The following is a 72,089-nucleotide window of genomic DNA, read 5'->3' as shown; positions in this document are numbered from 1 at the left end:
AATGCTCACAAAATGATGCCAATCTTGATCTTATTTATACACCTCTAGAAATATCACCAATGATAGTGTCTAATGGATGATCCCTTGCAACATTGGTTGGTTAGAGTATTGGAACTTGATTGCTTACACTTGCTTGATCATTGGATTGAGATAATGTACTAGCCACTTGATATTGTTTATTGTCATAAGATCCACTTGTACTAGCTTGAGTTGTATCATCTTACATATTTGAGTTAGAGAGCACTTGCACTTGATTATCTTCATCATCATTCACTTGCCTAGGCCTCAATTCACCAACATCCATGTTCTTTATGGCATTTGAAAGTTGAATGTCTCTAACATCTTCCAAGTTCTCATTCTCTACTTATGAACCCTTGGTTTCATCAAATTCAACATCATGAACTTCCTCAAGAGTATTACTATCCAAATTCCAAACTATATATGCTTTGCTTGTAGTGGAATAACCAAGTAGAAATCCTTCATCACATTTCTTGTCAAACTTGCCCAATTCAGTGTCCTTTCTTTAAGATATAGCATTTGCAACCAAAGACCAAAAATATGCAATGTTGGGCTTTCTACCATTCAAGAGCTCATATGGTGTCTTCTCTTTTAATGGGTGACAATAGAGGTGGTTGCTACAATAGCAAGCCGTGTTGATAGCTTTGGCCCAAAAAGATTGACTCACATTGTACTCACTAAGTATAGACCTTGCCATATCAATAAGTGTTCTATTCTTCCTCTCAACAAGGCCATTTGATTATGGAGTGTACTTGATCGAGAATTGATATCTAATTCCAAATTCATCGCACAACTCATCAATTCTAGTGTTCTTGAACTCACTACCATTGTCACTTCTAACTATCTTGATGGTTGTCTCAAACTCATTATGAATGCCCTTGACAAATGATTTGAATGTTGTAAACACATCACTTTTATCCACTAGAAAGAATACCCATGTGTATCTAGTGTAATCATCCACTATCACAAAGCCATATTTGTTTACCACCGATACTAGTGTATTGTGTTGGCCCAAACAAATCCATGTGCAATAACTCAAATGCTTTGCTATTGCTCATCATGCTTTTCTTAGGATGGGTGTTTCCAACTTGTTTGCCGGCTTGACAAGAGCTACAAAGCTTATCCTTTTCAAACACAATATCTTTCAAGCCTTATCTAAGACATGCTTAACCAATCTATTCAATTATTTCATTCCAATATGACCAAGCCTTCTATGCCATAACCAACCCATGCTAGACTTAGTGAACAAGCATGTAGATAATTTAGCTTCACTAGCATTGAAATCAACAAAGTATAGATTCTCATATCTAAAGCCTTTGAAGATCAAATTAGAGCCATCTACACTCATGATCTCTACATCATCTACCCCAAATATGCATTTGAATCCAAGATCACATAATTGAGCCATAGATAGCAAATTAAAGTTCAAGCTCTCTACTAGCAACACATTGGATATGCTCATGTCATTGGATATTGCAATCTTACCAAGCCCTTTGACCTTGCCTTTGCCATTGTCACCAAATGTGATACTATCATAACCATCATTGTCATTGGTGTTGATTAAGTTGAATATTCTTGCATCACCGGTCATGTGTTAAGTGCACCCACTATCAAAAACCCAATGCTTTCCTCCGACTTTATAATTTACCTATAAAAGAAGATCAATTCTTTTTAGGTACCCAAACTTGCTTGGGTCCTTGAAGGTTAGTGACCAAGCTCTTTAGCACCCAAATGGCTTTCTTCTTTGAGCCCATCCATGGTTTACCAATGAACTTAGCCTTTACACCATTTGCACCCTTGGTAAGCATATAGAAAGAATCAAGCTTAACGGAGGATACATTAGCATTTTTGCTCTTGTTTTTACATCATACTCTTTATGACCAACTTGCTTGCAACTAGTGCAAAACCGACCATTGTTCTTCACAAAACTAGTCCTGTGAGGAGCAAAAGTCGCCTTGCCTTTCTTGGGGGTATAGCCCAATCCCTCTTTATAGAGAGAAGCTCTTTGGCTACCCAAGCACATAAGCAAGCGGTCCTCACCACCTATAGGACTTAGCCAAGGTGTGAGTGAGCTTATTGACCTCCTTCTTGAGGTTCTCATTCTCAACCATTAGTGAGGCATCACAAGTGAAACCATCACTACTAGATGAGGTGGAAGTAGAAGTACTACAAGAAGGGTTAGCGGGAGTAACAATGATAGGCATAGATAATGATTCATCAATTATATCACAAGTTAAGCCTATATTGTAAGTTTCAACATGCTTCTTTTTATTTTGCTCATCAAGCAAAGAGGAATAAGCCTTTTCAAGCTTTTTGTGAGCCTTGCCAAGCTTCTCATGGGCTTCCTCTAGCCTCTCATGAGATGCATTGAGCTTATCAAAGGCTTGCTTAAGGGCTTTTAGTTCCTTACGCAAGCTTTTGCATTCCCTTCTCTTGATATCAAAGTGTTCTCTAGCATCTTCTAGCATGTCAAAGTAGTTCATCCTTAGTAGGTTCATCATCATCACTATCACTTTCATTTTCGTTTTCATTATCATGTTCCTTATCACTTCCATCATCATAAATTTGTACCTTAGTGGCCTTAGCCATGAAGCAAGATGGAGTGTCAAAGAGAGAAGGCTTCTCATTGATTGTAATGCTTGCAAGTGCCTTCTTCTTGGTGGTCTTATCATCATCACCATCATTATCATCACTTGAGGAAGCATCACTATCCCAAGTGACCACATATGAACCACCCTTCTTCTTGAAGGTCATCTTGTACTTCTCTTTCTTTTCCTTTTTGTCCTTCTTGTTCTTCTTGTTGTCATCATCATTGTCGCTATTGTATGGACATTGAGCAACAAGATGATCTTTGCTTCCACATTTGAAGCACCTTCTTGACTCTTCCTTATTCTTGGATGAAGATTTCTTTCTTCTAGCACGGTACCCTTTCTTCATCATGAATTTGCCAAATTTCTTAACAAAGAGAGTCATCTTCTCATCATCATCATCATCATCCCATGAGCCATCATCTTCACTTGATGTATCTTGCTTTGCCTTGCCCTTGGATGATGTGGCCTTGAATGCCACAGCTCTTCTTCTTCTCATCCTTCTTCTCATCTTTCTTCTCCTTTTTCTTCCTTCTCAATCATCATCTCTATATGTATCATCGGTCATTATATCTCCCAACACTTGGTTTGGTGTCATGGTGTCCAAACCACTCCTCACTAGAATAGTGACCAATGTTCCAAATCTTGAAGGCAAACATCTCAAGAACTTGTGGGAGAAGTCCTTGTCCTTCACCTCTTCTCCAAGTGCTTTGAGATCATTGACAAGCACTTGAAGCCTATGGAACATCTCTGGCACACTCTCATCCTCCTTCATCTTGAAGCTTGTAAACTTCTCTTTGAGAATATATGCCTTTGCACCCTTCACGGCTTGAGTGCCCTTCAAATGATTCCTCAAATTCTTCCATGCCTCATGAGCTCTCTCAATATTCTTGATTTGCTCAAATGTTCTTTCATCCAAAGCATCATGGATGGCACTAAGAGCAATGTCATTATTTTAGAGTAGTATTTCTTTGGCGGCGGTGGGGAGCCTATTCATCTTCAATCTCAATCTTTGTCTCTACCACCTTCTAAACCTTCCTATTGATTGACTTGATATAAGTTGTCATCTTAGCCTTTCAATAGGGATAGTTGGAGCCATCAAATTGTGGTGGCTTCTTTGTGTTGTTGATTTGAGCCATTTTTACAACGAAGGTTGTTAAGCCTAAAATCATAGTGACCTCGGCTCTAATATCCACTTGAAAGGTCCTAATGGCTAGAGGGGGGTGAATAGCCTATTAAAAATTTCTATAGCAACACTTAACAAACCGGTTAGACAATTATGAGGCGAAGCAAGTGTTGCGCTAGCCTACTAAAGTTAGCAAGCCACCTACCACAATTCTAGTTTATATAGTTTCTATCCACACAATAACTATGTCACTACACTAAGTTAGTATGCTGTCAAAGGCTAACTAAAGAGCCACACTAACCAAACTAATAAGCTCTCACAACTAGCTATACTAAAGAGCTTGATAACTAGAGTGCCGCACAACCAACACAAGATGAGAATCACACAAGCCACGAGCAATCCACTAGAGTACCTTTTGGCTCTCCATCGGAGAAAGGTCAAGAACCCCTCACAATCACCACGATTGGAGATAGAGACAATCATCAACCTCTGCTCAATGATCCTCGCTGCTTTAAGCTGTCTAGGTGGCAGCAATCACCAAGAGTAACAAGCAAATCCCATAGCAAAACACGAACACCAAGTGCCTCTAGATGCAAACACTCAAGCAATGCACTTAGATTCTCTCTCAATCTCACAAAGATAATGAATCAATGATGGAGATGAGTGAGAGGGCTTTGGCTAAGCTTAGAAGGTTGCTATGTCAATGCAAATGGCCAAGAGAGTGAGCTTGAGATGGCCATGGGGCTTAAATAGAAGCCCCCACGACATTGAGCCATTGTACCCCTTCACTGGGCACAACACGAGGTGATCGAACGCTCTGGTCATATTGACCAGACATAGGACCCCAGTGTCTGGTCGTGCGATGCACGCCATGTGTCCCCTCTCTTCAAATACTGAGCGCTCAATCCCAACGGTCAAGTGATGATCGGACATGTGCTATGAAGTGACCGGACGCTGAGGTCTAGAAGCGAGAAATCATGACCATACGCGTCCGATCATGCTCGACTGGACTCACCCAGTGTTCGGTCACTCGGCGTCTCCTTTGTACGCTGCCACGTCAGCAGGACCGGACACAACCCTCCAGCGTCTAGTCACTAAGTGACCCAGTGTCTAGTCAGAGACCGACGCCAGCGTCTTCACTGCTTCTACTGACCGGACGCGCTGGTCCTACCGAGACCAGCGTCTGGTCACTTACAGTGACCTCCATATTTACTATATAGGGCGCTGGTGGCACCGTTGGACTGTCCGCACTCTACGGGCGGACACTCTGCTGGTGAAGTTCCTAACCCTTGCTCAAATGTGCCAACCACCAAGTGTATCACCTTGTGCACATGTGTTAGCATATTTTCACAAATATTTTCAAGGGTGTTAGCACTTCACTAGATCCTAAATGCATATGCAATAAGTTAGAGCATCTAGTGGCACTTTGATAACCGTATTTCGATATGAGTTTCACCCCTCTTAATAGTATAGCCATCGATCCTAAATGTGATCATACTCACTAAGTATCTCGATCACCAAAATAAAATGGCTCCTACCATTTATACCTTTGCCTTGAGCCTTTTGTTTTTCTCTTTCTTCTTTTCAAGTCCAAGCACTTGATCATCACCATGGCATCACCATCATCATGTCATGGTCTTCATTTGCTTCATCACTTGGAATGTGCTACCTATCTCATGATCACTTGATAAACTAGGTTAACACTTAGGATTTCATCAATTCACCAAAACCAAACTAGAGCTTTTATCATGAGCACCCCAGACGGACTCTGTTTGTAGAGTTCATAACGGAGCGCGACAAAGGTCTTGGCATGTTGAGTGATCCATCGGGCTTCAGTCCTTTTGGGCAGGAGAACCTCCTCAAGGAGGTAGGTGAGTAGTGGCGCTCACCAGTTGGTTTGATTGAGTGCCAATACGGCGACGTTAGCAGGTGACGTCGTTATAGAGGTCCTAGGGTCAGAGCCCCCAAGTGCTGGCTTGGCGTCGAGGTCAGAGCCCCTAGGCATCGGCTTGGCATCAGGGTGTGTCTGGATTGGACCTTCTAGGACGCGAGCGGACGGGTCGTGGAGATCATTGATGAAGATCCTGCTTGGAGACGGATCGCACCTGGCGGCCAATTTTACGAGGAAATCGGTGGTATGCTGCCATGAGGGGGCTTTCGGGGGACATGATGTAGCTCGATCTCCTGGAATTTGTCCTCAAGCTCACGCACCTCCTAGCAGTATGCTGCCATAAGGGGGCTTTTGTAGGAGGACTCCTTCATGACCTGGTCAACGACCAACTCTGAGTCACCGTGAACATAGAGTCGTGTAGCTCTAAGTTTGATGGCGATACAGAGTCCATTGATGAGGGCCTCATACTCCACGGCATTGTTTGAGGCTAAAAAGTGGAGGTGGATGGGGTAGCAAAGCCTATTCCCATCTGGGGAGATTAGAACCACTCCTGCCCCCAAGCCGGGCGCCATGACGGACCCATCGAAGTATATTGTCCAGTACTTGTGGGTGACATCTAGGGTCGGTAGCTGGACCTCCGTCCATTCGGCAACAAAATCTGCGAGAGCTTGAGACTTAATGGTGGTACGAGGGATATACCTGATGTCATGGCCCATGAGTTCGAGTGCCCACTTGGAGATCCGTCCTACAGCATCACGGTTGTGGACAATGTCTCCGAGCGGGTATGAAGTGACGACCACGACTTCATGGTCGGTGAAGTAGTGCAGAAGCTTCTAGGTCACCATCAGCACAGCATATAAGAGTTTCTACACCTAGGGGTACCGGACCTTGGGGTTGGTGAGTACCTCCCCAACAAAGTATAGGAGCTACTGGACCTTAAGGTGGTGTCCCGGCTCCTCCCTTTCGACGACTAGGGCGGTGCTCACCATATGGTTGCTTGCCACGACATAGAGGAGGAGGGGTTCTCCCTGTTCAGGAGCGACGAGGATTGGGGCCGACGTCAGGGACGCTTTGAGGCTCTCCAGAGCCTGCTAAGCTTCCACAGTCCAGACAAAGGAGTCCATCTTTTTTAGGAGCTTGTAGAGTGGCATCCCCCGTTCGACGAGCCGAGAGATGAATTGGCTCAGGGCAGCCAGATAGCTGATGAGCCTTTGTACACTCTTGATGTTGCATATAGGGCCCATGTTGGAGATGGCCATGATCTTTTTGGGGTTGGCCTCGATGCCGCGCTCAGACATAATGTATCCTAACAGCTTCACCTTCAGAACCCCGAAAACACATATCTTGGGATTCAATCTGATGTTGAACCTTTGGAGGTTCACGAACGTTGCGGCCAAGTTTACAATTAGGTCACAAGCTTGAGCCGTTTTGACCACTATGTCATCAACATAGATGGCGATTGTTGGTTTTGGCTGCTCAGCTTGATCAGGCTGATCTGAGCGGGTTGATTTGGTCAGTGAAGCATTGCTGCATGCACCTTTGGTAGGTGGTGCCAGCGTTCTTTAGGCCAAAAGGCATGGTTACATAGCAGTACGAACCATACGGGGTGATGAATGAGGTTGCGAGCTGATCGGACTCTTTCATCGTGATCTGGTGATAGCCCTAAGTAGGCATCTAGAAAGGAGAGGATCTCGCAACCCGAGGTGGAGTCGACTATCTGGTCTATGCGCGGTAAAGGAAAGTGATCCTTTGGACATGCTTTGTTGAGGCCAGTATAATCAATGCACATTCTCCATTTCCCGGTCTTCTTTTTAACAAGAACAGATTGGTAAGCCAGTTAGAGTGGAATACCTCTCTGATGAATCCGGCTGCCAGGAGTTTGGCGATCTCTTCGCCTATGGCCCTGCGCCTCTCATCGTCGAAGCATCTAGGCATTGCTTAGCAGGCTTCAAGCTCGGGATGAGGCATAGTGCTGCTCGGTGATGTCCATGGTATGCCCAGCATGTTAGATGGCTTCCATGTGAAGACATCATGATTGGCGTGCAGAAGTCGATGAGCTCACATTCCTATTTAGCCAGAGCTGGGTCCTGATCGCACATCTTGGTTGGGTCAGTGGGGTCGATCCTACCACCTTGGTTTCCTCGAGCAGGGGAAGGCCATCGATGAGGTTGGTTTGTTGCAGTCCTAGGACTACTGGGGTCGACGACTCCCTAAGCCTGGGAGCTTGGACGAGTTGATGACACGTGATGGCGAGCTCAAAATTGCTCGCGGTCGCATGTGAAGGTGTGCGAGAAGGTGCCCTTCTCATGGTGATGATGTCGTTCGGTCCTGGCATTTTAGCTTGAGGTAGGTGTAGTGGGGGATTGCCATGAATTTGGCGTAGCATGGCTGCCCCAAGATGGCGTGGTAGGACCCTGGGAAGTCCACCACTTCGAAGGTGAGGACCTCCGAGTGGAAGTTGGCTTGGTTGCCAAACATGACAAGTAGGTCGATCTGCCCGAGTGGGTATGCCTACGCTCCTAGGATCACCCCGTGGAAGGGGGAGCCTGCTAGGTAGAGTTCCGACCGAGGGATGCGTATGGCATCAAGGGTGTCGATGTAGAGGATGTTGAGGCCACTACCTCCATCCATCAGCACCTTGGTGAGGTGCTTCTTGTGGACGATGGGGTCAATGACAAGCGGGTAGCGTCCTGGTCCCATGACGTGGGAGGGATGGTCCCTCTGATCGAAGGTGATCGGAGATTCTGACCAGCTGAGGAAGGAGGGGATGGCCGTCTCGGCGGCGCATGCTTCCCTATAGCGCACCTTGTGCTGGTGTTTGGTCTAGATGGCATCAGATCCACCGAAGATCATGATGCATTCCTCAGGGTCGGGGAAGCCATCTCTGTCCTTGCCTGCTGTGCCTCCTTTTTTGGTTGCTGCCTCTTTACTGTCTCCTTCCTTCGGCCTGTCGGCCTATCAGAGGAAATATTTGAGGAGCTCGTAGTCCTTGTAGAGGTGTTTGATGGGGTAGGCGTGGTTGGTGCATAGGCTATCCATGAGTTTGTTGAAGTGATTAGGCAGGCCCTGTTGGGGCTGCTTGCCCATGCGGTCAGTTGCGGCGACCAACGCGGTGTTGTTCGGTCGGTGCCGGTCCTTTTTGTTCTTCTTGCCTCTCTGTGTGGAGGGGCCCTCATCTTGGTCTATGTGCTTGGCCTTGCCTTTGTCCCGGCCTCCGTTGAAGACCACTCCTACCACCTCCTCGCTAGAGGCATGGTTAGTGGCGACGTCAAGCAGGTCGCGGGTGGTATAGGGCTTTAGACAGCCAAGCTTGTGGATCAGGGACTCACATGTCGTCCTAGAGAGGAATGCATTGATGACGTCTGCATCGACGACATCAGGGAGGAAGTTGCATTATTGGGAGAACCTATGGATGTAATCCCGTAGGGACTCGCTGGGCTCCTGCTTGCTGCTCTTGAGGTCCTAGGAGTTACCAGGGCGGACATACGTCCCATGGAAATTTTTGACAAAGACCCTCTTGAGGCCCGCCTAGTCACAGATGCTGTTGTGCGGGAGGAATTCGAGCCACGCCTGAACATGTTCCCCCACATAGATGGGGAGATATTGAATGATGAAAAGGTCATCATCCACCCCTCTGGCTCGGCAGGTGAGCCAGAAATCTTCAAGCCAAATATCAGGGTTCGTTTCCCCGGTGTACTTGGCAATGTTGGTGGGCGGTCAAAAGCGTTGCAGGAACAGCGCTCTTTGGATATGCCGGACAAAGGCCCATGGTCCCGAGCCCTCAGGGCTGGGACTTCGATCGTCTGGCCGGTGACCATGCCTGGGGCACGTTTCACCGCTTCCCTCGATGGTTCAACTGGGACTCATGTTGCCTACCCTCACCATCGTTCGGTGGATGTCATCATCATGCCAGGCCTGATGCTGGTTGTTGATGACGCTATGAGCGTCTTGGTGCGAACCGGGCCACTTGCATACCAGCGTCGGTGTGGAGCAGGCGCTAGGTTGGATTGTGGCGCAGCCGCTGCCTCCTAAGCCACGTTTGGTGGCTATAGTGGTGAGCAGATGGAGCAATCCGTCTAGTGCGTCCCCACTCCTACAGTGGGGAGAAAGGGCACGTGCTAGAGTCACGATATGGAGCTTTTTGCCTATTGAATGGTGGCGGCTTCTACCAGCGCCCGAAGGTTCCGATAGAATGCCTGCTCCTAGGGGTCGATGGGCTCAGGAATGCCGTGCAAGAGCATTGCTACAGCGGCGATGTTCTGACTAGCCTGAGCGAACTATGGGGGTCATTCCCCTCATTTATGATGTCATGCTAGACCTAGCGGGCGTGACCCCGAGCACCACCAGCCGGGTCATGCGCATGGAGCGCAACGTGTTGTACCGAGCGTGCCGACGCACGCGGCGGCTGGTTCTGCTGCTGTTGTCGTAGCTCCTCGGACATGCCTTTGCACGAGCCGCGAGGGCCCCCGCACGGGGGTCTAGAGGGGTGTGAGTCTACACAGACTCCTCAACCATCGGTGGCTACCCCGGAGCGTCGGCCATAGCGTCACTCCTAGGGACGGATGGTGGGCTAGGGTGCCACATCATCAATGCTAGAGGCCGTCGCTCTAACCTCGTCCATCTAGGAGTTCATGGAGAGTGGTGGGAGCCATAGCTCACCATTCCCACGAATTCAGATGTGAAGAGGGGACAGTGCCAGCATCCCTTCGGAGCACCCGAGCGCACGCGTCTACGGGAGACGCTAGGCCGTAGGGGGAACCTATCATATGGTGTTCGTGGTGCGGATAATATGGTCCCTCTGGGATTGATCAGTGGAGATAGGTAAACAGAGAGTAAATAACAATATATATATTACTTATAGCGGGGTTTGAGCAGAGAGTTTGCTCGGAATGAATCGCATAATCCTCGTCGTGAAGTCATCGTGCATCCCGGAGACCGTGGAGGTCGCCCCTCCGACAGGCACCAGAACAAGTGCCTCCTCGCGGAGGTGAAGTACGCCGAGCCGGTCAGCGACGAAGTCTAGGCTTCCGAAGAGGAAGGCCTGGGATGGCTCAAAGACGGGTAGAACCCACATCCCAACAGGTGGGAGTACGGGAAACTCCAGTGAGCCGAAGCGAGTCATATCGCTTGAGCCCGCCATGGCGAGGGTGGCAGAAAAATGGGTCATCCGATGACTAAAAAGTGTGAACGTACAACGTCTTCCCCATGGACGGCGCCAACTATCGGTGCAGAAAGTGACCAACACATAAGTATTTGTAGTTTTGTCGTATGTTATGATCGGAGGTGGTCTAACACTAAATGACATGGGGTTTATACTAGTTCAAGCAACGTGCCCTATGTCCAGTCTGAGTCAGTCGATGACTTTATTCCTAAGCCCAGGTGCTCGAAGTTTGCAGTGGGGTTACAAACAAGGAGGAGAAAGATGAGGTGTACAAGAGGTCCGGTCGGACTCTGGTCAAAGAGGCCGAGAGTGACGAGAGCTTCGCTATGTGCTATGTAAACTTGATCGATCTGAATGAATCTATCTGTTAGGAGAGAGCGCATCCCCTTTTATAGAATAAGGGGATGGCCTTACAAGTGAGAAGGAGAGAGTACGTATGCTACTAAGTCTTGTTGCGCACGTCGGTGGGTATAGGATGATGGTAGGCGCCCACAATACTGTTGAATGTCAGATGCACGTGGGAGATTGTATTGTCTTCTTCGAGTATGGCAGACGTCGACGCCTGCCACACTGTTGATACCCGAAGGCATGCGAGGGGTTTTACCATGTTCCCCTAGTATGGTAAATGCTGGCGCCCACAACACTGTTGATGCTCAGAGACATATGGGGGGAGCCTTACCATATTTGTCTAGCATGAGAGTTAATGGCGCCCACAACACTGTAGGGGAAAATGTCGGCGCCTACAACACTGCTTGAGTTCTGTCGTGCCAGGAGGGTCACAGGGTACTGCCTGGCAGGTGCATAGGGTACGGTCCCTGGTATTACAGTTTGACTTGTGCGCCCTACCCTACTTTCTTCGTCCGTTCCCTGGTCCTTACCGAGTGGGCGTCCCTGGTCGGTTGGCCCCAGTCGGCACTGACTGCGCCAGTTTGGAGAAGAGTGGCGAGCAGGGGTTTGGTGCATCCCCGATCGGAGTCGGAAGCGGTGTTCGGCCAGGCCTTCCGGTCGGAGAGGCCATCTAGAGGTGGGCTGGAGACCGAAGCAAGCGCTCTGGTCGAAGAGGAGGGCCGGAGTCAGAGGCGTGCGCCGTTCCTCCTTGGCCAGGCCTTCCGGTTGGTGATTGGATCGCCCTTCTGGCCTGTTGTTTAGGAACTTGGGTCGGCCCATGAGTTGAGCATTGTTTGCAACATTGCCTGCTGGGCTGAGCCTTTGTTGGGAAGCCGATCCATGAGGGACCCCGGGTTTATGAACACGACACAAAGTGTTATAAAGAAGTGGTCTAGTATTATGGACCATAATTTAATGGTATTTTTTTTCTACTTCATTGATAAATAAACTAATGTCATGCCTAAATGAGCTAGCACTTTGTGTACGAGAAGTCTTTTTTAGAGATGCAAGGAGGGTTGTTCATGAACATGCAAATAAGCTAAATTTTTGCCAGTTTGCAAGTAGCCTGCAAAAATTTAGCCTATTTGTGGGTTTACGGGTAACCTGCATTGCATCCCTAGTCTTTTTCACCTGCTTCTCATTAAAAAAAACTAATGCCATGCCAAACACATAGGCGCGTCTCGTATAGTCTATTTTTCATGTTCGCCTCTGCATGTCGGACAAATGGAGTAACATATGCACACCTTAAAAATAAAAAATGAATTCAACTAAATTTCCATCATATATGTATCCCTATATGATACAAAGTCTATGAAGTCATAAGGTAAATGTCCTCTTTGCTGCAGCTTCACCATTGTGGCATTGCCCACTACTCCAATCAGCCAACGGTGACCTTGTGCCCCTAGGCCGCTTGAACCCCTTGTGCTTGCCAGGTCACTATGGATCCAATAGAGATTGACCTTAACATGGATATGGAGGATGGAGATAATGAGGCCTCTGCCAATGAGCGACGCCCCTTCTTCCTTGCGACGGAGGCCCTCTCTTTTAGCAGGTGGAAACATGAAACATAGCGACATTCCTCGTTTAAAGAATAGTCATGATTCCTTTCCAGAAACAATTATGTTCCCATTCCGAGAACATCCCATAGTACAATTACATTATAATGTGTAGCTCCATGTTTTCGGTCTTGTTCCATGTTCTTGTTCTCTTTCCGAAACAAGGATGTTAAGGGCCCTCCTCTCCTAGCGATGATGGCACCCCTCTCACTTCAGGCATGGTGGCCTTTTGACATACGGATCTTTACAGATAAGCTCCTTGAAAAAAGTAGTAAAAAAGCCTAAATACTACATCTAGCATGAGCTTCTCCAACAAACCATATTTATGGGCAGCTGTCAAAAAAGCTAGCTTAGGGTCTGTTTGGAACAAAGGAGCGAAAAACAGAGGAAAGGAAAAAAGTACAGGAAATAGGTAGGAGTGAAATGGCAAAACAGAGGAACAAAAAAATACAGGAAACAATCGAGAGAGGTGTTTGGAACGCAGGAATGAAAAATAGAGGAATCAAAGTAACGCATAAATAAAATATAGATTGGCTTGTGCGCTAAGTGTGGCCGCGAGCACCGTAGGAAAATTTCCCTTGGTTCTGAGCTCATTTTTCTATTCCTCCGAAAGTACAACCTTTGATGCCGTTCCTCCGGAAAGGTTTGTCCGAGTTCCTTCGTTCCAAACACGCATATAGGATTCCTTTCCTCTGGAACTCAATCCTCCACTTTTCCTCCATTCCAAACGAGGCCTTATTGTAAAGCTTAAGGTGTTTCAAACGCCATAATTTGGTTAGTGTACTTGGTAACTTGGACAAATTCATGATGCAAATGCTTACTACAAGAAGAGTGTACATGCGTACATGAGTGTTTGTGTCTAAAAAAATTATTGTGCTTGAAGGTCACTAATGAATAGTGTCTAGAACTCTAGATTAACTGATTGGGATGGCATGTCGCAGTTTCTCGAGATTGCATGTCTCGTTTCATTACCCTCCGTTTCCTTTGCGCTCCATTCCATGTAATAAAACTATTGTCTATTAGATCTAACACACTCACCATTTCTGACACCATATAACCAAATTGGCAAGCTCATCCACTAGATTTTCTGTGTTTTATGGCTCCTGGCTCCATAGTCCGTCCGTACATAGTACAGAATGGGTGGCCAAGCCTGAAATGATGCCAGATGAGTAGGAAATTCTATATTACCCCCTTCTAAATAAGCAATTCAATCGGCACCAAAATGATAAAACATTTACATCTATCTCTCAAAATCCACCAACACTTCCAACATGTTGTATCACCAGCACCAAAGTTTTCTACAGTACTTGTCTAATCGACCCTAGTCGCCATGGTACCAAAATCGACTAATAATGGTTAGTTGTGGACCAACTCGATTAGTTGGTCCTAGTGGGCAGTACAGTCGTCTGTATAGTTGGTCTTGGTCCTGGTCCAGAACTGCCGAATCCATCCCAGAGCAGTAGTAGAGCAAAGACAGGATGATGTAGGAGGACAACACTAAACATTGGAGGAGTTTATCTTCGTAATCCCACGGAGCTAGAGGTGGCAGCAGCTGGGAAGGGGCGAGGCGGCGGCCGGAGAAGGGAAGACGGCAAGATTTTCACTTAGGACAAATGGAAGTGCACACTGCGCAACTGCCAAGCTCAGATTGCATCACTAGTCATCACCACCCAATTAGTCGGTCTAATCTGAGTCTTAGTGCCTAATCAAAGGTCAGGGGACCAATTAACCCTTAATCGTGATTAGTTGGATGACAAAACATTCGTCATTTCAGCATTGACAACATTTCAAATCCGGATACAGAAGCCCTCGACAATACCAGAGTTTGTGGAGGTCACAGTGCTGACACCTTGGCAGTGTGCACTGAAGCTTTAGAACCATATATGCTGCTAACATTTCTACAGATCCCCATACTGTACCATATTACAAAAGCTAAAGAATTTTACAACAGCACATGCTGAGGGGTTATGCTAGCCATTACAAGTCAGAGACTCCAACAAGTTCGTCGGCCGATAAGTCACCTACTTTTGATTTCCTGTACGGAAGCATTTCTGGGCAGTACCACCTTGCAAGCACTTCCACTTGCTCAATGAAAGGCTTATCTCTGTGGCCACCGATCACGCGGACCGTCTGGTTCCATCTTTGACGGCAAAGCTCCCCAGACCTAAGTAAGAGAAAACACCCTGTTACTGTAACCACTAACCAAAGTGGTCCGATGACACTTAGCTTTGATATATGGAAAGCATTCCATTCTTTTTGAAAAAAATCGCTTAATGAGCACAGTTTGTTACTAATTTTATAATCTATCTATCTATTAAGAATATCACAAGTTTAGCCGAATAGGCGATTTGCTACACAATAGTCTTGGTAGGAAAAAACAATCTCCATAATGCTGGAATCTTTACTAAAATGAAGACCTAGGTCATCTGCAAGGTTTTCAAATTTCAAGCACAGGAAAATGCAAGGCAACACAAGCAAGGACCTCAGCAAGAAAGAATTAATGGTATATGAACTAGGCAGTCACTCTATGGTCCCCAAGAGCTCAAAGGTTCTCTGTTAAAAGTGTTGTAATGCTAATGCCCTTTCAGAACAAATGTTTTTTCCCTCAGAAAGGAAGAGGCAATCTAACATTCATCGGATCAGATGGAATAGCACTAAATGATCTGTAGTTTGCTGAAATCACAGAGGACTGGATCAACTCAATTAAATTTCATGTTAAAAAAACAATGAAAATGGGAGCCATATACCAAAACTACTCAATTCTAGCAACAAGCTATGTTGAAAGATTGAAGCTAAGTCAGCAATCAGCAATCAACACTCACCTATGCTCAAGAAGGTTCTCCCAGTCAACATCTTCAACACAAACAACATCAACATTTTGAAGCCTGGTTTATTGTTAAGAAAATTTAGTGCAGGCAACAAATAATGTATCGTGATAACAAAGACAAAAAAGAAAAATGCTACCAAGAAACAACAAGACAATGCTATACCAAGCAACATTAACAGGAGTCATATTGCCTACAATTCAAACATATCAGCCACACATTATCAGTTTATCATGGTGAACATGGTAAATGTTGTTCAGGTACACACCACCTTCATCTAAAAGAACTTGCATTTCATTCTATTCGTTCAGATTTTGTGCATGAAAAGAAGAGTAAATTAAAAGGAAGGGTAATAAAATTCCATGTCTGGTATTAGACCTATTTTGAATTGGTATAGAAGAAGAAAGGATAATTTGTCTGGTTTTAAAAGTATAAGGGGTAAGTTGCATTAACTCAAAAGCAGAGGGATCAAATACACAAATTTTCCTTATTGAAATAATAGATTTATACCTCAAAGTTCGGAGGCACTTTCAGGCCATATCACAATCATAATCCCAACGACAAGCAGATGACATTTTGTTATGACAATATTACAATATTTGATAGGTAACCCATAGAAACTTACGCTTCCACTAACAGATAATTATTTGTATCTGCTGTGGCAGAACTGCCCGAAATAGCATACTTACGGAGGCATTCGTCTTCCACCAGACACTCAGCACCCCGAAAGCAAGCTACAGCGAGCGGTGTCCGTCGGGCACACCCCGAGGGAGAACCCGAAAGATCCACATTTTTCCTAAGGATCCAATAATGAGAACGAGTTACAACACAAGTATATTTCATACATTAAAGTTTCTTAAAAAGTACATTATTACAATACCAAATACCAAAGTTCGGAATGATAAACAATGGATTTTAAAAATAACATCTAGCGGTAGGGGCGAGGATTCCGTCTGAGCCCACTAGAAGGATCCTCCACACAACGATACTCTTCAAGCATTACCTGCAACAGGGGTAAATAAACCCTGAGTACACAATGTACTCGCAAGACTTACCCGACTAGTGGGAATACTTTTCTGACTCCAAGGGATATGATAGACTTTATGGTTTGCTGGTTTTTTTAGCAGAAAGCAATACTAATAGTGAATTCTTATTTATGTATTATTATTATCAGCCGTATTAAGTTTTCATCTAGCCAATCTATGTAAGCATTTATTCTACTTTCAAGCAAGGGTGGAGCAATCCATGTTGTTTCTTCTCCTTTTCCACTTTCAGTTCTTACTACGGTGCTAAACCACAAACAAGCCGTACCAGATCGTCCGGTGATTCGCGAATCAATGTGCCCAGCTGGGTGCCCTGAAAACACATGCCCCGCTTGTACCCTAGGCACAAGCAGGACTAACCCACCACTCTTCTGTCTCGGGTGTCTAGGTCCCCATCCAAACTTGGACTCCAAGCCTCCACTCCTGAGTCTCGGACTTAGTGTGGTGCAAGGACCTCCACCACCTCATCTTCCCATCAGTCGGTCCAGAAAGAGCCGGATCCATGACAAGAGAGTAGCAAGCCTTCCCTGCGCCCATACCCAAGTATGCGCTTGGGACAATAATCTGTGACTTGCCTAGAGACATATGCAACGACCGGTCCTTAATCGACACGGACAGGGATAAAGTGTAACCGAGCTATGCCCTATTGGCCGTAGGACACAACCCTTTACACCCACCAATACCCAACCATTTCTCAGTCCGGTCACCATTTACCTTTCCATCATTTTATTATAAGTGATCACATTGTATCACCTACGTGCGAGTAACAGCAGGTTACTCACGCTACCGATATTATGAGCATAGCAGCTACTCGACCTATACTAGTAGAACTCATAGGTAAATATATTTATGCATATGGTTTCCATAAAATATCTGTAACTTAAATGCACATCACATATATATATTCAGTGATCATAAAAATATGGGTTATGCACCGGGGCTTGCCTTGGGCAGGCGCCGGGTCAGCAGGGTCAGCACCAACAGGCTCCTGAGCGTCCTCCTGTGCGAAGATCTCCTCGTACTCCTCGATCACCTCGTCGTACTCCGGCTCGCCGACGGGCACGAAGTCTACCAGTTCGTGATCTACATGAAATGATGATGCAATGTTTAATAATATAACAACAGCAGCTCTTAAAATAGAAGTACATCGATTTAACTACTAAGCTAGTGCTATCGACCATAGTGCTAAATTATCTATTGCTATCGACAACAATTGCTATCGACAACAAGTATCAAGTAAGGCATCCATCGTTATTCCAGCAACTGTCGGTATTTTCACTCCTAACGCTGATTTATGCTATATACAAATAAACAAGAGTAATATCTACTCTATTTTGCAACTCGTTCTAAGACTATAAAATTTACAGCAAGTACCTAATATCCTATTGAACCTACTGTAAACTTTTCAAAGCTAAAACTATTACCGATTTACTACAAGAATTCCTACAAATATTAATCTACATAATACTACGCTTCCTAATTAGAATTCATGAGCCTATCATCATAACAGCTAACTGTGAATAAACTACACTAACAAATAGAGGGCATTTTTGTGAACCTAACAAACTTGGTTTCACTATTTTTGGACATCTATAAAATTTACTACAAATTACCAAAGTACAGCTAAAATCTTTATTGAATAAACACTTGCAATTTACTGGAAATTGAAACAAATGCATTCACAGCGCGGCCCACTCGGTTGGCTCGGCCCAGCAAGGCGGGCGCATGGACGCAGGCGCGGCCTAGTGGAGCGCAGCGCGGCGCGGGCAGGCCGGCGTGGCCCAGCAGCGGCAGGCGCGGGCAGGCCGGCGCGGCCCAGCAGCGACAGGCGCGGGCGCTAGCGCTAGCGCGATGCGGGCAGGCCGGCGCGGCCCAGCATGGAGTGCAGGCCGCGGGCGAGCGCAAGGGCGGGCTGGCCTAGCAAGCGGCGAGCGGGCGCGCGCGGCGCGAACGCGCGGACGCGAGCGCGGCGTGGCCCAGCACGGACGCGAGCGCTGCAAGCGCGCTGACGCGAGCAGGAGCACAGGCGCTAGCGACAGTAGGCCCAAGCGTATTTCTAATGTATTCCGGGCTTTATTTTCCTATAAGAAAGCGGCCCTAAAACACGAGTGACGCCGGGATGATATCATGCTGACATCAACAAACTAATAACAGCAGTAACGCACCGCCGCTGCTCTATTTGCTCTGCTCTGCTCGGGGCGTGGTTCCGCCGGCCGCGGAGAAGACACAAAACGGTGGTGGAGCTTTGAATGAGGTGGGCAGTGCGATGAGCAGCTGGAGGATAGGCTAGCAGTGTGGCGAACTGAAATCGCAGCTGTGGTTCATGTGGCTGGACGACGGCATAGGTCACCTCATTCTTATGGAGCAGGCAGAGCTGCAATTCCAAAATTGAAACACAGTGAGGCGCTACAATCGACGAGGTGGTGTCAATCGAGCTGCTGGCTATCTAGGGAGCCGAGGATGCGACGAATTTGATTATAGCGCTACGGTCACGGCGAATTGAAAGCAAGAGGTCCCGTCGGTCATGGCTATAGCGAGGACAGGGGTTCTGGCGCGGCATGGCTCGGCGCAGCAGTGGTCGTCAATGCAACATACTCGCACACATGACGACGGGAACAGCGAGGCGTGCTCCAGGCGGCTGTCCGCACGGCAGAACCCGTAAGCCGACGAAGCTCGGACCTACGTCCGCAGACGGTGTCAGACAAGGAAAACCAAAACGCAACGCGACGCCGAAGTGATGGTGGAGCAAGCGGCCGTCTAATGCGCGCAGCTGAGGATGGTCAACGGGAGCAGTGCTGCGCGGTGGCGATGGACGACGCGCAACGCGACCAAAGTACCGCGCGACGCGACAACTAGGTAGAGCTGACAAGACCCATGCGCAATGCACATGCGTGCGGTGGCAGGTAGCTGAGGCAACAGTGGTGACCACGGCCAGCCCAGCATAGTTCGAAATAGGTGACGTGCACGTTTTTTTAAAATGGTCGCAAAACTCTCTCCGAAGATCCAAACACCAAACAAATTCTTTTAAACGCAAGATGGTACGTAAGACTACCAACCCATGTTTTATCACCGTTCACAAAACGTTCTATAGCCTTTTTGTTTTAACAAGAATTCGATTAGGATAATAAACAATGCTATGTGACACGAAACGTAACATTCGCTATCTTGTTTCATATAAATGTTTCAAGGACCGAACATTGCTTTATAATGCGGGTAGTACACATATGCACATAATTATGATGCTCATGCGATGTTTAGCAAAACAGTGCAATATAACACTGAGGGTGTTACATCTGCCCAGATTCCTTCTTTAACCAGTGGTGATGCTAATTGCTGGTACCTGTTATGATGAATAAATTTCATTTAATGACTACATATGTCCGAAGATAGTATCTTCATACATAAGCTGAAAATTTAGGACAAACAGACCAAAATTAGCAATACAAAGGATTGGGTTTCAGTGATCAAAGCATGCCAAACCGACACTATAATAAAATCTCAAACATTTTTGAAGCTATTAATCATTTTACAAGAGTTTCGATACAACCAAACCATGTTAGTTTAGACAATGTGAAAAATATTTCACATTGCAATAGATTTAGACAATGTGAAAAATAATTCACATTGCAATAGAGTCTGTACCAAGGCCAGGTATCAGCACCAACCTCACTAGAAAATGTCTTAACAGTAAATATGCCAAAGAGATACCACGCGTCCACGCACTGCACTTCTACAAACAGAACTGATACCCAATTAGTTTGAGGACGACAAGGCAGACCAACAAAAAAGAAAATGCAGAAAAACTTGAAATATACAGAATTAGGCCCATATTCAAGGAGGAAATTATGTTATGCATTAAATGGCTGGCAACACTAACCACTTCTTGCAGCAGTCGTGGTTATCACGAGTGGTTAATTTATCACTGATAGCCTCCCAAGAAATGTTATCTCTTATCTGTCACAAATGAGTACACTTGATTATATGGAATAAAGGATACATCAATGTGAAAGAGCACTAATGGAAGATGGTAAACATAAAACTGATATAAAATATGCACAAGGATAAAGAACTACACACCCGACGGTGACCAGGATCGAAGTTTTGATGGGCTTTCACACGTAAGTCCAAATTTACCAAATCAAATAAGTTTTGGTACTCATCCTGAGTCCAATGCCCTGAACATTTCACCAATTAAGAGGGGGGGGGGGGGGGGGGGGGGGGGGGGGGGGGGGGACCGAAACACAATGGACAAGTTAGCACACAAAAGTATTATCTTTCTATATTACATAATGAAACATCAATTCACGGTAGAAAAAACTTAGGACACATCCTTTGCATTGTGAAACCCTGTTTACATCAAAATCTAATTAGTAAATCCTTTAAAACTTATGGTCTTTCACAAAATCTAATTTGTACATCCTTTGAAACTATAACCTGGTTAAATTTAACTGACTCAACACATTGTAACTGAAGATACAAATACACATGCAGTCTAGCCATGTTATACAGAAGTACCAATGCTTTGACATTTTCTCCAAACAGGTGCCTGTCATTCAAAGCTGACACAAACCAAATGAAATTCGTGGTTGTTGCCATTTGCCATGCCTCTACTTTTTAACAGTGTGCTCAAATTAACCATCTGCACCCAAAATAAGGGGTACCTACTCCAAAGATGAAGGTGTAACTATTGTGAACCCTGTATGGCTCATACCGAGTTTCAAATTAGATATATGACAAAGCATGAACACATGCTATGCAAATATCTCTGTGGAATATAACATAAGTTATGGAACAAAACTAAAATAAACTAAAGTAAAAGTCTATTTTATATCTCCATGATCTTGTTTTTTATTAACCCAAATGAGTGCCATTAAACTAATGCAAGAAAAAACATTCTGATAGATTGTACACCAAACACAACAATGAAAAAGGAGGTACAGTTGTAATGATGAAAATGCATATTGGCTAATGAATTAGCTAACTTGTGATAAACTTAAAGGCTATACAGTGGAAGACACCTCTTTTCAAATTTTTGGGCTTGATTCGTCTCCAAGTATCTTTTACATGGATTTCATTCTTTCCAAGTTCTTTTGCTAATACCCTCCAATTTCTGCCATTCTTTTCAACAAATCTGTGTCATGCATGGCAATCTTAATCACCTGAAGCCAGTCATCATAAAATAAGATCCTAACATTACTTCTCACAATAAATGCCAAGAAAGTATGCTGCAATGTGAATGACAGCTAGGCTTTATATTACGCAGCAAGTACAGGATATACAGTGACGCAAAGAAATAGGATATCATATCCAAGAAAAAATCATCAGTTACAAAGAAAATTCAACTTAAAGAAAATTACTAATCTTAAACACAATACCAAATTAAATATTGCATTTTTCGCTAAGTTTGTCAATAATGTCTTTAAGGCTAGAAATGGGGGAGGCAGAGAGCATCAGAACGATATAGCACATTACAGTTAATATGCTATCATACTCCCTCCTCCATTCCAAAATTGTAAGTCGTTTTGGCTTTTCTAGATTTATAGTTATTACTATGTATCTAGCCATAGTTTATATCTAAACTAGATGCATCGCAAAAGCTATGTACCTAGAAAAGCCAAAATGACTTACAATTTGGAACAGAGGGAGTAGTAAATCTAACTTCAGTAATGCAGGGATGCTAGTAGCTATCTCGTCATCTCTTAGCACATTTATTAATATACTACACAGAATCAAGATAGAATTAAGGACTAGTGTTCCATGTAATCCAACCTTTTGGTTGAGCTCTACAACTAAAACTAAAATGTAGAAATGTGAAGTAAACTTAGTATATATAATGAAAAGCCAAAGGGCGCCTAGCTCAAATGGTTAGGTGACCCAGCGGCACTCCTCAGGTCCTGGGTTCGACTCCCCGTGTCAGCGAATTTCAGGCTGAGGTTAAAAAAATTCCCTCATCCGTCCCCATAACCAAAGCACTGGGGGGGGGGGGGGGGGGGGGGGGGGCACCGGCTCAATTCTCACTTGGGCGACGGAAAGCCACCGTGTAAGGGTGGGGGCGGGGGTTTTCTCGGCCGGGTGAGAAGGTCCTTCTTCTTATTTGTAATGCTGCGCGGGCAGTCTTAAACCCCCCCCCCCCCCCCCCCCCCCCCCGGTCGAGTTTTTTTATATATAATGGAAAACTAAAGTAAAGTTCAAAATTCTCAGTAGGAGGATTTTATGTTCCGTCGAACTATCTCGTACTCCTCTTCAGTCCATTTTCGTTCAGCACTCCTTTGAAGTAAGATCCGTGCACGTTTGTATACGGCTTTTGTGGGTCTATGAGGTAATGATTTTGCTGCAACAAGTACTTAGTAAGCCATCTGCTAACTAGATCAGGAAAACATAGACTTTGACAAGATTCATTTTACAGTATTCACAAGCCAAATTCCTAAATTATCAGCAAAGTGCATATTCGGCAAGAATAAAATTTGCAATCAAACTATTGATTTCAGCATATGAGCCTAAAGACTGATTTCAATTTGTGCTTACAAGTTTACATGTGTAACTGATATACTAATTATAAAAGGGAAAGCCGGTATAAGAGGGGGAATGTAAAATAGATAGCTCCAAATGTTTATGGCTTACCTATTTCAACCCAGCAACCCCTGAGCTCTGGATATTTAATACAATCTCCAATCATCTCTAACCCTTTCTCTCCTAATTGCTTCATCTATATTGAGGAAAACATTAAAAGAAGTGAAGTGTGAACCATGGTGAGCACGTAAACTATAGCCACAACCCACCGATTTATTTATTTGGTAAACAGAACAAGTAGAAACATGATATAGCACCGAAACTCCAAAAATAATTAATATATGTAATACTGGTTACTAATAAAATATAGAACATGAGAATACCTAAAAATATAGGTTAAGCCTATGTAAAGAACATTCTGAACTCTCCCATTAAAGTTAATGCAAAAAAGGAGAGATAAAAAGTATAACAATAGCTATTACATGAATGTTGAAAATACTGAGTTGAAGTATCTTATACAAACAGTACATGAAAATATAAGTACAAAATGAAAAGTTCATTTCATCAATATGTTAAACATTTCAGTAGACAACAGACAGTAATCGGGTAGTACATACATTAAAATTGGGAAAAGAATTGTCAACGTCCATCTTTGTAAGTTAAAGAATAATAATCCACATCACTTAGTAACAAATAATAGTAATCCACATACACTTATAAGCAAGCAAAGGCACTAAATAGAATGCATATAATTTGTGAAACCCAGCAATATATAAACTATAAAGCAAGAGAAGAAACCTCTGCATATTTCACCATGGCTTCCATTAGCTTCGCATCTTCCTCAGAGGTAAACCGTCGTCCATGCACAAGTTCAGTTTCACCACTCCCATCACCCTCTACATCATCACTGCCACCTATATTAAACACCTCCACATCATCAGTGAAGCTCACTCATCTACCCTTGTCCTTTCGCTTTGCCATGTTTTCTTTTTCTCTTTCACCGCCATCATTCTCATCCTCACACACTTTTTTTCTCTTTGATACCCTTACCATTCTTGCCCTCTCCAGCTGGTGCATTTTGTCTTAGGTCAACACCAATATTATTTCTCTCCTTTCTCCTCTTTTTCTTGCTCTCTGTCTTCTTCCCAATCTTTGACATGTCAGATTTATTGCCCTCTTCCAAGTCCAAGGTAACTAAACACTCCTTTTTCCTCCTCTTATCTTTCCCTAAAACAATTTTATTACCAGAAGAACCACTCGAGGCAGTCTCATCATCCTGATGCTTTCGTTTGCGCTTCTTCGACTTCCTATCATGTTCTCTTTCTCCGTTGTTCCTCTCCGCATCTTCTGACCCAACATTTTCATCAGCATCAAGTACCTGAGTCTGGCCATTAGTTTCAACCTCTTTATCTTTCTTCTTTTTCTTCCTATGTTTCTTCACTAGAGCTTTTGCTCATAGCACCCTCTGCATGCTCCAAGCAGGGGTTTTCAGCCATCGTGGCTGACACATCAGCTTGCTCCATCTCAATGCTATGGTTCCTGTCACCAGAATGAATTGAGCTATCACAATCGCCGCCACGACCCTTGTCCTTATGCTTCTTCCCCTTCTTCCGTCCCTTCTCTTCTTTGGTTATTTGGCAGTCTTTCTCCTCCTTGTTGCTCATAACAGCCTTGCCCTCATAATCGCCACCCCGACCCTTGTCCTTATGTTTCTTCCCCTTCTTCTTTGGTTATTTGGCATTCTTTCTCCTCCTCCTTGTTGCTCATAACAGCCTTGCCCACTCTGCACTCTGTGCCGGAAACCCTCTCCATTGCCTCTTTGCTGCTGCCCAAAAACACCAGGAAATTGACCAATATTAGTATTCGGTGAGGTTTCACTCAAGTAGCCCCAGTGGTGGACCTCCAAAATGGACCAAACAAGGGGGCTGACTACTCAATAACTATCATGTTCAATACTTATGCTTACAACAGGAAATAAACTCATATAATCATGTAAAATTGGTGATGATAGTAAATGTAAAAATATTTTCAAAAAAACAATCACATGCATATATATAGACAGAACTAAATGATGCACCTGAGCAACAGATTAATTCTGTGCCAATTGGGTTTATGTTTCTAAACTTTTGGATCTTAACCATGGGAGAGGCGCCAGCTACAGGACAAGGACCTGTGGCTTGCTCCATGGATGTTGGAGGCGGAGGGGAACACTGCTGCTGCCGGAGCCTCCGTACTGGCCTCGACCTGCTTGGGGCCTGGCCACTGCTGTGCTGCATGCAGGGCCACTGGGTGCCTCGCCTAGCTGCGTCTCTGCAGATGGGGACTGCAGTGCTGGGGATGAATGGGATTGGGAGGACGCTGCCAGCCGCCATATACCAAAGACGAATCGAACCAAACATCGGCATGCAAGCTAGGGCTGGGCTTTCTTCCCTAGGCTGTTGATGGGCTAACATTACAAGCTGGTAGTAACTTCTACTTGGGCTAGTGGGTTTTTTAGAAATCACAGTACGCCGGTAGCAAGAGCAATCCCAATACCCATTCCGTGAATTTAAATTTTAGCCAGTTGATTTTCTAGCAGTTGAGTGTGCCATCGAAATGCAGTGCAAGAGATGGAAGCAAGGAAGGAAAAAAATCTAATACACATCTACACTCACCCGCGTCATTTCTATTAGAAAGGGTTTAGGAGAACTACGAGAACACGCATCGCGGCCTCGCGGGTATCAAGGTATGAGTATAGAAACCCTAAACAGTAGGAGAGGAGTTGAGGGGCGCACTCACATTGCAGTGGATACCAAGGAAGGAAGACGAGGTGGAGGTCGCCCTGGGGGATGCGGAGGTGGCGGCGGTCGAGGTGGAGGTGCCGACGACGCTGAGCGAGATGTTCGGGGCGGAGGAGCGGCGCCGAGCCGCCAAGACGGGGAGGCGAAGCGGCGGCGCCACGACGGCACTACAGGAACTTGGGAGGCGAGTCGCGAAGGGTTATGGACTGGGCTTTCCAAAATAGGGCCGAAGCTGCGGCCCTGGCCCTGGCAGAGAAATGGCTTCAACCTTTTTGGATTGCCCATTATGCTCTGTCGATTTCCATTGGATACGAAAAATCTGATGATTAATTTCTGTTTCTTTTTTTTAGCAAAGATTAATTTCTGTTTCATGAAAAATATACGTGAGAAAAAAAACATCAAGAGCTGCACAGGCCGGCCACCGCTGATGGGCCATCGGGCGCCCCACGAGCCCACCAAGCTAGAATAGAAGGGGAAAAAAGAGAGACACGAGGAGAAGACGAGGCCCACCAGGCCCCAGGAGGATCGTCGTGTGGTCCGCGTGCCGCGTGGAGGCAGCGCGATCTTTTTGGTGCCGCCCTGGCGGATCTCGTGGCGGAGGCACGACCGCAGCAGTAGCAGGCGATTGACGACGAGCCGAGCGGGAAAGCTACGAGGGGCAGCCAGAATATCTGCCGCCCACCAATGGCCTCGCGCCCCCTCGCTCCCAGCACCCTATCCTCTATTCCTCTCCCTCCCTCCCCGCCTCCGAGCAATCTCCCCCCGCCCCCACCTCCATGCCGCGCGCGCGCGGTAACACCTCCGTCAGTAGCCCGCCTGCTCGTAGTAAAACACTAGCGGACCAGCAAGCGCCTCCCTCTCTCTCTCCTCGCCTCGTCAGTCTCCGTCTCTCTCCCGGCGGGCGTGTGGTGGCCATAGCTTCCCTGCCTCCACTTGTCTTCTTTGATTCCTCCACTGAGGCCAGTAAGCTCAGTTCAGTTGTTCCTCGCTGCCGTCTCCGCCCGCTTGCTACTGCACGCACTTCTGCTGCTTGCTGTCCCGTGCCGCCGGCTCTTCCTCGTCATTCGCGTTGCTGCCTCCGCCGCCTCGGTCGCGCAGGTACCGAGGTACGGTACAAGTCCGGCGTTCGCTCGCTCGCCTCGCCTGCGCGGGTTGTTTCTATCACTTTCGGAGTTTCGGTAGGTGTGTCATGTGTGCATACATACGTACTCAGTTACTCACGCACGGCCGCGGCGTGCGCAGGTGAAGGGGACGCCATGACCGCCGACGCCGGCGGTGATCGGTCTGAGCGCCGGCAACCGCCTGCTCGCCACCTCATTCGGCTCCACCGACCTCGCGCCCCAGGACGCGCACCCGTCGCTGCAGTTCGCGCCCGCCGCGCCCAAGCTCACCGTCGTCGCGCACCGCGCCTCCTCCTCCTCCTCCCCCGCCGGCCACGCGCGCAGCGCACGCCATCCGGGCGCTCAGGAACCACTCCGCTCCCGCGCTCGCCCCGCCGCTGCCACTGCCGCCTCCACCCGCGGACCCGGCGCCGGAGCTGGACACGGAGTTCGAGTTCGAGTCCTCGCTCGAGGCCATCGTGCTGCTGCAGCGCTCCATGCTCGAGAAGCAGTGGGAGCTCCCCTTCGAGGACGACATCTCCTCCGCCGAGGACGAGGAGGACGAGGTGGACGAGACGCTTAGCAAGGCCACGGTGGTGGTGGCGCGGTCGGGCGTCTCGGCGCGCCAGCGGCGGATGAGCGGCCGCCGGCGGGGACCTGGCCGGAAGAACGTCACCATCAGCCCGGAGCTGATGCAGAGCCGGAACCGCATCTACCTCCGGGGCACCGTCAGTAAGGACCTCCTCACGCACAAGCAGGTCATCCAGCTCTCCAGGAAGATCAAGGACGGCATCTGGCTTCAGCACCAAAGATCAAAGTAACATTTCAATTCAAAATGCATGCCCATCAATTGCAACGTAATTAGCATTTGAAAGTTGACATCGTATCTCCCAAAACCAGAGTGTTTGCATTGTTAATATAGCTACATATAACAATGAATGAGTCGGAAATTGATACACATAATTGTCACACACATGACACATCACCACTTAAAATGCTCAATAGGCTGAAATGTATGCACACATTACAACTTTTCATTGTTTTTTTTAATTTTCATGTAACATAATTGTGATCAAAGTTGCATGTTGAAGATTGAGTGTATCTAATGGATTCCAATTCCCTAGCTGATTCCCCGTTGTCCCCAATTTTGAGTTCAGGCTGAAGGAGAAACTGGGTAACGAGCCGTCATACAAGCAGCTGGCACAATCACTGCGGATATCAGCTCCTGAACTGCGTGCAAGGATGCGCGAGTCGTTTCTTGCGAGGGAGATGCTGACAATGAGCAACATCCGTTTGGTGATATCCATTGCCCAGAAGTATGATAACCTCGGTGTCGAGTTGGCAGACCTTATTCAGGTGATGACATAAGCTCGATCATTTAACTTGTATCTGGATATTCCAGCTGTTTATTTGTTACACTGTAAATTACTGTACCTGAAATGTTGAAATGTAATGTGTCCATTGATGTTGCAGGGTGGTCTGATAGGGCTACTCCGTGGGATCGAAAAGTTTGATGCCTCAAGGGGATTTAGGATTTCCACCTATGTGTATTGGTGGATTCGTCAGGTTAGAGCAGATTTTCTTGTCCTGCAGCAATTTGGACCTAATCAGATCATAGCTGAATTGAGCCTTCCATTCATTTGCTTGTAACCAGGGCGTTTCAAGAGCATTGGCTGATAACTCGAAAACGTTCAGGCTCCCTACTTATTTGCATGAGAGGCTGATAGCAATTCGTGGTGCAAAGTATGCGTTGGAAGATCAAGGAATTGCTCCGACAGTAGAGGTAAGGAGGCTATATTGATGAAGTTTTGGCCACTTCTGTTCCAGCAAACCGCATAGTATTTCAAGATGCAATTTCCTGATTTATTATCTCGATGATATGGCTGATTTTTTAGTTAATTTCCTATTAATCTTAAACCTAAATAATAAGGAATTTTGAAACATTCTGATGTTCTTTTATGACCTTTCTGGCAATCCTCAGAACATAGCAGAGTCGCTTAATATATCGGAAAAGAAAGTGCACAATGCTACAGAGGTAAAATAACTTAATCTTCATGGTTGAATTTGCCTTTTGACATTTCTGCCATTCTCAAAAGCATTCACATATGCAGGCTGTGAACAAGGTTCTTTCACTGGATCAACAGGCGTTCCCCTCCTTAAACGGCCTACCTGGGGACACACTCCATAGTGTAAGTAGAGTTCTATGAACCATTCCATCTTTTTGACTTGGGCCATGCTAGAAACTAGCATTATTCCTCTTTTCCTCATGTTTTCAGTATATAGAGGATCAAAACGTCGCAAATGATCCATGGCATGGATTTGAGGAAAGGTATCTCAAGGTATGCACACTGATGTTCTTCCAAAGAGAATACTAATGCATACTAATTTCTTGTGACAGAGATATGCCCATTACTATCAAACAGTTGTTATAGCTTCCAATTTGTTGTTTGTTACGATACATGGCCCTATCATAGTAATCACTAAGGAATACTTCATTGTTTTGCTGTTTTTGCAAGTTTGTCCTTTTATTTCTGGCGTACCTAATAGCGAATTAAAGATTCTCCTTCTATGATACTTCCACATCTGTTTTAACATAAATACTCTGTTGATGCCAGGAGGAAGTCAATAATCTTATAAATTTAACTCTCAACGAGCGTGAGAGGGATATTATTCGATTATATCATGGCTTAGGAAAACAGTGCCATACATGGGAGGACATCAGCAGACAGTAAGTATTCAGTCTTCTTGTCTGGACTGACAAAGAACAATCTATCTGTGCATGTAGCTATGCTCATAACCAAGTCTGTTTGAAGTTGGATTGCATGCACAGTCTGCCCATACCTTAAGCACAACCATGAGAATTTGCAGGGATTTTTTTATTTGGATTTTGATGTTCTAATTCTGGCATGGAAATTATATTCTCCAGATTTGGGTTGTCGAGGGAGCGTGTGAGGCAAGTAGGACTCATTGCGATGGAGAAGCTGAAGCATGCTGCAAGGAGGAAACATTTGGATGCATTGCTTGAGGAATATTGAATGAGATGTTTTTCATTTGAGTCGGTTCCACAAATGCAGTGGTTGTACGTCATCCTTGAAAAGGCTTTACTGCCACTCACTCTGCAGATAACTATACTATACATGTACATTTGTGACAATTAATAGGCATGATGATTCAGATATCTATGGCTGCACAATCATCAATGCGACCCAACAAAAAGAGAAGCTGTTTTTTTTTTCTTGGGAAGCTTCATAAATTCTGTAATATATGTATATGCAATGTATCATTTAGCGCCTTAATCAGTAGAGCAACATTTATGTCCTGGATCTGTATTCTTCTCCAGTTACACGAAAGCAAAAATGCTTACAAGATTATGGTGCCTACAAAATTTATATCTGAAATGTGCAATCAAATAAATCCCAGGATAAATTTCTGAATATCCTGAAAAACTTGGTCGATATAATGATATATGGCCGGAGTATGGTCAAGGCAATTCTGCAAGAATATGTACGTGATGCCTCATTTAGGCCTGAATATTTTCTTTCTATCCTAGTTGCAACAAATCAACCAGAAGATTTTGCATGTCTGAAATAGCAATAGTATGGGGGTATTTGCAAATACCTGTGAGAAACTTGAAATCATAGAGCTCAAGAAAAAATCTCTTAAAATTCTGGAAAACTTTTGGTCGACGAGTAGCATGAGTTCTGATCAAGGCAAGCTCTACAAGAATGTATGCGTGGTGCAATTAAGGAAATGCTTGAAGATGATGATTGATGAGGTCAGCAACCAGAAGCAACTGGATCGTAAGGTTGGGCTAGTCTTTTTGTAGGTTGCTCTAAAGCAAGGCTAGGGCCTTGGGCCTTTGTAACCGCTAATGCCTGAGTTTGGGCTGTCGTGTCTGATAGGCCCTAAGAGCAACCCTAAGAGAGTTTTGCTCAAAAAAGTTTGCACGCATCTTAAAGTAATCTAATATTAATTAAAACATTCTTAAATAATTAACCCATGGTCTTGTATGGGCCCAGCCCTATCCATACCAGTTCGCAACCCGACCCATGTCACTTGTTCGTTTTTTCATCCAATCGACGGCAGGGCACAACAGCACGCCGAGAGGCGGCGGCAGCAGGGTTCGGCGGCAAGTGGAGAGGCGGAAGCCGCGCCGCGGCAGGGCTTGCGCTTTCTGCGCGTGAGCGGCGGCCAGCCTGCTGAACGCCACGGCATCTACTGCAGTGCAGCGTGCGCCACCGTCAGTCTTGGACGGACAGCGGCGGTCACATTCCGCGGGTTGGGACGGCGCCATTTCGAGCACCCTCTCGAGTCTTGACAGGGGCAGGGCAGGGCAGCGGCAGCCAACAAGGCTCTGCTCCATTCCTTGACACTGATAGCAATAGCTCCTGCTACTGCTCTAGGAATAATGGTCTAACGAATGAATCGTAGCACTAATTCTCCACATGCTTGCTTCCAGGCTTGATCTCCTCATCATTGTCCGTGGATTAGAATTGCAATTGTCTACCTAGGTTAGGCTTGAAAGTAGGATGGTCTAAATGGTGCTGCGGGCTGTGGCTGCGCTCATCAAGCTGGCAGCCGCCAGGCAGTAGGAGCTCGTCGTGCCCTGCCGCGGCGCTGAGCTGACTTGCCTCCAGTCCACCCGCGCGCTTAACGCTCACGCCATGCCGCCAGCTCTCTGCGTGGCGCACCTGCTGCCGCCGGTTGGAGGAAGAACAAACACGCAAAACAGATCCACAGTAATCGGAGAGGGTGGACATGGCCGGACTCAGTGTGGATATGGATCGGGCCGCCGTGCCCATACAAGACCCATGGGTTAATTAATCAAGAAAGTTTTAATTAATATCAAGTTATTTTAAGATGCGTGCAGAATTTTTAGGAGGTGTACCGGAGCAAAACTCCAGCAGAGTTCTAGAAAGATCCTTTGAGATGCTCTAAGGCCGCTGAATACTCTGGAAAACTTATTTTGATGTGCTTAGCAATGATTACTGTAATCTGCAAGACTTGAATATTTCTAGCTGGACCCAAACAAATGCTTGCAGCAGAATGGGGTCAGAAACCTACATTTTTTATAAGGTATCTGAAGCATGGTCGACGGTTGTACAAGAAACAACTCGCCGCACGCACTTGCAGCTCCCAAGAACACACAGAACAGAGCACACCTGTTTCAGGGGAAGTGGGCAAACCACATCTTGTTGAACAGATAATGGAGGATGAGAAGTGGGAGCAAGTTGTTTGGTTTTACAAAAAAGTCATCAGTCTCATAAAAGACAAAGTCTATCAGCACTAAACATTTGCGGATTCCAAGCGGATGCTTTGCCGCCGTAGTCGCTACTAGCCCACGGATGCTTTGCCGCGTTCTTTCTGGTGGATGCTTTGCCACCGTGGTTTCATCTCCCTTGGTGATAGCCTTTGCGTCGTTATCCTTAGTTACAGGACCAGTCAGCTAGGTTGTGGTGGAGGGCCCTTCCCCTGCCGCTCTTCTTGCTTTCTCTTGTGTTTTTCGTTCTAAACCACTTGCTCTATGGTTTTTGTTTCCTACGCTATGGGTTCTCCCATAGTCGCATCGTGTACGCCGTTCTTTCGGTACTCTGACTTCTGCTTAATGAAATTCACGTGAATGCGTGTTTCCGAAAAAAAAAACCAATCAATCTCATATAATGAATCTTATTTGTTATCATTTCTTTCTTTGTCACTGTTACATGGGATAGGTGAGGATGGCCTGCAATGGAAAGTTAAAATGCGACTCGGTGAGGAACTTCAAGCATCGGTAGACCATTATTAAAAAAAAAGGTGAGGTGAAGCTACCCCCAACCTGATGCAAACAGAGTACCAGACAAAGCGGGCAAGGAACGACGACCGGTCTGGCGAATGCAGCGCCGAGATAGAATGGTGTAGTGGAGGTAAGGTAAGCTTGGCTTCGATCTTCGAATGTGCTCATGGTCTGTGAAAGAGAGGAGAATGGAGACTGGACAAGGGCCGAGAGTCTAGTAAACATGCATTTTTCCAATCTTCTTTACATGTATCAAAACCAAATTAACACGCCATTATTGCACATGAGCCGAACGGTAACTTTCTTTCATGCATCAAACCAACGCCGTCGAGGTATAAATCTGACTCCAGAACTTTTATTTCGAGTGCGAATGCCATCGAGGATTCAGGCAAAGACACACGCACGGGCAGCATCAGGTCAAACAGATTGTAAAACAGAAGGGGAGAAAAATATCCAAGGTGGGCCAGACCACTATGCCGAGTTCGCTGGAGTGGAAACCCGCCGCTTCCCTGTCGTCCGAGTTGGTCCTCGCCGTGGAGCACGGCGATGCCAGTCGGCTCCGGCAGCACCGGCGACAGTCACTTACGCTCTGCTTTGGTTCTGGTCCTCCTTTATATGGTGGTGCTGATGCTGGTCTCTTTTTATCTCCCCCCTGCCTTTTGTCCTTTGAGGATCAAAAGGACTGCGATTCCAACAAATCCTCTAAGGCTCCAACCAAGTAACAAAGTTTTGGACGAAAAAAAATATATAAGTTGTAACAAACTCACACCAACTCTGTTTGATTGTTTCCACTGTATTTCTCCCCCAATCTGTCACCTCAATTCCGGAGCTATGGATCTGCTGGTTCATCCTATATCTAGAATTAATTTATAAATGGATAGGATAGAAGAGCTAGTAACAAAGAATTCATCTTTTCTTTGCCGACCTATACTATACACGAGACATGAGGGTGAATTAATAACTGTATGACGGTCAAAAGAACTAGCTAGATAATATAGATGGCATGACGGTCAGAAGAACAAGAACTTGGACTTAGCTGCGTATGAAGGCGAGCGTGGTGCCGTTGGACCAGAAGAAGTGGATCTGGCATGCCAACCTCATCCACTGGTTGATGGCGACGAGCCTCGCGACCTGCGTCCTGGCCTCCTCATTCGAGAAAGTTAAATATGCCCTTAAGGGCATATGCCCCCCACGCACTACGTCGTTGGATTCACCTTGAAATAAGACCCGAGTGCCCAACAGATAGCTACGTCCCAACCTCGCCAACACACTGGCACTGTGCAAACAGGGAATGTTTCTCCTACCTGAAGAAGTTGCGCTGAGGCACAGGTGCCTCCGGGTCCTCCCGCGCGGGCATCCTTGATTGCAGCAGGGTGGGCAGGGAGGTGATGTTTCTGCTGGAAGTGATGGCAATCGATTGCGGCAGGGCAGGGAGGGAAGTGCTGTTGTTGCTGGAAGTGACGACAATCGATTGCGGCAAGACAGAGGTGCTGTTTCTGCTGGAAGTGACGGCAATCGATTGCGGCAAGACAGGGAGGTGCCAATTAATACAGTTGCATGCATGATAGACGGATGTATCTTGGTATCTAGGAGTTGGCTTCTCACGCCTGGTATAACGGATCGGAGGGAGTAGCTTTTAACATGGCTAACCCTACGTGACACTCTTACGTAACTTCGTGATAGCGTCACGACGGGCTTGGCATCACATCTGACGTCAGGTGGAGCGGTAGCCATAGTGAACTTTACATGGTACGTCTAGTATAATACTAAGATTGTTTATCGCGCAGACGGGCGGACCGGATGGGATGAACCCGTGCGCACAGAGCGTGAGCACTCCTGCCCCTCCAACCTGTTGTTAATGGCTAAAATTTTTATGGGGGCTGGGGGGCTCGAGCCCCCTAGCCTCGATCGGCGGCCGACGCTCTGAAACACCGATGGTTCGCCGAGAACGACATCGTCAAAGCAAAGTCTCGAGTTGTGCATGGCTATAAACAACGATAGCCATGGACACAAACTGATTTTTTTTAAACAATATATGCAACGTAACTCCTTGTTTCTCTGTAATATTAACTTGTAGTTGGCAGGAAGAAAAGCATTATTGTTGCGTTGATTGATTCCATATATGCATTTTGACAAGCGTCTAATTAATTATGATAGTGTCTGTTCTTTACTTCCTAGTCTTGCAATGTAAGGACAATTACAAGCTTTTTGTGCAGTGACTGTTGATTTTCACAACTATGGATGCTTGGCAAATCTGGAGGAAACAATGGTGCTAACATAATAGGAAAATGATATTGAAGCTCAATATTAACTGAATGACCGTTATAAAAAAAAAAAGTATGTATTAACTGAATGACTAGCTGGGAAGTACATAGTGACCTCATCAGAACGACGTGTCATATATGCAATCTCTACAGTCAGACAGCAAGGCTGAAGAGATGAAGGATGAGCATTGAAAACCGCTGATTTACAGGACAGGGCAACAACAGTGTGTGTCCATGGCAGGCAGAACACCCTGCTCCTAGTCCTAGCTACCGTACGTCATGGCCGGGCTCATGGCTCATTGTTGCTTTTGGTAGCGCGTAGACGAGGCTATAAGCGCTTGCTATCTGCTCTAGCTTTCTCACGGAATCATTGTGGCCGGTGTACGCGAAGAATGTCTCGCCCACGAGCCGCGAGCGCCGTGATGGCAGCGTGCCCGTAGCCAGCAGCCCCAGCCCAGAGAGGCTGGCCCGTTCAGGTCGGTCACAGTTTCCTCTCTCCTGTCATTGCTCACCCCAGTCCCAGCGCGCCTGACCGACCGCCGACGACTCCCAAGCAGCAGCGGCGCCCCGCATGGGCCGTATCTATATCTATCACTGCCAGTGCCAGCATGCCGACGACTCTCGCCAGCCAGTCGGACAGCGGACGTGTGTTGGTCCTCCTGACCTCCTCGTGTCGCAACGGAATTGCTTTTGCATCCGGCACCACCGGGCACCGGCTCACCGTATATGCAGACGCAGCAAAACGCCTCCCCTCCTATTGCATTGTGCTCAATGGCCACGGTATCCAAACACGGAGCCAGAGGGAAACAAATCCTGACTCCAAGGCACTGAACAAACACAACCACACACACACACACAAAAAAAAAAAAGGACAATCTAGCGTCAGGGACCCATGCAGACTAGACTATTCTCAATTTCCCATCAACTCTCACATGCGGCAACTCGGAACATCCTTGTTCTCCTGTGGCTTTTCGCTGCGACGACCACGGCGGCGGCGTGCCGGCAGTCAAATAAGCGTCAGATCAGTACGGTGCGGCCCTGCGGGTGCCGGTGGGCTCGGAGCCTCCGCTGTCCGACCGTCCGACGCGCCTAGGCCATCTGGCCCCCACGCCCCATCATGTATGTCTGCATCGGCATTCAGGACGAACGAGCCGGCTCGACGGCACACGGCAGTCAATCAGACGAATCCTTCGGGGAGCACCAACTTTGCGCCCGGGGCTGCGGGGCGTGCCTGCGTGCGCACTATTTTCTGGCCGCTCGCCAAGTAAAATAGTACCTGTCCCACTATCGTGTGGTCGACTGGTTGTGTGGGTGGGGCCCGTTTGAACAGGAGGCGGAGTGGGCCACAGCCCGCTGGCGGGATGCCTCGAGGAGGTCCCCGTCACCGACGGCTGAGCCGAGCAGCGCAGCCACCGCGGAGATGACCGGCGAGGACGAATTAGAGGCGAGGAGATGGCGTGGATGTCCTCTGGCAGCAGCGCGCCCACCGCGGGTACCGGGGAGGGGGCGGAGGAGAGAGCACGGAGGAGGGGAGGTGATCGGGGTGGGCGGCGGGGATGCCGCTGCTGCCGCCACGGCGAAAAAAGAAGCGGGAGAGGAGGGGGCACATTGTGGGGTTCGGTGACGTGGAGAGGGCGAGCGAGAGGCAATGTCGGGGACGTGGAGTCAATGGTGGGCAGTGGGAGTAGATGGCGCTGTCAGCGGCCACCGGGGCAGATCGCAATGTGCACTTAGGAGAGGGAGAGGATGAAGAAGGCGCGTGGAGCCCACCTGTAAGAGGGCAAAAGGGATATTTTCTAGGGTAAAGTATAATTTACACCCTCCAACTATCGCCAAAGTATAAATTTCAACCTCGAACTTCAAAACCGGATAACTTTGGTCCTCCAACTCTTGAAAAAGTTCAACTTTCATCCTTCTGGACGGTTTTGCGTATGAACAGTACTTTTGATATTTCCAGAATGCGCCGAAATTTTATATTATTTTTTTAAGCATCTTAACGTCCTCAAATAAAAAAAACTCAAAACTACAAAGTTGTAGATCTCATTGAGAGCTACAACTTTGGTATAAAAAGTATTTTCATTTAACTCCATACAAATAATATATTAGTGCTCTAATGCGGCAAGCGCTAGTTGACGATTATTATGGTGCTGAAATTTTATATTATTTTTTCGAGCATCTTACTGTCCTCAAATGGAAAAACTCAAAACTACAAAGTTGTAGATCTCATCGAGGTCTACAATTTACATATAAAAATCATCTTCATCCGCTATCGTATTGAAGGGTTTTCTATTTTTTGAATTTATAGTCTCATCACGCGACAAAATATATTGTCGCGTGATGAGACTCTAATTTTAAAAAATAAAAAACCCTTCAATACGATGACGGATGAAGATAATTTTTATATGTAAATTGTAAACCTCGATGAGATCTATAACTTTGTAGTTTTGAGTTTTTCCATTTGAGGACAGTAAGATGCTCAAAAAAATAATATAAAATTTCAGCATCATAATAATCGTCAACTAGTGCTTGCCGCATTAGAGCACTAATATATTATTTGTATGGAGTTAAATGAAAATACTTTTTATACCAAAGTTGTAGCTCTCAATGAGATCTACAACTTTGTAGTTTTGAGTTTTTTCATTTGAGGACGTTAAGATGCTTAAAAAAATAATATAAAATTTTGACGCCTCCTGGAAATATCAAAAGTACTGTTCATACGCAAAACCGCCGAGAAGGATGAAAGTTAAACTTTTTTAAGAGTTGGAGGACCAAAGTTATCCGGTTTTGAAGTTCGATGATGAAATCTATACTTTGGCGATAGTTGGAGGGTGTAAATTATACTTTACCCTATTTTCTAACTTCTGTTAGCTATCGTTGCCACGAAAGTTGACAGCAGTTGCGTATAGGGGTCGAAAAAATCCGTGGCTGATGAGGAAATTGCATCTTTTATAATGACTCACAGGGAATTGTTTCGAAATAATTTCGGCTTGTCTTTTCAGTCGGAACAGTGTTTTTCTCTCCTAATAAATCAGCCGGAACAGTATTTCGACGACGTGAACAGGGCCCTCGGAGATAAGCGTGGCCTCGAATCTGTTCATGGCCTGAGAGAGAGAGAGAGAGGCGAACAGGGCTTGTTGGCCAAGGCTAGTAAACATTTTTCTAAGCTTCTTTTCATGTAACAAAAGCCAAATTAACATCTCATTGCTGTACAACTATTATTATTCCGAGTGCAGTTGCATCGTTAGGGTTCGGATTCAGACAAACACACGCGTACGGGCTGCATCAGGCTAAACCAGATCGTAAAACAGAAGAGGAGAAAATTACCCAAGGTGGGCTAGGCCTCAATGCTGAGGTCGCTGGAGCGGAAAGCCGCCGGTTAGCTGTCGTCTGAGTTGGCCGTTGCCGTGGAGCACGGCGACGGGGGTTGGCGGAGATCTCTCGGCGAGCACCGGCGACGAGTCTGTCGGATTTGGAGTGGGCAGGCTGGGCTCATGGACTGGGTGGGGCCGTGGGGAAGACAAAGGAAATTACTTGCGGAGGCCACCGGCCCAATAGGCCTCTTCTGAAGTGGCATTTCCATATGCCTGGGCGCCTGGCTAGGCCTTATCCACCCAACAAAATAGGCCCACGAGGGCAAAGAGCCGGATGATGTACAGCGTCACGGCAATGTGAAGCGCATGTGATTCTGCAAAACTTCGGCATCAGTTCTGAGTTCTAACCAATGCAAACTCTGCAAGAGCATATCGTATTTGTGTGATCCAGCATTTGGGCCACAACATTTCTCTTCTAGTTGAATCAAAAGCAAATGCTTGCAGGATGATGGGTTCAGCAACCTGACCCATGCATGATATATGTATTACAGTGTTAGAGAAGCAACTCGATCGTGCATGTGGACTGTACCTGCAGTACGTAGTTGAGGGTTCATCCTTTGCTGCCGACAGTTAAGTGTCCATTTATCAAGTATAATTACGACGAACTTATTAAGGTGTTACAGGATCTTATGCCTCCTTCGTTGTTTGACGCTAGTGGTAATATAGCTTCAGCGGGAGGCCATGTATTTTACTGCTCCACCTGTCCTTCATTCCAGTTCGCCTTCCCAACCTTTGCCTCTGGGTCCTGAACGCAGAACGCATGCGCCTCGTGTTTTCAGTTTCGACTGTCATTTTTTTTAAGTTAAATGCATGGGTAGTCCATCAACTTGTGCTCTAGTTTCACTTAAGTCCATCAACTCTGAAAGTGAGTTTTTGGGTCTATAATCTTTGTTAGTGGTGCATTCCTAGCCCATGTCCCTTTGTTTTAATTTTTTAACCGACGTGGTTGTCCATCGTGGCGCCCAGGTTGGATTTGGCGAGAGTTTTTGTGCCAGAATGGTGTGTGTGTGGTGGTGTGTGGGGGTGGGGTGGGTGGGGGGGGGGGGGGTGCTTACCACTAAAGGCGAGGCCATAGGCGGAGACAACGCAGGTCTGGATGACGGTTTTCTCCTGTCGCGTAAAGGCTGCTTCAGCAAGCCCATGCTCTCGGTTGCTTTCGTCCAGAGGCGGACGAGGAAGAAGCTGAGAAGGCTGGCGGAGACGTTGAGCGAGGGGATGACGCCGGTGGTGAGATTCAGCTTCATTACGATGACGTTGAACAAGATGGCGAGGATGAACCCCACCACGAAGGCGCGCACCGTCAGCTGCTCCTGCCACGACGGCACGGTTTGTCCGCCAACGCCTGCTCCACCGAGGCCACCACCACCTCCTCGGCATTGCCGCCCCCGTCGTCATCGTCGTCCGCGCCCGCAAGCCCGCCGGCGTGGCGTCGCCGCAGCAGGCTGGCGCCTGACTCCAAGGCGTCGGCTCCCGCGTGGGCGGCAGGGTCGCCGGAAGCGCTGGCGGCGGCGGTGCCAGTCGCCATGGTGGTTGTCTAATGGTTCTTGATGGCTCAGTTGATGCTTGGTAATCGGCGTATTTATTGGAAGGCAGTTGGAATCCAGTTGCATCACGATCAGGCTCCGGGATTCTGGTGGGCACTAGGCTGGCGCTGGTAACATATAGCTGTTGGGTGTTGGTACCATAATGTTGACGCTTGTACGACTAGTGTACTTACTCATGTACAGCAAAAGCAAATCGTGACGAAACAACATTTACCCGTCCCGTTACATTTTACAGCATGGTGCGTCGACACAATATACACTTGTGATTCATGTTGACTGCTGACAGATCGTAATTTTCACAGCTTAATTTTCGAGGAAGCCGTCCACTTGGGCGTTCACCGACCTGGACAGGAACTTCATGCAGATCGGCGGCTTCACCTTGGCGAGCGCAAGAATGGACTGCGGCAGGGTCCAGATGCCATCGCCGCAGATCAGCCCTGACGCAACCGCAGGTCCGAAGGCGTCGGCTTTGGCCCTGCTGATCATCTGCCACACGAAGAGGATCACGGTGCCGACAAACATGTCGATGGCGAAGTAGGACCCGATGTAGAACGGGATCGCCATGGCCATCGGCAGCGGGATGAACCTGGCGACCTTCTTCGGCACCAGGTCCCTAATCAGGTTCACGACGATGGCCGCCGCGAAGAAGATGTAGCAGAGGGTGAGGCAGTTCTTGGGGAGCGACGAGAAGCCGTCCACGCCGAGGATGGCCATGTTCCGGTACACGATGGCGTATGGCGCTGGGTACTCGCTGCCGCTGATGCCGATGTCGGTGAAGGCCTTGTAGAAGAGCCGGAAGACGCAGGGCGCGATGACACAGCCCATCGCCATGCCGATCACCTGGCTGATGAACATCGACCTGGGCGACGCCAGCGTTAGGTACCCGGTCTTGAAGTCCTACATCAGGTCAGTGGTCGTCGACACGATGCTCATCATCACGCCGCAAGCGGCCAGCCCCACGAGGACGCCGCCGTTGGACGCGCCAGCCCACGCGCCCAAGATGAAGATGGCTGCCTGCAATTTTACCCAATGCCCTCCACCCTCACGTGACGAGCATATGCTTATTGATCCGACCTGGACGCTATGATGGACAGCCACGTCGGTTAAAAAACTGAAACAAAGAGGTATGGGCTAGGAATGCACCACTAGCGAAGATTATGGACCAAAAAACCCACTTTCAGAGTTGATCAACCTAAGTGAAACTAGAGTGCAAGTTGATGGACCACTGATGCATTTAACTCTTTTTTTTAGGAAAGCACAAGACTGTCATATGCCAATAGGCAATAGCAGAAACTTGAAATCATAACTCAAATAAAGTTACAACTGGGTAAAGAGCCTGATGATGAACAACAGAACAAAGACTACAGGGGGTCACCACGGCAACGTGAAGCGCACGTGCGGTTGGGAACGGCCGCATCATTCTGCATAACCTCGGTTGATATGTGCTAGCATCATCAGTTCAGTTCTGAGTTCATGCTTTCAGTTTCATTTCATAAAAGACTGGTTCATGCCAATAATAAGGCCGCGTTTACATGGCGGAAATTTTTGGTTTTGGTCACTGTAGCACGTTCGTTTGTATTTGGCAATTAGTGTCTAATTATGGATTAATTAGGTTCGAAAGTTTCGTCTCGCGATTTCTCACCCAACTGTACAATTAATTTTTTTTCGTCTACATTTAGTACTCCATGCATGTGCCGCAAGATTCGATGTGACACTTTAGGGTGAAAAATTTTAGGGCCCTAAGCAATAGCACACAACCTTAAAACCATAATCTCTATCTCTATCTCTACCCCTATAATACACCACTTCAAATTATCCTACAGTCACCAAACAAATCCCACCTCTACAATCACGACCTAAACTACATCTACCCCACAAAACACACATAAAAAAAAATAACATTAAAAACGTACACCAAATTAACTTTCACTCCTTCCCTCTCCTTACTCAACCATATCCGATGGCCGATCTCCCGACCCCGATCTCCCCCACTTCACCGCTCCACCCCCACCCACGCGCGCAGACGACGGTTCTCTTGCTTTTTCGTTCCCCCTTCAACCCTCCGGTCCACCATCGCCCTTCCATTGCTACCGCCGCGATTGACGCTGGCCGACGAGCCCTGCGCCGCGCGGGGCCTGGAGGAGCGCGCCCACCTGGGACGCACCATGGCGGCCCTAGACGACCTCCACCTCTCCGGCCTCAACGCCACCCACTTCCTCACCGTGCTGCGGCAGCCGTCAAGTCCGTCCACGCCTTCGACAGGGCAATGCTCGACTCGATGCGGTCACCGTGGGCGGAGAGGCGGCGGGTGGAGGTTTCCTGCATCAGCGCGGCCGACACCAAGCCAGAGAACCTCGTCGGGCTGCGCCTCCACTCGGACGAGCCGTGCGCGTGGTGGTGCTGTAGGTGGATGCAGTTGGTCAAGTGCGTGTGGCCGTGGAGATGGTCGCCGCCACCGCCGCGCATTGGCAGCGGCTCGCGGTTGGGAGCCACAGCCGCGGGCATTGCACTGGTTCCGTGGTTCGTACTCTCCCTTCCCCTATCAGAAATATGATTTAAAAATATAATATATACTGCGATTTCATCTGTGCGGTGTTTCTAATAGGTTAGTTCAGCTTCTCTTGACTAAAATCAGGTTGTATTACTACTTAAACATGATACTGAAAATTAAAGATGTGGACCGAATCTTTTGTTGCTTTGGCAGGAGAAATTAACTGATGAAACATTCGTAGTTTCTATTGTATGTATTGTTATGTATTGTGCAGGATGGAAGGCCAATCCAGTTGAGTTTGTTTTTGCTATTCAATCAGTGTCTGCACACTGTCTTCTCACAGTACCTGGGACACTTACCCCCACTACTGAACTTTGATATATTGCCACTACTGAACTTTGATATAGTTTGCAGAAAATGGGAAAAACGAATGAAACTATTATACAAGTTGGAAGAGTTGGAGGCCTGAGTGTTTCTGCTAGCAGTAAGGTTGTAAACACACAACCATGTAGTCGGGAACCTTAGCTGGATGCTTGGATTCATTGCTGCAAATAATCACTTTGTTGGGAACTTTGTTGGGAAGTTGTCGTGTTGTCACTTCACTAGCTAGCATGATAAGGGGGTGTTTGGTTTTTTAGGCGCTCCTAAAATTTATGTCACATCAAATGTTTAGAGGCTAATAAGGAGTATTAAATATAAATTAATTACAAAACTAATTATATAGATGGAGGCTAATTTCCGAGATGAATTTTTTAAGCCTAATTAATCTATCATTAGCACATGTTTACTGTAGCACCATGTTGTCAAATCATAGACTAATTAGGCTTAAAAGATTCGTCTCGTAAATTAGTCGCAAATTATGTAATTAGTTTTGTAATTAGTCTATATTTAATACTCTATGCATGTGTCTAAACACTCGATGTGACAAGAATTTTAGGAGGAGGGGAAGGAACCAAACAGCCCCTAAGCTTCAGAGGAGCTGGAGGTTGTATATTAATATGCTTCAGTAGAGGAGGGAGTAGGAGCTTCTTGATTAAATTTCCAGCTTGCTCTCTTGCTGCAAAAAGGCACATTGATTCCAATACGACAATTCTGGATGTCCAGGGCGTGGTATGTCACTGAAGATTTAGTCTTTCCTGATGCTTCTCTTCATGAAACTTTTAGTTGATGAGAGCTAATTTGATATGTATGCCTTATAGGGGTTGAAAAATTTCAGCAAAACTGCACGCGAATTAATTCACCGACTACAGAAAATTGATAATGGTAACTGCACGCGAATTTGATATGTTGCTGTTTTTTCTTTCTTGCTTGGAATATTGTGTTAATCTGAATACCAAATGTTTATGATGCTACGTAATTAAGAAAACAAATCCTAGAATAATGGATGCTTATGATTATTGTTTTATTTGTAAAAAAAAATCTCATGGAATTGCCGGAATTTCTTGGTGGCATTTGTACCTGTCCTAAATACGGAGGTTGCCTTAAGGCTGAAAGGGACCATGGAAGGACCCAAACATACTTAAGTCATGTATAGGTCAAACAACCCAGGATAGACAAAAACGAGGATCGGAAGGAATGGATTCCCAACGATGATTCATTTTACTCATTGCTTGTCTTCACGAGAGGTAGCACAATAGTGCATGGTCTTATTTCATTAGTTTGTGAATTTATGTTTCTTTCATCTGTTGATTTATTGCTTAGTTTTATGAATAGTTTTATGATTCATTTTTTCTAGATGCCATCGTAGCGTTAGCACGGGCAATATACTATAAGCTTGAACAATCCAACTTTCCCAGGTTCAATGCAAAAGGTCCCTTCCTCCAATTCGACCTCGTTGGACAGCGAGGATGCTGCAATAATTCCTTGTATCTCGGGCATTTCTGCATGTGCTTGGTACGACAGGTGGGGAGCGAGGAAGATGCGGCGCCGCAGATCGTCAGGGGCTTGGCAATGTAATTGGCTACAAAGTTTTAGTGGAGTTGCAATGTAATTGTTGAAAAAGGAAAGAATTGGAATGAAAAAGTTGGCTAAAAAGTTTGAGGTTATCGGTTTGTGAAATATTTTTCATGTAGCAAGGCATGGGTATTTTTTTTTGTCTTTGAAAAAATTTAAGTTTTGTCAGCTCATAATTTAGTTGTTTTAGTTTGTATGTCTGACACAAGGCAACGACGGTGGTAATGATAGCGACAGGGCCATGAGTTTTCTAATCCCCGCTGATGTTAGAGTTTTGAAATTTTGGGGACAAATTCCAATCTAAGATGAAATTCCCCTCTGAGATGGCTTTATACATGTGAAAGTTTGGACAATATAAATAATAGATATTAGTATGTATACATGTGAATTATTTATTTTGGTATTTAACTTTGTATTGTTTCAAAAGATTATATAAATTAATAATAACGATATTATTTCGTCATTTGGTTGTTTTCATGTGCATCACTGAAATTAAGCCGTGGCGTTAGCACGGGCACTATACTAGTTCAAAATAAAGTTACAAGTTTACAACTGAATATCCTTAGAACCGTGCAACACAGCTGTGGACACTTGTACACATGAGTACTTGTTCAAGCAAAGTCTTACAGTGATTATGAGTAATGACACTTGCGTGTGGTTCGATTAACCTTCACCTTCTGTGAAACTTGGGGTACGCTTCTCAATAGATTAAGGTTTCCAAGCTAAGTTTGTCACGTCTTGCATCTGAAAGGTCTAAAACGTCATGCTGATTATCCTCAACAAGTAACAGACAATGTTTTCATCGACAACTTCATTGATACCTGGGATCACTCCTGGAAGGGAACCATCACACACAATCAGCAACAGGCACAGGAAGAGCCCCAAACAAATGCTTTAGCCAACCCAACTTGATGGATACAGGTTGCATTGTTTAATGCCACACAAACCTTTTGTAACATGTACAAATCTGTATTTGGGACTTCAGTTCCGGTAACGCCAGCAGCGTTGAGGAATAGCATCCTTCAAGGTTTTTGGGTTCTTCAGTTTAGGCCCTGACAATGGGAAAATGATGTCAGAATGTATCATTGTGAACTAGTTGCATCCAAGACAAATATATACCAAACTTTTGTACTAATATAATTGTATCTTAAAAGGAGGATTGGAGGGAGAACATTCAAACAAAACAGGGCTCACTCACACTGCCATACTGAAATGCATCCAAAATAGAGAAATGAAGTTGCAAGTTACTGGGTGTAGCTAGTTATGGGGATGAAGCCTATTTTTTACACCTTGGAGTTTGGTCAAGACCAAGTCCACACATTTTTCTGGCAAACGTGTGGCAAACTGAGCTCCACCTGTTCTGCTGCACTACTTCAGCAGTACTTTTCAGCGAACGAACTGTGTTTTCCTATCACAACATTTCAGCATAAGTATCAGCATAAGCCAAATTTCAGCATAAATGAACAGGAACGCGTGGCAAACTGAGCTCCCATGTGGCACTTTTTTTTTTCTTAAGGACTCTGTGGTGCCGGATTGTCTAATCTCCATAGTTAAAGACAGATGCACTGAAGTCTGCTCGTTCTAAGGCTGAAATGGAGGCTGCAAGAGAGGTACACACATTTGCTGACTAATTGGCTTGGTAATAGACAATTTAGAATAATCTCCTAGCTCTATCAGTGGAGAAAAACATATTCTGAAGTGGTGTGCCTCTCATCAGAGATGCTACAATAGCCCCTCTCAACCACCTATACTCTTTCATTATCCTTAGCCAACCCCAAAAAACGACACACATGAATGTGAGGAAATAAGACCGGCCTACAACTTGAAATCGTCTGACTGAACTTTAAATGATAAAATGTACCTAAAAACAGGGGAGGGGTAGAGAAAAGGCAGGCTGCATATTGAAGGACAATGGCTTGGAATGTACCTTCACGGGGATCGCTTGAATGAGCATGTGACAAGTCCCTTTCTTCAAGGTTGTCAAGGCGCTGCCGGTGTCGTTTGTAAAGGGGCTCCGTACCAATGGCCGGGCAATATCTGATGACAAGTCTCCGCAGAGCTAAATAACTTCCAATAGCACCTGGTACGGAGGTCAAACTTTTACACCTGTAAAGACTGAGGCTTTCTAACGATGGCAGGTGTCCCAGGGAATCCAGCAACTGCAACTTATTGCAACAAAAAATGTACAAATGCTCAAGCACATCCAGCTGTCCTGACACAGAACAAAGCTCCTTACACGAGTAGATATATAACGTCTTGAGGGCCGGTGGTAGATTTGGGAGTGTTACCAGGTTATCCAGTTCACCTATGGATTATTCCAGGCAAGGCAGAGAATGGTTTGTTCGTGATGCCGATTGCTGCTCCACATGTACACTCTTTGATTCTGTATCCTCCCACGTGAACTTCAATTTTTCACAGGACCAAATTTTGAGACTAGCGATAGATGGGGGAAGAACAAAGAGCTCTGTCAGGTCTTGGCAATGGCTTACAGATAAGTGTTTAGGTGTGGCAGGACCCGACTCGCTGTTGGTGCTGGCTCAGCTTTTACCTGTACGGGCCCCACTAGATTATGGCACTCAGAAACATCCAAACTTTTCAAAGATACCAAGCTTTGGAACACATCCTCAGGCCAGTAGATGAGCGCATCACATCTACTAATATCCAAAGAAACAAGTTTTCCAAACCATCTCCGGATCATAAATGTAGGCTGCCTTGGACTTGAGGGGAAGAAAAGGTCGCATCCATTTAACCTCAGTTTTAACAGAGGTGACTCCACGTTCTCACCGTCTAGCTCAAGTGCTGCTTTTTTATCACGAACATGCAGTTCTAGTGTTGACAGTAAAGACATGTATCCACATCTTGCTATTAGCAACGATAGCTGTGCTTTGCCTTCATCAAGAAATAAATCCTTGAGATTTGGTGTTTCAGGTAGAGTAACCAGCTTTGGACTGTCCTGAATAACAAGATTTTCAAGCTGAGGAAACGTCACTTCTCCCTCCCTCCCTTCAGCTGCCACCCACCTATGCATGTTCTTCAGACTAATTAACTTCAATTTTTTTTAATTTAGGAAATGTCAAGCATGCCTCGTTGTTACAAAATTAATGGATGATAATGGGAATTTTGTGGCTGGAGAGCAGTTGAAGAATTTTATTACTAATCAATATCAGAGCTTATTTATGTCTCATGCAGATTCTTCCTTTGATGAGGTGCTGAATTGTGTACACCCAAGAGTCAGCCCAGAAATGAATGAAGCCTTACTCGCTCCATTTTCTGCAGAGAAAATATGGAATGCTCTTGTGAGCATAGGTGACTTGAAAGCCCCGGGTGCAGATGGTATGCCTTCTATCTTTTTATAAGAAATTCTGGTCTCTCATCGGAGAGCGTGTTAAAAAAGAAGTTCTTGATGTCCTTAATGGTGGGCCAATACCTGATGGGTGGAATGATATAATTATTGTTCTAATTCCTAAAACTAGCTCAACAAAGATGCTGAAAGATTTACGGCCAATTAGCTTGTGCAATGTTTTATATAAGCTTATCTCAAAAGTGCTTCGCCAATAGGCTTAAGAATTTTTTGCCTGAGATTATTTCCCCTTCTCAAAGTGCCTTTGTGCCAGGAAGGTTAATTATAGATAATGTTTTGTTGGCCTACAAATTAATTCACCACTTGAATTCTAGAAAGAAGGGGGTAAAAGGGTTGGCTGCTATTAAGCTTGATATGAGTAAAGCCTACGACAGAGTGGAGTAGATCTTCTTAGAAAATATGAGGAGGATCGGTTTTCATCATAGATGGGTGCAACTTATTATGAAATGTGTTTCCTCGGTCTCATATAAGATTAAAGTCAATGATTCCTACACTCATCGAATCATCTCTCAACGGGGTTTAAGGCAGGGTGATCCTCTTTCGCCTTACCTATTTATTTTATGTGCAGAAGGGCTTTTAGCATTGTTACAGAAAGCTGAACAGGAGGGCAAGCTTGAGGGCATTAAAATCTGCCGAAGAGCACCAAGAGTAAACCATCTTTTTTTTTGTAGACGACTCGTTAATTTTGATGAGAGCAAGGGCAAGTGATGCACAAGAACTAGGCTGTATCTTGGAAGTCTATGAAAGAGCTTCTGGGCAAGTAATTAATAAAGATAAATCAACAATTATGTTTAGCCCAAATACTGAGCAGCGTGTTAAAGATCATATGAGAACTACACTCGCAATCTTAGAGGTTGCATCAAGTGAGCGTTATTTGGGGCTGCTGGTTTCAGTTGGAAAATCTAGGAAAAATACCTTTGAGTATATCAAGAAAAAAATCTGGTTTAGGATTCAAGGCTGGCAGGAGAAACTTTTATTGAAAGCGGGTAAGGAAATACTTATTAAGGCTGTTGCACAATCTATTCCAACCTATGCCATGTCCTGCTTTGATCTTACCAAGGGCTTGTGCGAGGAACTAAACATGATTATTGGGAGATACTGGTGGAGTCAGATGGACAAAACAAATAAAATACATTGGCTAAGTTGGGAAAAACTGACCAGATCAAAAAAGAAAGGTGGGCTTGGATTTCGAGACTTGCACCTATTTAATATGGCAATGTTAAGTCGACAAGTGTGGAGATTAATTACCTTCCCTGATTCTCTCTGTGGGCATGTCTTGAAGGCAAGATATTTTCCAAATTCAGATATACTACACGGTTCATCCCGATCTGGTATTTCATATACATGGAGGAGTATTTTGAAAGGAGTTGGCCTGCTGAAGGAGGGGATCATATGGAGAATTGGTAATGGTGAAAGCGTGAGAATTTGGGAAGACCCATGGCTGCCCAAAGGGTTGACAAGAAAGCCGGCTACACCTAAGGGAACTAACCTCTTAATAAAAGTTAGTGAGCTTATCAACCCTGTAACAGGTGTATGGGATGAGCAACTTATTCATGAAACATTTTGGCTAGAAGATGCAAATGAGATCTTAAGAATACCAATTGCTGAAAATTTGGAGGATTGGCTTGCATGGTACTTTGATGCAAAAGGTTTATTTTCTGTCAAATCTGCCTACAAGGTTGTAGTGGCAAGAAGAGATATAGTGGCTGGTTGGGATGCTTCTACTTCAGGGACCGTTAGGGATGACAGTGATTTTGAACGGTACTAGAATATGGAAACTCAACGTACCTAACAAAGTCAAAATGTTTATGTGGCGTTTTGCTCATAACAGTTTACCGGTACGAAGAAATTTAGCAAGACGCGGAGTTGTCATTGACATGAGGTGTCCCATCTGTACAAGGCTTGATGAGGATAGCGGGCATCTCTTTTTCAAGTGTAAGTATGCTAAATTATGCTGGCGTCTAATGAATATGGAACACATCAGGATTCAATTGTTGAATTGTGTTTCGACATGGGAAAACCTACAATATTATTTGGAAGCTAGAAAAAGATACTCAATTGAAGGTTATAATTTTTCTTTGGAGGTGGTGGTCAACGAGGAACAAGGCCAGTGACGGGGGAAGGATGCTGAATGCAGACGAAATTCATAATTCTGTCAATTACTTTCAAATGGAGTTTGAAAAAACTAAACGTGTCCGAGAAGAAATCAATTCAAGCTACCAAAGATAATTGGAAGCCACCACCTGAGGACATATATAAAGTTAATATTGACAGGAGCTTTTGATCCAAAAACAAGAACATGAGGTTGGGGCTTTGTTGTGCGGAATAATCATGGTGAGTTGCTTGCTGCAGGGGCTGGAAAGATCAACTATGCAGCTTCAGCTTCTACACACTGAGGCAATGGCGGCATACAAAGGTTTGCTTTTTTGCTTCACAATGGGGCATGCCGCGCATCATCCTAGAGACACAGACACTTCTGTGTTGGCCTCTGCTCTTAATGCGAATGGAATTGATCGAAGTGATGTTTGTGGCCTCATATGACAAGCCCAACAAATAATGCGATTTGAATTTTCATCATGTGTTATCTCAAATTGTAGCAGGTGTTGTAATAAGGTGGCTGATGCTTTAGCTACTTACCGAGTCTGTGTGTTGTCATATGATACTGAGTTGTTAACTAGCCGAAGCCCTGAGTTTGTAAGTGAATTTGTTGCAGACGATTTGCCTCAATGTTGTGTCTAATGAATATGTGATTTGCCTTTCAAAAAAAATACTTTTGTGTGTAAACAAAATTGTGTCAGTGCTAATATCACTTCCCAAATTAACGGACCAATTCATTCTGAATTTGTAGCGTCCTACGCTAGAGATCAAGCGTTTCAGAGTCCACTCAAAAAAAAAAAAAAAAATCAGAGATCAAGCACTCGACACGACTGAAGCTGAAGGTGAGATATTGGAGAAAATGAGCTGGTTCAGTGGCCGAGCCTGTTCGCTTGGTCGTAAACGATCGTAAATTTTCAGCTGGAATAGTATTTTTCTCTCACACCAAATTAGCCAATAGTAATAATCCATGATCGTATACGATCATTTCAGCCCTAGCCAAACAGGCTGCAGGTTTGCGGCCTTGAATTGTTGTATCCATCAGTTTGTATTGCTCCAACTTTCAGTGGTGTGCCTCAACTAGCAAGATTGTGAGCAGGTTAAAGTAGAGAGAATTCCTTATTTGACACTGGGAAAATGAGTCGTTCCTTTCTTGGCCCTGAAATTTTCTTCGTTCCTTATTTGACACTCGCTTTAACTTTCATCCATAATATGACACCGCAGTCAAATCCATTAGCTAACGGTGTTAAGTGGCTGTTAAAAAGACCTTTTTGCCCCTGGGTGCTGGCGCATGCATGCAGCGCGTGCAGAGGCGCGGACGCCAGCATGCAGCGTGAGCAGCCAGCGGCCAGATACGCTACATGCGGCGTCCGCGCCTCTGCATGCGCTGCATGCATGCGCCAGCGCCCAGGGGCAAAAATGTCTTTTTAACAGCCACTTAACACCGTTAGCTAATGGATTTGACTGCAGTGTCATATTAGGGATGAAAGTTCAAGTGAGTGTCAAATAAGGAATGAAGAAAATTTCAAAGTTAAAAAAGGAACGACTCATTTTTCAGTGTCAAATAAGGAATTCTCTCGTTAAAGTAAGAGAGGCTGCCAGCTGTGCAGTTGTGGAGCTGTTGCTTTAAGCTAGACATCGGCATCCCGCCTCCTGAACGGCTGAACGCTTTCAGTTTCAGAAGATCCGGTTCATGCCAATAGCACAAGATTGAAATCTGGGACTCAAATGCCTCGTTCCTTGAAGAAAACGAATCCCCTCTCCTCTGCCTCACCACCGATGGCCGGTGGCCACCATGCACCATGGTCCATGGCTGCCTTACTAGCTCAGCTCAAAGAAAATAAAAGATTCTATTTCCATCGACAATTCGTTTGACGGCGCCTGAGTATATTAGGATAATTTTATAGCCTACTGTTGCACGACGCTAACTTGTATGGGATGAATCGTAAGGCCTTGTTTGGATGTATAGGTATCCACCTCAATTCCTATGTGTTGGAGTGGAATAGAATAAAATTTAATTCAATTTCACTCCAATACATTTCAACACATATGGATTTAGATGAATATATGCTCATTTAAACAAGGTCTGAAAGGGGACACACGTGAGCAGCAACAGACACAATCACAACCAAAAATAGGATGAGAGTGGTGGGCACGTAAATCAAATAGCAAGAAGACGTGTAACGGGTTGGTTGGGCTCTCTATCTCTCGGGCCGGTTAGTTGGGCCTTGGGCCTGTCTGTTTTCTGCCCCTCCGTCAACATTTTACCAAGGTGATGGGGATCAGCAATCTGAGGCATTTTGGTTGTATATATAAGAAGCAATCCGTGTATGTATGAGCATGCAGTGTTTTTTCCCTTAAAAAACAAACTTGTAGTATTTGAGACTCTCTTTTTTTTTTTTTCTGCTGTTGGTGTCCATGTATCAAGCAATTCCGACGAATCTAGATTTAGTTAAGTTGTGACAGGAAAATTGACGAACCGAAACCGAACCATACACAAGCTTCTATGCTTGATGCTACTTGTATGTGTAATTCTCTAAGTGTCAGTGCTAAAATCGATTCTAGAATGGACCATTGAAGGTGAGACATTAGAGGAAACTGAAGCCCCAGCTGTGGTTTCAGTTCCCTCTAATAATCCATAACTCAAATGGCACATGCCATGATGCAAACACACATACTCACTCTTATAGGCAAATTTATAGCCATGCTTCGTGCGGAACTGAAGATGCCCAATCATGGAGCAGGCAAGCCGGCCGGCAGCAGATGTTCTGTTACACCTGCCTTTCATGCCAATTGCGCCTCTCTTGCCTTTGGCGTCCTGGACAGATGCACCTCTGACTCTGTCGCTTTCAATTTCAGAGGACTACCCTAGTCGTGCGTGTACCAGTAAAATTTGGTACAATGGTCCACATTTTTTTTTGGGGGGGGGGGGGGGGGGGGGGGGGGGGGGGAAGAACTGAAATCAGGAATCAATAGTTGGCCTAAGCCATGACTGAAAGTATTACTGGCTGATTTGCTGTGAGAAAAAAATACTATTCGTTGGTTGAAAAAGTACGGCTTATAAACCAAACGAACATGGCGTACTCACATCCCCAGGAATCAATCAATTCAAACTTTGACTAGAATTATATAAAAAAGTACTAAACTCATTAAACAAAATAAATATCATTAGATTAGTTATAGAATATATTTTCATAACAAATTTATTTAGAGATATAAATACTAATATTATTTTATATAAACTTGGTCAAACTTAAGCTAGTTTGACCGGCACGCTTCTCATAATTGCGTTCTTTTCTGGACGGAGAGAGTACACCCTTAACCTGAAGACTTTAAACCCGGCTTGATAAATGCATATAAGTGCATAAGTTTAGAAGGGTGTTTTAGGTAGAAGTGTAGAAATGTTGTGAAATTCCTTTGTTCGAAATAGTTGGCTTTCTAAGGGGCAGTTTGGATCTTCTCATTTTAGAGGAATTGGAATCTACTTAATGGATTAGTCTATTTGGTTTGAAATTTGACATTCCACAACTTTCCTAACTTCACATATAAGCCTATCTCAAATTCATAGCGTGGGAGATGAAAATTAATTCTATAGATCATCATGTTATATTTCTACTCTCCAACTTATAACACACTCTTCAACTCGCTTCTCTATAATAGAAATGCATCATATAAGTATCTCCCTTGTAAGGCTAACAATAATGTACAATTGTATTCCATATACTACCATATTAGCTTAATTAATATGTGCTTAAATTATAATTATTATAATTAGAATAAATTCAATTCAAGGATCCAAACGGGGCTTAGTTTATCCTATACTCATTTGGAAAATGACAGTCCCATATGCTTACGCTCCGTCTCATCCAAAGACTGGAAATATGGGACCTGTCGGCAATAGCACAAAGTTGAAATCTTAACTGAACGAGTGGTGACTGGATTACACATGTGGGCACTGAAGGGTGGAAGGGAAAAAATGGCATAGGGGAAAATCATATGAATAGTGCATATCGTAAATTCTATGCTCTTTCCAACAAATTAAATGGGTTAGAGCTGGTGATTCATGGATGCACTTTAAAACTGAAATTTGGATTTACTTTGCATTCATTTTTCACAATGACTGAGATAGGTTTGGAGGTTATTTTGCAATATCTTTAATGATAGCAGAGGTGGGTAATTTATTAAATATACATTTAGGGGGTTATTTTAAACTATCTTTCACAATGGTAGAGAGGTGGGTAATTTAGATACAAATTTAGGTGTTACTTTTTGTATTTTTTCATAATGACAAGTGTGAGTTTTTTTTAGAAAATAGAATATGTTGAGAGTTTGTCCTTGGTGATGATGATCGAAAAGTCAACCAAATTAAAGATCAAGTGTTTTTTATTATTCTAAGTATTTCTAGGATTTATTTATTTTTATGTGGCTAACATGGAGATTTTGTTGGAGGTCTATAATTGGAAAGTCCAGTTATGTGACAAAAGCAACGTGATACAAGAAAGAAATTAAAGAAGATTGATTGAGGTGACTAGAGGGTAGCGTTATCACCAACATATGTGTCGGATACAGTGAGAAGGGGTACCCTAAGCACGAACAAAAAAACGGCTGCTTAGACTTCGTAAAAGTCGAAACCAGCTAAACACCGCTGGCCTCGACCGATTCTCCGACTCGCCCGAGGCCCCCTCACCGCTGGCCTCGAGCGACCCCCCACCAAGGGCCTCGGCCGGGCCGCCGACTCTCCGTCTCGCGCGAGGCAGGCTCGGCAGCACTCCGCTGCCTCTTCCTTCACCCGCCCCTCTGACAAAACGTCGTGTCACATTAACTCAGCCAACTGCTGCCCCCTGACATCGGCCGCATGCTCGGCACAGTACAGCAGAATGGCCGACGGGACAGGAGGCAGGACTGGGCAGAAGTTACCCGCCACTGTGCTAACCACTAAAGCACATAGTTGACGCCCATGCCTCACTGTGCTACCAACTCCTGCTCCGAGAACAACGCAGCGTGGGGAGCCACGTCGGAGATACTGTGGCCTCGGAATCAGCACCTAGGATCAATAATTCCCCCTAAGGCATCGGCGGTATGCTTCAGGGGCTCGGCAGCCTGAGGATCCATGTCCGCCGAACCCCCCACGATGGCTCGGCCTCGCCGTCTGCGGAGCCACAGCTCCCTACGACGTCATCACACGATGACCAGCACGACGCCCGCCATGCCCTGCATCAAGCTGTACTGGAGCCCCACGACGCACAAGATCAAGTACGACCGGCGCGTCACTTCTACACGACAAGGACGGGGCCACTCCATCGACCATACCACAACAGTGGCCGGCTACAGGGCTCGGACACACCGCCCCCGTTTATAGAGCAGGAGGTCTCGGCATCCCGACGCCAACTCCGCTTCGTGCGAGGCACCCCAGAGGAGGCCTCGGCAAGGGGCCTAATCTCCGTCTCGCGCGAGGCCTCATTCTCTGTGTCGCTCGGGGCCAGCTTGTCCGTGGTCCGTCGGCCCCCACCTCAACAGCACGTCATGTCTCATTAATACTTTCAACCACTCCCGCAATCTCCGCCGGACAGCGGCTCAACGTCACAGAATGGCCGATGCAACCCGAAGTCACATCAACGCCGTACCAGCTGGGATAGGGCACGGCGGGGGTTACCGACAACTGTGTCCTGGCACTGTGTCCACGATCAGCACCTGGGACAGAGTGTGACGGGGGTTACCAGCCAGTGTGTCCTAATGCTGCACCCGCGACTCGCCGCCCGCCCAGGGCCTCGGCACTGTGCACCGGGGCCTCGGCAATCTCGGGGTTCGTGCCCGCCGAGACCCCCACCGCAACGCGAGCCTCGGCACCAACCAAGCCTCGGCCTCGCGCACAATCTGTCCACCAGGGCTTGCATGTTCGCCGTCACATCCGCTCCAAGACATTCCCGGGGCTCCCACGACGCACAGGACCTGATGGGACAACCACGCCGCTCCAGTACTCCAAGGACGGATCGCTCCTACGGCCACGCCGCCACCAGAACGGGCCACAGGGTTCAGACGTGCCACTTCTATTGACACTACGTCGCATAGTGATACATGTACTACCTTCGTTCTCCCTTCAACTATAAAAGGAGAGGACTTGGGCCACGTAGAGGAGGAGGAACAGACCAATAGAACGACACACTTCTACGCTACTTGAGAACAACGCCTCAAGCAGCCCGCACCACCCTCGCCGAGACCTGGGGCTAGCTCCCTCTCTCACCTAGCTTGTAACCCCCTACTACGAGCACTCCGATGCAAAGAACATAAGATCGATCTCTCAGACTGGACGTAGGGCCTCGATTGCCTGAACCAGTATAAACCTTGTGTCTCTTCGCATTACCATCCGGGATTAGGGGCACGCAGCACAAATTCACTCGTCGATAGAGGGACCCCTGGTTCCAAAACACCGACAGTTGGCGCGCCAGGTAGGGGGCGCTGCGTGTTAGCTTCATCGTCCCAGCAGGACCCGGATGGCAGACCCCATACGACCATTGCGTCTTGGCACCATAGTTTGGTTCGGGAGCCTAGAGTTCATGTCTCTGGGGCATGAGTACGACATGGTGCTCCTTGCCCCTCGAGCCCCACCATCCAACGATGAGGTCACGCCCCGACAGCCCAGACGCAGGCGGCGCCCGGGCAGCCGCTCTCGCCGCGCTCGCTAGGCACGACGCAATGAATGCCACCCTGACGCTACGCGAACCCGGGGCGGCACGCCACTCCCCGCCGACGTCCTATGACCAGCTGTTGGTACGGGGTCCCTGGCTGGGGACCTATCTGGCCTAAGCCTGGACAAAGGAAAATCGCCGGTGGCTCGCGGCGACGCCCAGTCGTCTAGTTCTACTCCACCACTCCCCGAAGGGTCGACCCCGGCGGGGCAGAATATGGAGACGGCACCGTCCTCATACCCCTTTGGGTTGCGGGATGCCGCCGCCTCTTATGCCTACGCCTACACTGCCGCTCATGAGCACCCCTCGGAACGCCGCCAGCGCTTCGCTCTCGACCTGAGCACCCACTTCGACTCCTCGGACGAGGACGAGGCATGGCCCGGGGTGGATTTCCCCGAACTCCACAACCCTGGGGCGTTGCGCCAATTCTTGGCCGCAAGCGACTACTGCCTCGGCTATTCCGACTCCGACAATGAAGGGACTTACGATCCATCTCGCGAGTGCTTCCACGTCGGGCTCGGGATGCCAAGGGCGGGCGAAGAAGACGAAGGGACAGGCAACCATCCCCCACCCCAGGCAAGGGCGGGCGATGCCACGCCTCCGTGTCTCGTAGCCCCGGCGGCGCGAAACGAGAACCCCGTCCGCGGGGGGCATCGACGCCCAGACCTGGAGCAGCTCCACGAGCTTCAAGCCAAGGTCGAATAAGACCGACTCCTCCTACAGCAGCTTCGGGACTCTCTCGAGCAGGAGCAGCAAGGGCGCGGTGAGGGCGGAGGAGCCCGAGAGAGGGCCCACGACGTCCATCACCGCATCAACGACAACGAGGGGGGAGAGCCACCCCCAATCTTTAATCGGGCTAGCCAGAACGTCGCAGCGGCCGCAATGCTGGTCCGAGCAATGCCCGAACCCTCCACCACCGAGGGGCGATGGGTCCACGAAGAGCTCCGTGACCTCCTCGAGACCGCTGCGGTACAGCAGGCCGAAAGTTCCACCTCTCGCCGGCGCGGAGGCACTTTGGAGCAACCCACGGCGCGACTTCGCCGCCTCCAACAATGTCGCCAAATACGAGGCCCTCGTCAACGGCCTGCAAACTACCATCGAGCTTGGAGTGCGACGTCTCGACATACGGGGTGATTCCCAGCTCATCGTTGATCAGGTGATGAAAGAGTCAAGCTGCCATGACCCCAAAATGAAGGCGTACTGCGTGATGGTACGTCGCCTAGAAAATGAGTTTGATGGTCTCGAACCCAACCACGTTGCGCGAAAGTTCAATGAAGCCGCGGATGAACTGGCAAAAATGGCGTCGGCACGAGCCCCGGTCCCCCTGAACGTCTTCGCCAGAGACCTCCACAAGCCATCCGTCGACTATGCCTTGGCAACGGAAGAGGGCACATCGGCCGAGCCCAAGGCAGGGCCCGAGGCCCCCTCGGCCACCGAGACCCCGCCAGCCGAGCCCGAGGCCATGGCGATTAACGCAGAGCCTCCCAAGGTCGACCAAGGAACGGACTGGCGAGTCCCTTTCCTTGATCGCCTCGTTCGAGGAGAGCTTCCTGTGGACAGAACTGAGGCACGGCGGCTTGCGTGATGAGCCAAGACTTACGTCCTCTGCAACGGCGAGTTGTATAGGCGTAGCCCATCGGGTATTCTCCAACGATGCATCACCACCAAAGCTAGGTATTCCCTACTTTGGGACTTGCACGCGGGAGTCTGCGGGCACCACGCGGCGCCTCGGGCGCTCATGGGTAACGCCTTCCGACAAGGTTTCTATTGGCCAACAGCGGTGGCCGACGCCACGAAGATAGTACGCTCCTGCGAGGGATGCCAGTACTACGCTCGATAGACGCACCTCCCGGCCCAAGCCCTCCAAACCATCCCCATCACATGGCCATTCGCTGTGTGGGGGCTGGACATGGTTGGGCCTCTGCAGAAGGCACCCGGGGGCTATACCCATCTGCTGGTAGCCATCGACAAATTCTCCAAATGGATCGAGGCTCGTCCGATCACCCAGATCAAATCCGAGCAAGCGGTGCTGTTCTTTACGGACATCACCCATAGGTTTGGGGTTCCTAACACCATCATCACTGACAATGGGACGCAATTCACCGGTCGCAAGTTCCTAACGTTCTGCGACGACCACCACATCCGGGTGGCCTGGTCGGCCGTAGGACACCCAAGGACGAATGGCCAAGTAGAACGTGCCAACGGCATGATCCTACAAGGCCTTAAGCCAAGAATATTCAACCGGTTGAAGAAGTTTGGCAAGAAATGGCTTGACGAACTCCTGTTAGTCGTCTGGAGCCTACGAAACACCCCGAGCCGAGCCACGGGATTCACACCGTTCTTCCTGGTCTATGGAGCCGATGCCATCCTCCCCACTGACTTAGAGTATGGTTCACCGAGGCTACAGGCGTACAACGAGCAAAGCAACCGCACTGCCCGTGAAGACGCCCTCGACCAACTGGAGGAAGCCCGAGACATCGCGCTACTACACTCAGCCAGGTACCAGCAAGCCCTACGACGCTACCAAGCTCGGCGCATCCAAAGCCGAGACCTGAAGGTGGGCGACCTGGTGCTGAGACTGAGGCAGAGCAATAAGGGCCGCCACAAACTGACCCCACCCTGGGAAGGGCCGTACATCGTCGCCCAAGTGCTGAAGCCCGGGACCTACAAGTTAGCCAACGAGAAGGGCGAAATCTTCACCAACGCTTGGAACATAGAACAGCTACGTCGTTTCTACCCTTAAATTTCCAAACGTCGTTTACATTGTTTCTCGAAATGCAATAAAGAAGCGTTCTTAGTTGTTATAATTTTTTGAGAAACCCCCATCAAGGGGAACCTACCCCCTCATAGACAAGTCGACTGTATAGAACCCAAGGACAGTACGATCGTCTCAAAGGCGAAAAGGCCGGCCGAGCCGTGAGAACGGCACACGCCTCCGGGCTACGGCAGCTCCCTCACCACCTTTTCACCCAAAAGACAACGTAGGCTCCGAGGAAGTTCTGTACAAAGAGCTTGTCTATCGATACGGGCTCGACGTCTCAATAGCGCTATAAGGAAGACTCGGCTCTACCTCTACAAAGCTGAGCCTCCCTTGGGGGCTAAAAAGGGGGAACCCCCTGAGTCCTGAACACCGTTTGTTAATGATCTTTCAAAAAATTTCTACGCCAAACTCTCTCGCACTCCGACGGGACCTTCACAAGAAACCCAAAGACCAAAAGCTTGTCTCGAGGCCAAAGGGCCAGTCGAGTCGTGAGAACGACCTACGCCTCTGGGCTACGGCAGCTCCCTCACCACCCTTCGCTAAAGGACGGCTTAGGTTCCGAGGGATTTCTTTGCGGGTTCCCAAGATCGAGACAGAGGGCACAGGCTCGGAAGTAGAACAGAAAACGGATAAAAGACCCACGTACGCAAATACTTTAAAGGCCTCAACGGCCACAAAAACGTCACGATACGGCAACTAACTCAATTCGGTTACATGGCCCCTTTCGGCCCAGGTCAAAGCTCAAGGATCGGCGGTCGGCGCGGGAGGGACCACCTCTTCTTCAAATAGACCAGCCAGCGCCGCGCCAGGTGCCTCGGTCGCCTCCAACAGCTTCGCGACCTCCACGTCAGCTTCCTCGTCATCTTCTGGCAACACGTAGCCGTTGCTGACAGCCTCGAGGTTGATAGCATAGTGCGAGGAGACGACGGCCAGGGCGCGCTTGATGCCCGTGTGCAACGCCCCCCGGAGCCTCTCGTGGACGCGGCCGCTCAACGCAATCAGGCGGCTCCCAAGGGAGCTGGCCGATTGGACCCCCTCGACGTCCAGGGCCTCACAGGCGGTACGGACTGCGCTGCGCAGCGCCTCGTGCTCCCGGACCTCAACATCCAGCGCCGCTTGCGCTGCAATGGAGGCCTTAGCCACCTGGGAGGCCTCTTTCTCCAGATCTACGTTGCAACAAGGGGTCAGAAGTCAAACGCAAACCAGAACAAAAAGAACAAAGAGCATGATTCGGCGGAACTTACCCTCGGCCTTGCTCTTCCAATCTAAGGCCTCGGCCCGAGAGGCCTCGGCCGCCTTGGTAGCCTCGGCCAAGGCGACTTTGGTCAGTTGATGCTCGCTCTGCTCCGCACCCAGCTGCTCGGCTAGGGCCTTGGCAGAGGCCGTCGCTTCTTGGGCCCGAGACCTGAAGGCGTCTCGCTCCTCCTCCAGTTCCTTGATCTTCGCTACCAGAGGGGCAGACTGCTCCTTAGCCGTGGCCAACTCGGCCTGAACGTCAGCACAACGAAGGCGAAGGTCCTCCACTTCTGCACTCCGTGCCGACAAAAGCCCCTAAGCATCGGTGAGGAGGCCTGTCTACCGCCGGAGCTGGTCTCAGATATCCCTCTCCCTTCGTAGGAATACCGATTTCCCAAGGGATCGGGTCTCCAGCTCCTAAAGAGGCAAAGCAAAAAACGCGCGTCAAACATTGCGAGGGGGCTCGGAGAGGAAACAACGCGGCACGAGAGAGGAAAAGTACTTACCTGGGTGACACCGGGCAAGTCCCATCCCACAATAGTCATCGCGGTCTGCAGCGACCGCACTGCAAGTTGGTGGTACTGCTCGAGGGTATCCCACCACCCCCCCTCTGCGATATCTTCAAGGGCGAACACAGGCTCCCCCTCGGGATCAGCCCGGTCCCACCAGAAAACACGCGGGAAGTTCCACCCACGGGGCTCGGGCCACAGCCGGGCGAGGGCCGAACTCCCCTCGGCAGGATCTGGGACTGGCTGCTCCGCGGTACTGGCCGCCTCGACGTCCGCCGCCTCCTTCCCGGGGGAGGAATCATCAGACGAGATTGTCTGAACCAGGGGCAGCGCCAAAACTTGCTCCGTCTCCACTTCCATCGCCTCGGCCTCGACGAATCCAGGGGCTCCGGCCTCCGCCATCTCTACCTCGGTGGCCTCGGCATCCACCGCCCTGACTTCGGAGGCCTTGGGGGCTCCGGCCTCACCCTCAATGGCCTCGACAATGGTGGACGCCCCAGCCTCCTTCGCCCTAAGACTCACGACATCGCGAGGCGTGGGCTCCTCCTCCTCCACTCGCTCCGCGGCCGCCTCGGCACCCTTTTCCTGGGCAGCCGCCTCCTTTGAAACGGCCCCGCTCGACGCCGCGCCACGCTGCACGCCAGCCTGCGCCTCCGCTGCCTGATGGGCGGAGGAGCTAATGTTCACCTTGAGCGCCTTACGGGGCACCAAGGCAGGATCCTCCACCAGATGCTTCTGGCTGGAAGCAAAGACACTCCCAAGGTTAGCATGCGACCAAGGGACAAACAGGGAGTACTATGGACTCCACAAAGAAAAGACGCTTACCGCGAACGGGGATACAGCCGCTTCGACACTGCCAGCCTCCTCTGCAACGGCGCCGGTGGTGGCAGTGGCGCGGCCTCGGTATCCACCGGAGCCAGCTGGCCTCCGCTGGACCCCGGCACCTCCTCGACCCTTCACAGAGACGATGGGGTCGGCCCCACCGTCGCTCGCTCCACCTCCACCGTCGGACCCATTGGGCTGACGGCACGCTCCTCCGACACCCGCGCCTCGGGCATGTCGGCCTTGGCCCCAAGATGGGCCGCCACCAGCCCCGAGACACCTCCTCCTCCTAGGGGCGTTAGGCTCCTTGCCGGTGCCCCGGGCACCATCTCCCTAATGTCGGGGAGGTGTTCTAGGCAGGCCGTCCCCATGTCGTGCCCGTCGCCGTCGCCCGAAGAATCCGACACCGATGACGAGAGAGAGGGCTCCAGTGGGAGGCCGTCGAGCTTCTGACGCTGGCGATGGGCGTCTAGCTTTTCACGCGTGAGGAGCTTCTTCGTGCATTTCGCCTCCTTGGCATCCTTCTTCTTCTTCTCCTCCTCGGCGCGCGCCCTGTTCACGGCTCGCAGCTGGGCGTCCTCGAGAACAGGCGGCGGGGAGTCTCGCACGTCCCTTATCCCCTACGGGAACGACGAAGTAAGACAGCAAACAAAAAAGGCGGAAAACAAGAAGGCCGCGAAAGCATCGGCAACACCCAACTCACCAGTGAGATGTACCCCCGTGAAGGGCGCATCGGGAACGGCATCAAATCGTCGATCTTTGGCCTCCCGTCTACCGCCTCTCTCACCCGACGCAGGGTCTCGTCGTCGGTAAGGGCAAAGGCGGACATCTTGATATCGGCAATCGGGTCGCGCAGGGTCATCTCGAACAGCCGCCGCCGCCGGGCCATCAGCGGCAACACCCTCCGGCGGTGAAAGGCCGCCACAACCACGGCCGCCGAAAGGCCGCGGTCACGTAGCTTCCCCAAGGCCCGCAATAGCGGCTCCAGCCTGGGCTGATCAACCTTGATGACGCCGTATCCCCACTTCTCTGGTTGACTCTCTACAACCCGCCCGGTATAAGGAGGAAGTCCTCCATCGTCGTTGCGGAGGTAGAACCAGCCGTCGTACCAATGACGGTTGGACGATGATAGCTGGGCCGGGATGTAGAGGGACTGCCGGTCTTGGCGCACGTGAAGGGTGCAGCCGCCGGCCCTCTGCACCTTCCGAGCCCCCCTCGTTCCCCCCGGCTTGGTGGTGAACGTCGCTCGGAACAAGTGGAGCCACAACTCCCAGTGGGGAGCGATCCCCAAGTACCCCTCACAGACGGCGACGAAGATGGCCGCCTGCGCGATGGAGTTGGGGCTGAAATTATGAAGCTCCACACCGTAGTAGTGCGGGAGCGCTCGCATGAACTTATTCGCCGGCAACCCAAGGCCTCGCTCGTGGAAGACGACGAAGCTCACCACGTAGCCGTCGCGCGGCCTCGGCTCCGACTCATCCCCCGGAGCAATCCACTCCGGCTCATCAGGGTCGGTGATCGGGCAAAGAAGACCGGCCTCCACGAGCGACTGTAGCTTCTCCTCGGTGACGTCAGACCGCTCCCAGGGATCCGCCGGGAGGATGACGGGACCACCAGCCATTGCGCGGTGGAGGCCGCTGCTACGGTGGTAATCTCTCTCTCTTTCTTTCAGTTTCTCGCTCTCGCCCTTCTCCTCCCCGGCGCTCTATGCTCTTAGCAACGGCACAGGGGCAGCGAAAGCAAATGCGGAAAAGGTAAGAAAGGGGAGGGCGAGGCTCTTTGCGTATTTATATAGGGACGAGACGAAACCACCGGGCGACAAAATCGGGGAAGTTTCCCCAAAAAGTCTGGCGTGGTTATCCAGATCCAGTCTTATCGCCCACGCGCCCACTCCCTCCTCATTAATCGCGCGTGCAGGTACGTCCTATCGGCTGACGCCACGTCGCGTCCGACCACAGCAGCAGCAGGCGCTGTTTCGCCTCCCCGAAAAAGCCGCCTCAAAAGACGCGCCTGCCGTTATTAGCCGTAGGGAGAGAAATAACCCCCCTCGATTCCTTTCAGGCAAAGGAACTGGGCACCGAGCCCGCTATGGTCCAGGGGTTCGAAGGCTGGGCCCTTAGGGGTTTCGACAGCCGCCCCAGGGCAACAGAGTCAGGGGCGACTACGGGCGAGCCTATGCGAGGCCGAGGCCCAAGCAAGCGAAACGCTTGGGATGCCCTGTGTCGTGTCTGAGACCGGTAGGGAGGTCTCCGAATGGGATCCCACCGTAGGGAGGCACCGAGCCACCGAGGCCCAGCGAACGGCCTCGGCACCCACTAGAGAAACCCTCCGGTACTCTTGGAGCGCGTCTCCGGACCGCTAGCCGACCCCCAGCGAACGGGGTATGGGCCTCCACTCGGACTTACCCGATAACAGCTCATCGGAAATGCCATCGCTCGCGCCCACCGAGGGTAGCGCGGCATGTTCCACCCCTCCTTCCGAGTGAAAAGGAAGCGCGAGGGTCGAATAAAAAGTCAGGGGAATCCCCGACGGCCCTCTTGCTCCACGCAGAGGCTAAGGGACTCTACCTGCAAACCATTGCCGAGGCCCAGCGACTTGGGCTCGCACACGAGGGGGCTCGGCAAAACAAACCCTCCTTCCGAGCGAAAAGGAAGCGCGAGGGTCGTTCAAAAAGCCAGAAGATCTCCTGACGGCCCTCTTGCTCCGTGCAGAGGCTAGGGAGCTCCTTCTGCAAAAGACGCCGAGACCCCGCGACCTAGGCTCGCACCCGAGGGGGGCTCGGCGGACAGACCCTCACGCGTGAGGGGCGAACCAAAAGCCAGGAGGACCTCTGACCGCTCTCTCGCTCCGTGCGAGAGACTCGGGGGCTCCTCCTGCAACTTTGCCGAGACCCAACGGCTTAGGCTCGCACACGAGTGGGCTCGGCAAACAGCCCCCCGTCCGAGCGAAAAGGATGTGCGGGAGACGGACAAAAAAGTCGGGAGGACCCCCGACCGCCCTCTCGCTCCGTGCGGAGGCTCGGGGGCTCTTCCTGCACCCAAGATAAAGACAAGCGACCCGAGTCCGTTACGGTCCAGGGGTTCGAAGGCTGGGCCCCCAGGGGTTTCGACAGCCGCCCCAGGGCAAAAGAGTCAGGGATGACTATGGGCGAGCCTGTACGAGCGCGCCCTGTGTCGTGTCCGAGACCGGTAGGGAGGTCTCCGAATGGGATCCCACCATAGGGAGGCACCGAGCCACCGAGGCCCAGCGAACGGCCTTGGCACCCACTGGAGAAACCCGCCGGTACTCTTGGAGCGCGTCTCCGGACCACTAGCCGACCCCCAGCGAACGGGGTACGGGCCTCCACTCGGACTTACCCGATAACAGCTCACCGGAAATGCCGTCGCTCGCGCCCACCGAGGGTAGCATGGCATCTTCCACCCCTCCTTCCGAGCGAAAAGGAAGCACGAGGGTCGTACAAAAAGCCAGGGGAACCCCTGATGGCCCTCTCGCTCCAGGCGGAGGCTAAGGGGCTCTTTCCGCAGCATCGTCGAAGCCCTGCGATCCGAACTCACGCCCACCGAAACCTCAAGTACAAAACACCATCCCAACAGGAACTATCAAGAGCTAATTCTCGTCAGAACCTCAGGGGGAGTGCCTCCACTCCCCCCAAGGCTCGGGGGCTACTATCGGATACAGTGAGAAGGGGTACCCTAAGCACAAACCAAAAAACGGCTGCTTAGACTTCGTAAAAGTCGAAACCAACTAAACACCGCTGGCCTCGGCCGATTCTCCGACTCGCCCGAGGCCCCCTCACCGCTGGCCTCGAGCGACCCCCCACCAAGGGCCTCGGCCGAGCCGCTGACTCTCCATCTCGCGCGAGGCAGGCTCGGCAGCACTCCGCTGCCTCTTCCTTCACCCGCCCCTCTGACAAAACGTCGTGTCACATTAACTCAGCCAACTGCTGCCCCTGACATCGGCCGCATGCTCGGCACAGTACAGCAGAATGGCCGACGGGACAGGAGGCAGGACTGGGCAGAAGTTACCCGCCACTGTGCTAACCACTAAAGCACATAGTTGACGCCCATGCCTCACTGTGCTACCAACTCCTGCTTCGAGAACAACGCAGCGTGGGGAGCCACGTCGGAGATACTGTGGCCTCAGAATCAGCACCCAGGATCAATAATTCCCCCCAAGGCCTCGGCGGTATGCTTTAGGGGCTCGGCAGCCTGAGGATCCATGTCCGCCGAACCCCCCACGATGGCTCGGCCTCGCCGTCTGCAGAGCCACAGCTCCCTACGACATCATCACACAATGACCAGCACGACGCCCGCCATGCCCTGCATCAAGCTGTACTGGAGCCCCACGACGCACAAGATCAAGTACGACCGGCGCGTCACTTCTACACGACAAGGACGGGGCCACTCCATCAACCATACCACAACAGTGGCCGGCTACAGGGCTCGGACACACCGCCCCCGTTTATAGAGCAGGAGGTCTCGGCATCCCGACGCCAACTCCGCTTCGTGCGAGGCACCCCAGAGGAGGCCTCGGCAAGGGGCCTAATCTCCGTCTCGCGCGAGGCCTCATTCTCTGTGTCGCTCGGGGCCGGCTTGTCCGTGGTCCGTCGGCCCCCACCTCGACAGCACGTCACGTCTCATTAATGCTTTCAACCACTCCCGCAATCTCTGCCGGACAGCGGCTCAACGTCACAGAATGGCCGATGCAACCCGAAGTCGCATCAACACCGTACCAGCTAGGACAGGGCACGGCGGGGGTTACCGACAACTGTGTCCTGGCACTGTGTCCACGATCAGCACCTGGGACAGAGTGTGACGGGGGTTACCAGCCACTGTGTCCTAACGCTGCACCCGCGACTCGCTGCCCACCCAGGGCCTCGGCACTGTGCACCGGGGCCTCGGCAATCTCAGGGTTCGTGCCTGCCGAGACCCCCACCACAGCAGCGAGCCTCGGCACCAACCAGGCCTTGGCCTCGTGTACAATCTGTCCACCAGGGCTTGCATGTTCGCCGTCACATCCGCTCCAAGACATTCTCGGGGCTCCCACGACGCACAGGACCTGATGGGACAACCACGCCGCTCCAGTACTCCAAGGACGGATCGCTCCTATGGCCACGCTGCCACCAGAACGGGCCACAGGGTTCGGACGTGCCACTTCTATTGACACTACGTCGCATAGTGATATATGTACTACCTTCGTTCTCCCTTCAACTATAAAAGGAGAGGACTTGGGCCTCGTAGAGGAGGAGGAACAGACCGATAGAACGACACACTTCTACGCTACTTGAGAACAACGCCTCAAGCAGCCCGCACCACCCTTGCCGAGACCTGGGGCTAGCTCCCTCTCTCACCTAGCTTGTAACCCCCTACTACGAGCACTCCGATGCAAAGAACATAAGATCGATCTCTCAGACTGGACGTAGGGCCTCGATTGCCTGAACCAGTATAAACCTTGTGTCTCTTTGCATTACCATCCGGGATTAGGGGCACGTAGCACAAATTCACTCGTCGGTAGAGGGACCCCCGGTTCCAAAACATCGACAATATGGTTCACCGTACAATGCTTAAGAAAATTCGCATCCTACTTCCCAGAGGAGGCGGAGTATGGGTTATGCCAAAATCCCAATCATGCCAAACAAATACTACCATGTACGGGTATAGGTGTGCTTTCATCACCGACACGTGGCGCACAGCTCACACCCTGGCCCGTTCACGTGCCCTTGAACCCGGCTTGATCCGCTTCTTTTTTTCATTCAAAATAGTATTTTTCTCTCACAAATTCCTTCAGCATTCCTCCAAACCATCTAAATTCTTCCAGAATTCGTCCAGCCAAACACCCCAAACTGCCCAAGGCGTGGGTAGGTGACTGGGTTACCACCATGCATGATCTATGGGCACGTGTCTACGGTCTGCCGAGGTCAAAACCCACAAGAAGTTTAGTTAGGCCACACGCCAAACTGCCCAAGGCAACGCCCAAGGGGAGGGGAAGATGAAGAAGATGTTAGGCCTGACAAGCAGCCTGATTTGCGGCGGCATGCACACTCCTTGCTGGACCTTGTTGACTGACCATATACAGCCAGGAAGAGCAATAACTGTATTTTTTATTCTTCTTCGTCTTCCGTATACGAGGACGTACAGTACAGATACACAACATCTGAAATATGCTGTAGGTACATAGGAGTACTTGTTAGATTGATCTTTAATCCTAACTGAACTCAACGGCCCAGTTAGGTCTTTGATTCACGCTCTGATCGGGGGCGCCCAGCCCACCATGGCTGGAGGGCCCCTGTCACACTACGCTATAAAAAAGAGGTGGGGGATGACGGCTCTTATCATGGGGTTGACCTGAGCCGAGCTCCCCACCGACAAACTCTAATCCGATCTAAAGAGCGCGCAGCCAGTGACGAGAAGCCACCAGCCGCGCTGCCTCCGGACTGCGTCACCGGACTTCACTACCTTCACCGCCGGTTGCCACCACACATCACTAACACCGTCTTCACCGATCATCGCTGCCCGTGTGCAGACTACACCGACGAACATGATGGCGTCCTTTGAATCTTCTCCCTCTGCGGTGTTAGGTTCAACACCTTCTCCCTTCCCTCTCTGTCTCTCTAGTTCTACATGTATTAGGATGTACTACGTCTCTTATCCTGAATAGAACCACTCTACCGGTTAGATCTATGATCCCAGTGATACTATAGCTTCAACAATGGTATTAGAGCTGGTCCCTTAGGTGTAGATCTCAGCAGAGGTGTTAGAAAAGAAAGAAAGGTCAGATCCGGTTCGGATATGAGAAGACAAAGGGTTCGGTTGAACCCTAACCCTAACTGGGTTAAGGAAAGGAGAAGAAGATGGTTTTGGCCTTAAGAACGTAAGAGCCAAACCCTAAACCTGTGAAGACTTCACGGGGAAGATAAACAGTGAAACCCTAACAAGAAAAGAAACCCTAACCCTAATTGGGTTAAGGAAGGAGAAGAAGAAGAGGGTTTTGGCCTTAAGAAGTTGCGAGCCGATCCCTAAACCCGTGAAGACTTCACAGGGAAGATAAATAGTAAAACCCTAACTTCGATCCATATCCCCAATCGGTTGAATCCGCGAACACAAACAGAGAAGCGAATCCAAAGGGTGATGTTGGGGAAGGAGAGGCCTACCTCGCCGTTGCGCAGCACTGCTGCCTCGCCGGTGCACGGGGAGAAGAAGGCCGAGCCAGGGGCGCTGCTCATTGGTCTCTGGCCAAAGGGGCGCCATGGCTAGGGCGCCGTGGCCAGGCCGCTCGACGGTGGCACGCTCACCCACTGTGGAACACGCATGCCGGCGAAGGTGCTGACGACGGCGCCGAGGCTCTACTCATCCTCCGTCGTCTGCTCGCTCGGTTGTTGCTGTTGCTACGCTGAGGAGAGAAGAGGGAGCGATGAAGAGAGAGAGAGCAAAGAAGAGAATGGTGTTAGGGTTTCGCCCGCGTCGATCGTTGGGGGGTTTTGATTACCCGATAACGACGCTCGACCATCGGATCGGCGTGGATGGCTCAGATCGAGCAGGCTATTTCGTGGCCCAGGTGGGCTCGCACGGCCACGACACTTTGTTGGCCCAGGCCCATGTTGCGGCCTGGGTGCGGCCGGGCGTCGCGCAGAGGTAGTGGGCCGAGTTGTTTTTCCTTGCTGGGCCGAATGAACAGTGCTGAAATGAATCAGTTTTTTTCTTTTTTCTTTTTCTAGTAAATATTTAATTTCCTAGAGAATGAATAAATGACTTAAAGAAAATAGAAAAGAGAATTTTCCTATGGGTAAAATTCACTAAATTGAGATTTATTTTCCGCTGCGTATTTAAAGATGTTATTTTCATTATTAAATTCGAACCAACGGGAGAATTTAATTTTGAAAATAGATATGTTTTAATTGATTATAATATTGTTATTATTCTAACCAATGTTGATTAATGGCAATATTATAATGTTATTTATGATGAGTTTTGTCATGCATTAATTCTATTTCTGCCCAACGGTGATGTAGAATTTGTGTAGAGGATAATTGTATGTTTTAATTTTGACCAACGTTGGAACTAAGGCGTGCAATTGTTATTGTTATTATTTATGTTCTCACTCTATATGAATTATGTTTTCAGATGGATACAACTTGATGGGTTGTATCAAAGATATCCCCACTCTCAAAGGTGATAACTACACGGAGTGGAAGAAAAAGATTGACCTAGCCTTCATCTTGGCTGAGGTGGACTGGGTAGTCACCTCACCGTGTCCCACTGAGCCTGTGGCATCAGTGAGAGAGACAAACGAGGCTGATGCCGCTTGAACAACCAAAGAGAGGGATTTTACGTCCCAAAGAATGTCCTATGACCTTGAGCATAGGAAGTAGGTCACTACCAATAAGAAATATTTTACTGTGATAAAGAACACGATTGAGCCTGTAATTGTGGGGTTAATCCCAGAGTATGACACCGTCACCGAGTACCTCGAAAGAATAAAGAGTCAGTTCACTGGCTCTTCAAAAACATATGCTACCTAGCTGATAAAGCAGCTGGTAACAGAGAGGCACTCAGGTAATGGTGGCATAAGAGAGCACATACTAAGGATGAGCAATTTGGTATCCAAGCTAAAACCAATGGATCTGGCTCTTAAGGAAGAGTTCCTTATCCATCTGATTTTTGCTTCCTTATCAAAAGAGTTTGACACTTTTGTTGTCAACTACAACATACAATCCGAGAAATGGGACATGGAGAGGCTCATGGCTATGTGTGTGCAAGAGGAGGAGAGAATGAAAGATGCCAATAGTGGCACTATCAATTATGTGAAAGACAACAAGAAAAAGAATAATAATGCTAACTCCTCCTCAAAGCCAAAGGGAAAGGGTCCCATGCTGCATTAGCTTCAGCAGAACAAGTTTACAATAGAGAAAGATCAATGTCTCTATTGCAAGAAGACGGAACATTATAAGAAAGATTGTCTCGATTACTTAAATATGACCATAGCAAAGAAAGGTGAGAACATTATTACGTTCATAAATTAATCCCTATATGTACAATATTCGAAATCTACTTGGTGGATTGACTCAGGTGTAACTATTCATGTTGCTAATTCTTTATAGGGATTTCGTTCAACAAGAACTACGCAAAGAAGCAAAAGACACGTTAAAGTTGCAAATGGAGTCCGAGCAGATGTTGAAGCCGTTGGCGATCTTTCTCTAGAGCTTGCTGATGGCTTCACACTTTTACTTTGAGATGTTATGTTCCCTCCCTATAGAGAAACTTGATTAGTGTTTCATGCTTGGACAATGATGGATATGATTGCTATTTTGGAAATGGCAAATGTAAGATAACATTTAATAATGTATGTATTGGTCTTGCTATCTTATAAAATGAGCTTTATTTGTTATCACTACGTGATGATGTGAATGTTGTATGCGATGATGGGAATGTTGCGTGCGATAATGAGAATATATCCTCGTCTGTGGATGTAAACAGAAAATAAAAGAGAACTCACGATGCGTTGTCAAAATTATGGCATAGTCGTTTAGACCATATGTCGAGGGGGAGAATAGAAAGACTAGTTAAGAATGATATTCTTCCTCAATTAGAGCTCTCAGATTTAGAACAATGCAGAGAATGCATAAAAGGAAAAGTATGTAAAGAAAATTAAGAAAGATGCCAAACGAAGCGCATGAATTCTATAGATTATTCACACAGACATCTGTGGTCCATTTCCTGTAAAGAGTGTGGATGGTTATGATTCGTTCATAACATTCAAGATGATTACTCCCATTATGACTATATTTATCCAATTAAAGAAAGAATAGAAGCATTGGATAAATTTAAGATATTTAAGGCAGAAGTTGAAAACCAACACAATTTAAAGATCAAGATAGTCAGGTTCGACCATGGGGGGAGTACTATGGTCAGCATACCCCATATGACCAAATTCCTAGACCCTTCGCAAGGTTGTTACAGGAGAATGGCATAGTAGCCTAGTATTCTACACTGGGCGAACCTCAGCAGAATGGAGTAGCTGAAAGACGCAATCGTACCCTAATGGATATGGTGCATAGTATGATAAGTTACTCCACCTTACCATTAAGCCTATGGATAGAGGCGTTGAAAACCGCCATTCATATTCTCAATAGAGTACAAGTAAGTCGGTGCCCAAAACACCATATGAGTTGTGGACAGGAAAAGTACCCTCACTAAAACACTTACGTGTGTGGGGGAGTCCTGCTGAGGCTAAAGTATTTAA

At 48.1% G+C, this 72,089-nt stretch overlaps 2 protein-coding genes, 1 long non-coding RNA gene and 2 pseudogenes across 3 annotated transcripts; 2 read left to right on the top strand and 3 right to left on the bottom strand.

Annotated features, from left to right (window-relative positions):
• Positions 1–14,529: 14,529 nt before the first annotated feature.
• Positions 14,530–26,185, bottom strand: LOC136476424 (uncharacterized; annotated as a pseudogene).
• Positions 26,186–27,145: 960 nt separating this feature from the next.
• On the top strand, positions 27,146–30,163 carry LOC136469095 (RNA polymerase sigma factor sigA-like; annotated as a pseudogene).
• Positions 30,164–40,159: 9,996 nt separating this feature from the next.
• On the bottom strand, positions 40,160–40,762 carry LOC136472109 (probable metal-nicotianamine transporter YSL12). Its single transcript, XM_066469837.1, has one exon. The coding sequence runs from the start codon at positions 40,760–40,762 to the stop codon at positions 40,241–40,243; it is 522 nt and encodes a 173-aa protein (XP_066325934.1). The 3' UTR covers positions 40,160–40,240.
• A 1,200-nt stretch (positions 40,763–41,962) lies between these two features.
• Positions 41,963–44,473, top strand: LOC136472108 (uncharacterized). Its single transcript, XR_010762268.1, has 2 exons — positions 41,963–42,457; positions 42,836–44,473. It is a non-coding gene; the product is annotated as an uncharacterized lncRNA (long non-coding RNA).
• Positions 44,474–60,024: 15,551 nt separating this feature from the next.
• Positions 60,025–62,739, bottom strand: LOC136469094 (uncharacterized). Its single transcript, XM_066467420.1, has 6 exons — positions 62,554–62,739; positions 61,989–62,470; positions 61,467–61,767; positions 60,528–60,771; positions 60,348–60,449; positions 60,025–60,149 (listed from the first exon to the last, which is right to left on the bottom strand). The coding sequence occupies exons 1-6, from the start codon at positions 62,737–62,739 to the stop codon at positions 60,025–60,027; spliced, it is 1,440 nt and encodes a 479-aa protein (XP_066323517.1).
• Between the last annotated feature and the right edge of the window lie 9,350 nt (positions 62,740–72,089).

The sequence above is a fragment of the Miscanthus floridulus genome, chromosome 8 (assembly GCF_019320115.1).
Source record: "Miscanthus floridulus cultivar M001 chromosome 8, ASM1932011v1, whole genome shotgun sequence".
NCBI lineage: Eukaryota > Viridiplantae > Streptophyta > Magnoliopsida > Poales > Poaceae > Miscanthus > Miscanthus floridulus.
Note: the sequence above shows the minus strand (reverse complement) of the source record. Positions and strands in the feature narration are given on the sequence as shown.

Bases quoted from the DNA above. Each gene is read 5' to 3' on its own strand.
- LOC136472109 (XM_066469837.1), bottom strand. From the start codon at position 40,762: ATGGGCTGTGTCATCGCGCCCTGCGTCTTCCGGCTCTTCTACAAGGCC.
- LOC136469094 (XM_066467420.1), bottom strand. From the start codon at position 62,739: ATGGCCCGGCGGCGGCGGCTGTTCGAGATGACCCTGCGCGACCCGATT. The intron at 62,471-62,553 runs GTGAGTTGGGTG...TCGTTCCCGTAG, and splicing joins CACGGGGGTACATCTCACTG to GGGATAAGGGACGTGCGAGA. The intron at 61,768-61,988 runs GTGAAGGGTCGA...CTTTGCTTCCAG, and splicing joins GGGCCGACCCCATCGTCTCT to CCAGAAGCATCTGGTGGAGG.